This window comes from Amblyomma maculatum, chromosome 3 (genome assembly GCF_055883805.1).
Source record: "Amblyomma maculatum isolate TAMU_Amacu chromosome 3, ASM5588380v1, whole genome shotgun sequence".
Lineage (NCBI taxonomy): Eukaryota > Metazoa > Arthropoda > Arachnida > Ixodida > Ixodidae > Amblyomma > Amblyomma maculatum.
The window spans coordinates 20437846-20509934 of NC_139346.1; the positions used below are offsets into that span (position 1 = coordinate 20437846).

The window sequence follows — 72089 nt, forward strand, 5'->3', positions numbered from 1 at the left end:
ATCCACGAACGATAGTCCGACGGACGTCCGCTGTACGTATATCGAACATAACCGGACTTCCGTCGGATGTCCGAAGGTCCGAAACCGGACGTCCGTCGGACGTCTATGGCCGTCTGGGAACTGGAAAGACCATAGCACGATTTATACGGATCTTGGTTGGCAGACTAATGTCTCTGCTCTTTACTAGGCGGCCAAGGCTAACCATGGCTCTCTTTTCCAGAAGCAGGCGTCTCCTAATTTCATGGCTTCAATCTCCTTCCGGGGTAATCTTGGAGCCCAAGAAGAGAAAATCTGTCACAGCTTCCACTTCTTGTCCCTTGATGCTCCAGGACTTGATAGGGCAAGACGCCATGATCTTTGTCTTTTTAATGTTCAGTTTAAACCCAAACTTCTCACTCTCTTCTTGTACGCGCATCAGATATCTCTTGAGTTCCACTTCACTTTCTGCCGCTAAAGTGGTATAATCCGCATATCTAAGGTTGTTGATACGTTTTCCAGCAATCTTCACTCCAGCTGAAGACTCGTCCAGACCGGCCTTCTTCATGATGCACTCTGCATATAGGTTAAATAGGCAGGGCGACAGTATGGAGCCTTGTCCCACTCTTTTCTCAATCGGAAACCAATCAGTAAGACAATGCCCAGTTCTGACTGTGGCCTCTAGCCCTTCACACAGGTTCCTGAGGAGACAGATGAGGTGAATTGGAACTCCCATCTCTTGGAGAGTTTGCAACAATCTGCTGTGATCTACGCAGTCACACGCTTTCGCATAATCAATAAAGCAGAAGTAGATGGGTTTCTGGAACTCTTGCTTTTTCCATGATCCAGCGAAGGCTGGCAATCTGGTCTCTAGTTCCTCTGCCCTTGCGAAACCCACCTTGCACGTCCGGAAGCTCCCGATCCACATACTGCTGCAGCCTACCTTGGAAGATTTTCAACATCACCTTGCTAGCATGCGAAATAAGCGCGATCGTGCGGTAGTTGGAACAGTCTTTGGCACTGCCTTTTTTTGGAATGGGGATGTAAACTGACCTCCTCCAATCCTGTGGCCACTGCAGGGTTGTCCAAATCTTCTGGCATAATGTATGCAGAATGTTAACAGCGTCATGGTTGAGGTTTTGAAGCAACTCAGCTGGAATGCCATCAATTCCGCTAGCTTTGTACTTAGCAAGGCTGGCTAAGACCCATTCCACTTCACTCTTCAGGATGCCCGGCTCGAGATCAATAATCATAACCGTCTTATGTTGGGTTTGCACATCCGGGTCCTTGTACAGTTCTTCTGTGTATTCCTGCCATCTCTTCTTTATCTCTGAGGCTTCAGGGAGGTCCTTGCCTCGTTTGTCCTTTATCACGCCCAGCTTAGCACAGAAGCTTCCTTTGATATTTTTGATTGCCTTATACAGAGCTATTGTGTTCCTTAATTTGCTGTCGTCCTCAACTGCTTGGCACTGTATGTTCAGGAAGGCATTCTTATCTCTCCTTGCTGTTTTCTGAAAATCTGCATTGAGAACCTTGTATCTTTCTCTTTCCTCAGCTATTTGCAAAGCTTCTTCAGATAACCAGTTTGCTTTCTTGCATTTCTTTTGCTTTGGAACTACCTTAGTAGCAACTTGTATTATATCACGAACATCAGTCCACATCTCTTCAGTCTCTCTGTCTTCTAGATCTAATTCTTGAAATCGATTCCTCACTTCCACAGCATATTCTGATGGAATTTGATCCTGATCATACCTGAAAGGCCTTCTAGTTTTCTGCGTTTTCCTCAATCGAAGCTTAAATTTGGCAACAAGAAGCTGATGATCGGTGCCACAATCGGCCCCAGGCCTTGTTTTTACTGCTTGTATAGTATTTAAATACCTAAAGGTATTTATATACCTATAACTAAAAAGCGTTGACTGATAATGGAGGAGAAGAACTGGGAAACTAACCAGTAAATATGCTGTTCACAAGGACGAAGAAGTAAAGAGCGTTAAGCAATAGGTGAAAAACACAGAAGGTAAAAATTAGATAAATTCTATGTAAAAGAAAGAGTGGAGCTATACCGAAAGTGGAAAAGGCAGATCAGGAAGGAAGCTTTAATAACTCAAGAGGCAGTGCCCTACTTTTCGAAGTTAGATCAGGGTGCCTTAGAACAACGCAGCTACAAAAAGAAATTTAACAATGAAGATAACACAATGTGGTAAATCCACAAGAACAATTAACCATCTTATACTCGAATATGATGGTATCCATACGGAGGTCGATGAGTCACTCTTCCTGAAGCTCTAGGGTTTAGGTACCAGTTGCCGGGTGAATGAACCTGCTGTGGAAGCTAGCAAAAGACGATTTGAAGATTGGTGGCTTAAAAGCAGAAATGTGACGTAAAATGCAATAAATAGAATGATGGTATAGCTAACCAATCTTAAAACAATAATTAAGATATAGGGGGAAAGATGAGCATGATACCACCCCGTTTCAAAAGGGACGCTCCTATATTCCATCCATCCATCCGAAACGAATTATAGAACGTCGGTGAACATTAGACGCGCTCGACATGGAAGCCAAGGAGAGTTTAGCCACGCACCGGGTCGTGAAACGCTCTTCATATTTCCGCTTGTCTACCGTGAGGATGATAGCGGGATTCCGCGAGTGACAGATACTACGATTGGCGCGCAATTTGAAAGTACCAGACTAAAATGTTGCCACTAAATTAGGGTCACGTCAAGGATGTGACGTCGCCCCTCTGCCGTCAGCTATGAGGACCAAGCGGGAAAGATTGCGCTCCAACGCTGCCGGGCGGCGCTTCATGCCTTCCTACATGCCTTCCATAAAATCCTACAGGCCGATTACCATAACATCTGTTATGTACAGGTTGGCCATGCGGGCGGTGAAATTAAAGGTGCAATCATGGGTAGAAAGTAACAAGATACTCGGATAACTTCAGAACGGCTTTAGGAATGGTAGGCGCTTAGATGATGGCCTGTTCGTGCTTACCCAATGCATCGAAATATCTAGAGTGGAAAATAGACCTTTGTATTTGGCCTTCCTGGACATAAACGGGGCGTACGACAACGTAAACAGCGAACTCCTGTGGAACATATTAAAAGAAGAAGGTATAGGTTATGAGTTAATAGAGTTCCTACAGGAAATATACCGGGATAACACAGTAGAAATTACATGGGAAGGGATAAGAAGTACGGAAGATGTCAAAATATACAAAGGATTAAGACAAGGCTGTCCTCTATCACCGCTGCTGTTCATGCTTTATATGATAAATCTGGAACGGAGGATACAAGACAGTAACCTAGGTTTTAACCTGTCATATAGATTAGGTGGAAAGGCGGTAGAGCAGCGCCTCTCCGGTTTGATGTATGCAGACGAAATTGTGCTGCTAGCTGAGATTCTGGAAGAATTGCAAACTCTAGTTAAGTATTGCGGAGACGAAGGGGACGCTCTAGGCTTCATTTTTAGGGCAGTTAAGTCGGGTCTGATGATTTTAAACGGCTCAACTGTTCAGGGTCTTAAAATACAAGGCCATGAAATACCCAGAGTAGCAGAGTACAAATATCTGGGGGTATGGGTAAACGAAGGATTGGTATACATTGGAAAGCATGAGCAATCACTTAAAGCGACAGAACACTGGAATTTAGGTCTCGATTTGTTTTCGCCGCAGTGGAAAGATGGATGTCTAAAATTTTCGATTTCATAACGGTTTTATTAGAAATACTGTAGAAAATGTTTACCGGGAATTTTCTACAGCGTTTCTAATAAAACCGTTATGGGAATTTTTCGATCAATGTGTGCACCCGTTTTTATGTAGTCCGATGCTGGAAACCATGTGCGATGATGACTGGTGGTCGAAAAAAAAAGACGTATCGAAAACAAATATAACTTTCACTCGCCAGACAGTAATCACATTTTTTTTGCGTAGAGTAACGTCCTGTTCAGTTTCACACTCAGTGCTGTTACGGCACAATAACGCACGCCCTCGTCGACGAAAGTTTTAGTGGGCACTGTCATTGCTTCATTCACGAAATTGCAAAAACTGTGGCGCCATCTATGGCAAAACCTGAAAGCATACCTCTTGCGGTGCGAAAGCAGGGGTGGATTTTATTTAAGGACGCACTAGACAGAGCGCAAAGTATAATAAATTACGGCAAGCACTCCTAGAAGAAAAGAGAACAATGTGCAGTTACAAAAATCAGCTATATTTTGCTGACATGCAGTCACGTGGGCGGCTACACTGTAAGTACTAGCGTTTCTCCGCTAGATAGCGCCTCGGTTGTTTTTATGCAATTTTCAATGGCAAATTAAAATTGTAAAGCCTCATTTCTTTGGTATTGTAGTGCTCGATCTGTACTATATGAGGCAAGGTCTTTTCATCTCCATCATAATCTCATGACATATTTTGGCCAGTGTTCTGTCCCTTTAAGGCCAAAGGACGAAGGAATGCCGGGATAATGATGCATAGGGCATTGTGGGGATACAACAGGTATGAGGTTTTGAGGGGTATTTGGAAAGGAATTATGGTGCCCGGACTTACTTTCGGAAATGCGGTTTTGTGCCTAAAATCAGAGGTACAGTCGGCATTATAAATAAATCAGAGAGCCGTTGGACGATTAGCACTAGGTGCCCACGGCACAACCACAAATGAGGCGGTACAGGGAGATATGGTCTGGGCGTCACAAGGACGGAGAAATAAAGAGCATTAAGCAACAGGTGAAAAACACAAAAGGTAAAAATTGGATAAATTCGATGAAGAAGAAACAGAGTGTGGAATTATACCGAAAGTGGAAAATGCAGATCAGGAAGGAAGCTTTCTTTGATAACTCAAGAGGCAGCTGCCCTACTTTTTGGAGCTAGATCACGGTGCCTAATTAGAACACGCAGCTACAAAAAGAAATTTAACAATGAAGATGACGCATGTGCTGTATGTGGTAACTCCAGTGAAACAATTGACCATATTATACTCGAATGTAATGGTATCCACCCAGAAGTTTATTCAGGCGCAGTAACTGTTCCTGAAGCTCTGGGGTTTAGAGATACCAGTGGCCGGGTGTATAAATCGGCGGTGGAAACTAGCAAAAAACGACTGGAAGATTGGTGGCTTTAAAGCAGAGAAGTGGCATAATATGTTAGTAATGTAGAAATAAAAAAATTAAGAAATAGAATGATGGTTTAGTTAACCAATCTAAATCAATAATCAAGATGTAGGGAGAAAAATGAGCATGATAGCTACTGCTACCACCCCGTTTCAAAGGGAACGCTCCTATATTCCATCCACCCATCCATCGTGACAGATGTTGCGCCTTTCCTGTAAATCAATTCAGGTGAACATTAGATGGGCTTGACATAGAAGCCAAAGAGAGTTTAGCTATGCCCAGGGTCGTGAAACGCTCTTCGTAATTTCCCTTGTCTACCGTGAAGATGATAGCGGGATTCTGCGAGTGACAAATACTGCGCCTTTCCTTTAATGTAAACGAATTATAAAAGGACGGTGAACTTTGATGCGTTCAATCAAATGCTGGTTGTACTCCACAAGGGGCGCGCCTTGTACCGTCACGACAGGGCATGACGTCACCAGGCGTTTCACACAAGGTCAATGTACAACTGGTCGCGCAACTTGGAAGAGAACGCGTGCAGCTGCCTACTGCCAGCGGCATCAACTCGATGATGAGGGCTCGTGCGAACTGTGAGGCAAATTACTAGCGCACAGAAAATAAGATCTGCCAGAACTCCAAAGAACTAGAAAGTAAGCATAATATTCGCGCTCAGGAATGAATGCAGTTTTTGTTTCTTGCGTAAAAAAAACATATCACATTTTTAATAATTTTTTAACTTGTTTCTAACGGCCTCTCTCGGCCATTTATTATCCGCTGCGTAGTTGCCCAAAGCTCAGAGGCTCAGATATGGCTCAGACCAAAGCTTTTTCATCCGCGGATTGGGTGCGTCATCGGCCCCGGTTCAACGTTCATCGTTGCGTGCTGCGTACAGAGTGGGTTATCTGTAACAAACAGTCAGTATTTCATTCTGCTGGTTGTGGTAGAGCTTTACAGCAGGGCGAAGACTGTGTGTGCTCGATGAGAAACTGATTGCCGCTGCATGTGCGCATTTCCGGACGATGGGACAATGCTGCGTCACAGCTCGGCGGTTCGGCTCGGCCTCCCAGGCATGTCGCAAAAGTGGTGGCTTAATTGTTTTACGGATACACGTCTGCATGAGCGGCGTATCGCTGCATGTTTTAATTGAACGGTGAAGGTGAGATTTTATTGCCCCCAAGATGCGTGTCGCATTGCTCAAAGCCTTCCGTTCCGCTCCCTTTGCTGCGTGTTTTGCTTACTGCGTCGTATTACCGCACCAACGTTCGCTGAACGTGCTTTAGCTGTTATTACAGTGATGTTCCTATTGTCAATGGGATCTTTCTCATGAACATGTTAAATGCTTAAGTTGTAAATTTGTAACCTCACATTGACTCCTCTCAGTGGCAAATGAAGCGCGAGTAAAATAATGGAATCATGAACAGGGCGAGATTTATTGGAGAAAAGCTATATCGTAGATATTTTGACTTCTCGTAATTCCAATTTGAATTGCTTACCTAAGCTCTTACAGGTTGGCGTTCTAGCGCTAGCGTTAGTTATTCCGTTCGTTTTTGTTGTTCTTTGACACTGATATGTACTTTGTTAGCAAGATTTTTTACCCTTTTATAATCTCACCGCGTCTCGTTAGGAGACCTACGCTGAGGTCATTTTGTTATCACGAGGATTTCATGAAGACCGTGACGAATGAGCGGTGGTCGCTTTCATACACTAAAGATTTCATTGTCGTGAATCGTCCATGGAAGTAATCGTGGATTAATAAAGCCTGGCTTTCTATGCAGCACAGCTTCACTCATTTATGCCCTTAGTGAAATGCCACAAGCCATGTGATTCTATCCATGTGCTTGCCGAAGCCCCAGAATGCGTTTACATGACGCGCGACGAAAGACTAGGCTAACGACGACGGAGGCAGAACGATGCTATGATAAGGTGGTTAAAGATGCCGTAACATTTCAGTTAACGTAAAACTTGACTGTAGAAATCCATGTCAAGTCAAGTTGGCTGAACAGTTACGGTGTTCATTTTTCTGCCTTATCCGAGCATCGTTCTGCCTCCGTCGTTGTTGGCCTTGTTTTCGTTCATAAGTAAAAAGACGATCAAATTCCCCGCCAAAAGTACGTCCCTGTGACGTCACAAGCAACGTCACGTGTTTGTTGTGCCTCACAGTTCACAGGGGGCGCTGGGAAACTAAAGCCTCGCTCAGAGTCGACACGCAGGCTTCTATGGGAGTTACGCTACCATTTGTTCTTCTACCATGTTTCACATCTGAAGTGGCAAAATTCGGAGCAAAATTTTGGCAGCGACCATTTCATTCTGGCCTCGATCCTTAAAAAAAAGGAGTAAAGATGCGCCGTGTGTGTCAACCGACGGTTATGCAATGGGAACTATTTAGGGAAAAGCGAGAGAAGGCTACCGCACGAAAGATTACAAACATAGAAAAATTGATGGAGGCCCTCATGCGTCACGTTGGAGAAGCAACAAAGACTCTTGAAGGGGACGATGCCCGGAGATAGCTGGTAGCAAACTGCTTCACATGTGGGAGGCAAAACATGGTATGGAGCGAAGACTAAAGAAAATAAAGAGGAGCCTTAATCTTAGAAGGAAGATAGCAGCGGTGGCGTAGCGGCAGAACATCCGCCTCGCATGCAAGAGGACCGGGACTCAAATCCCGGTGCCGCGCAATTCTCCGCCGGATAAAAAAAAAAAAAAAAACCCGCGTGTCGATGAAATTGCATAAACAGGTTTGGGGTGCGACCTGATGCCGGTGAACACTTCCGGCAACGCACTCCCTCACCAGAACATGAGTTGGCCACCCTGGTGAAGTAATTGCATGATTAGTTCCATTACAGTGCCATATTCTAGGCACTATAGTTCCATAAAACCCCGGCCTTCAGTCACCAGCGGATGCGGAACAACTGACCACGGCGGCGGTCAGACCTGTGACGCAACAGGGGGCGCTAAGAATTCCTTTCTCCTTTACTTTCTCCCTCCTCGATTCTCCTCGCGCGGCGGCGGCGAGCGCTGCGCACGACACGCTTTTTCCCCCTGACGCCCGCCGGCCGGCCGCAGCAGTGAGTGAAGCGCGAGCTTTTGGGCCAGGTCTGCGCTCCAGGAGTGCACAAAATTTTTGAAAAATTGCGAAAAAAGCATTGAGAATGCCGATAATAAAGTTCATGAATTGATTGGTTTCTTCTTAGAACTGTTTGAATGGGGAATACTGATAAACAAAGCTTTCAGGCGAGTTCTGTGCTACAGACACTTTTTAAGTCTCATGATAAGGTTTTACTTTGTGCACTTAATCTAGTACTGCCTCTGACTTTGTTTTTTTTTTTTTTAGAGCGTGAAATCTGTCACCGCGGTAAAACTTCAGGAAACGATCCAGGCTGGTGCTTTGAACTTCAAGATTAGAGAAGGTTAAAGCAGGACTTAGTCTATTTCGCTACTGTCAAGCTATCTCTCTAAGCATAGTATATGTCACGTGATCAACCATGAGATTGGATTATTGGTTAATTGTACATGTATTTCAATCAATTACTGGGCCAAATTAATATTGCAATTAAAATCTAAATTTTAGCTGCAACACCGAACCGTATACTGTTGGAAAGCTTAGGCCAAGCGTAATGGCACTGTGCTAGTTAGCGATCCGCGATAATCTGCGTTCATTAGTTAATTTTGTATAAAATCAAATTTTGAGCTGTTCCTTGCTGCTTCGAGGCAAGGAACAGGTTTGCCACGGCAGGCTTGATATGATGCTGATGGAGGAATTAAATAATTTTATGAGTACGTGGCCCCTCACTGACTTCGCGTGTGGTTAAAAGACAGCAGGGTACACTGGGAGAAGTGGTGGGCCCTATTGCCGATACACTGAAGTTCTGGGGCAAGCATGCTGTGGTATCATGCGCTGTGTAAAAGAGCTTGATTTCATTGAACGCAACAATCAAATAAAAAAATTACAAGATGCACATAGGTCTTCAACGTGCGGAAATGAGAAAGCATATAACTGCCAATTCATTAACTATCGCTATCCTATCTATCGCTATATCTACTAATGCCAGAGACCTATCGTAACTGTCACTATCCGCAACGAACACTATCACCTCACTATCCGGGCCTATTACTATAATTTACTAGTATTATCCGTAACAGTCACCATCATTACTTATCACTATTCATAACCATCACTATTTAATCTGATGCCGTCCCATGACCCATTGATATACTTCAATTTTCATTGACTTACGTTGTCAGTCATATCTCTATTATCTCATAATATCTGACGAGACAACTATACATTGACTTTTAATTCTTATACTTTCTTGTTTTCTTATAAATGGAGGTGGGAAAAGAGCAAGGCACAGAAATAACTGACTAATATCAGCGCGAGGTTCATGTCTCTGTCGAGGAGGCTTCCTTTACTTCAGGACAGGTCGGTGAGAGAAAATTGATGGAACTTCGTTTGGTCTGTTCTTTTCTTCGAGTTCGTGTAATATTGGCGGCTCAAACTGGTCTTCAGTGAAATGTAGCTAGAACATAGAGCGATGAGATAATTACTCAGGCTAGGTGAAAAAAAAATCTTGCATACAATTGAAATGAGTAATATGTTAGTGTTAAGAATTGTTGCTCGCAAAATGTTCCCCTATTTTTACATAATAACTATAATCATTATTGATTGTTTAAGTTTCGTAAATACAGAAAATTGATGCAATGATTCCGGCTGATTTGACATCGATAAATGAATACGCGGAATCGCGCTTTTAGAGCTCCAGCTTTCAAAGCGAAGGTAACCTACCAACGCCTAGTAGTCATGGTCAAAGTGAAGCGTGTGTGATCATATGAACACCTCCTGCACATTGGCCGTATCCCTGATAAAACGAACGCATATTTTTTAACCCACGCGTGCGTCGAAGCATGGCAAGACACATTCAAGAATTGAAAAAAAAAATGCCATACGACCTAACTAGTGCAGATTACCCGCAATACCTCGGGTTTACTTGCCAAAGAGTTTTTCAGGGCCAGCATTCATTGCTCCCGAGTAACCGACGCACACTACAAGTAAAAGCTGGAAAGGCTAGCTCCTCTACAAGCCCGAATTTTGATTTTTAGTGAAGGAGGCCAGGGATCCTAGCATAATCGCGACAAATGCAATCGAGAGACTGTAATTTTCCAGTTATTTCTGACAGCAAAAAGCAGATTATAGCGCCCTGTTTCTGACTGTACAGAAGTCGAAGCGTGTTAAATGATGGAGCCTTGGAGCCTCGCAGAATATTCAGCATGCTGCAGAGGACAACCTTATTTTTATACAATGAACATGCTGCCGCCGCAAAAATATTGAGCAGCAAGCAGGAATAAAAAACGCAGCGTCAGGTGACGCGTTATTACGGGGAGTGAGAAAGGCACTCGACGTCGCAAACAACTCTGTTGTTTCTACGAATAAACGTCTTTCGACTAATCTTGTGAATCCATTGACTCGTGCGCAAGCCGTCACGCTTGCCTTGAGATATCATGAATACCGCATAACCATCTTCAGGCCGCTTGCTGCAGTTGTACGCGCAACAGTACGGCATAGAGCTTGCACGCTGCAATAAAAGCACAGCGCGCAATATTCGCTCGCCGAGACTAGGGGAAAAATGGCGCGAAGGAAAAAGAAAACACAAGGAAAACGCCGGACGCGCGTCGGTTTCCAAGGGCAACGGCAGGGAGACCAATCGTCGCTCAGGAAATCGGGCGGAGAGCCGGCCTTCAGCGAAGGGGCGCGCAAGGGGCGAGGAGGAGGCGAGGAGGTAGCGCGGCGGCGGCAAAGTTCAATCGTTGGCGTAACTTTCAAAGTATCAAGGGGCTTTACTTTCTCCGCTGGACAGGCCGCCATTGGAAACTGACCCTTGCAACGTTCAAATGCTAGTAAAGCTAGTTTAGCAGTGCTGTTAGAGGAACTAGAGGGTATCAAATGGGACGTCATAGGACTTAGGTGCCGAATGAGGCATATACTGTACTGAAGGAGAGACATGTACTGCGTTATCAAAGTTTACCGAAGAGGCGAGAACTAGGAGTAGGTTTCCTTGTCAATAAGTATATAGCGGGTAATATAGATGAATTCTATAGTATTAATGAGAGGGTGGCGGGCATCGTAATTAAGCTCAATAAGCGGTATAAACTGAAGATTGTACAGGCCTATGCACCCAGATGGAGTTATGATGACCAGGCAGTTGAAAGCTTCTACGAAGATGTAGAATCGGCAATGCGAAAAGTAAATACGCAGTATGCTGTTCTAATGGGCGGCTCCAATGCCAACGTAGGAAAAACGCAGGCAGGAGACCAGGCAGAAGGTGATTATGGCATTGGTTCTAGGAATAGCAGGGGGGAGTTACAAGTTGAGTTTCAAGAGCGTAATAAGTTAAGAATCATGAATACATTCTTCAACAAACGGAAGAACCGTAAATGGATATGGAAAAATCCTAACGGGGAGACTAAAAATGAAATTGACTTCATACTGTGTTCAACCCCCGCCATTATGCAAGATGTAGAACTAATCGGGAAAGTGCGATGCAGTGACCACAGTATCGTGAGGTCCCGAATTAGCCTAAATCTGAATAAGGAACGCAACAGATTAGTAAGAAAGAAACCCATCAACGAATTAGCGGTGAGGGGGAGGGCAGAGGAGTTCAAGATCTCACTACAGAATAGATATTCAGCTCTAACCGAGGATGGCGACATTCAGTTCAGTTCAGTCGTGTCCGACTCTTCGTGACCCTTATGACCATATCACGCCACGCTTTCCGGTCTCTCACTATCATCACATAACTTCATCTGCAGCGCCTCGAGGATGCCATCTAACCATCGCGTAGGCGGCATTACCCTAGAAGCAATGAACCGTAATTTCAGATATATCATTGCTGAGTGCACTGTAGAAGTAGGCGGTAGGATAGTTAGAGAGGATACCGGTAAGCTGTCTAAGGAGACGAAATATTGGATTAAGAAACGCCAGAGTATGAAAGCTTCCAATCAAACAGACCAGATAGAATTGACCGAGATATCAAAACTAATCAATAAGCGCAAGGTGGCCGATATAAGGAAGTATAACATGGAAAAAATTGAGCATGCTGTAAAGAACGGGCGAAGCCTTAAAGCGATTAAGAAGAAATTGGGCATAGCCAAAAACCAGATGTATGCGCTAAGGGACAAGGCAACGTCATCACGAATATGGACAAGATAGTCAAAGTAGCCGAGGAGTCCTATACAGATCTCCACAGCACCCAAAGTGGTCAGGACCGTAACGAGATTGGCGGTAGGGAAAAACAGTCAGACGTTCCACCAGTGACGAAGGACAAGGTCAAGAAAGCATTAGAAACTATGAAAAGGAGGATGATCACCTGGAGAGGATCAGATAACAACAGACTTATTTGTTAAAGAACGGGGGGGATATTGTGCTAGAAAAACTGGCCACCCTGTATACGCAGTGCCTGGTGTCATCAACGGCACCGGAACCATGGAAGAATGCAAACATTATCCTCATTCATGAGAAAGGGGAGTCTAAGGACCTTAAAAATTACAGACCAATCAGCTTACTGTCTGTTACGTATAAGGTATTTACTAAGGTAATCGCTAATAGAATCAGGACAACCTTAGACTGCAATCAAGCAAAGGATCAAGCAGGTTTTCGGAAACGGTACTCTACTGTCGATCATATCCATACCATCAACCAGGTGATAGAAAAATTCTCGAAATATAGCCAGCCCTTATACATAGCATTCATTGATTACGAAAAAGCATTTGACTCCGTTGAAACTTTGGCGGTGATGCAGGCATTGCGAAATCAGTGGGTAGACGAGCCGTACGTGAAAGTGCTGGAATATATATATAGTGGCTGCAGAGCAACCATAGTTCTGCATAAAGTAACAAAATTCCCATAAAGAAAGGTGTTAGGCAAGAGACACGATCTCCCCAGTACTATTGACATCTTGCTTAGAAGAAGTATTCAGAGACTTGGAATGGGAGCAGTTAGGGATAAGGGTAGTTGGAGAATACCTCAGTAATCTGCGATTTGCTGATGACATTGCCTTGCAAAACAACTCGGGGGATGAACAGCAAATAATGATTGATGACCTAGACAGGAAAAGTAGAAAGGTAGGCTTGAAAACCAATATGCAGAAGACTAAGGTAATGTTCAACAGCCTCGGGAAGGAACAGCAGTTTGCGTTAGGTAGCGAAGCACTGGAAGTAGTAGGCGAATATGTATACTTAGGACAGGCAGTAACCACAGATCCGGACCATGAAAAGGAAATAAGAAGAAGAATAAGATTGAGATGGAGCGCATTTGGCAAGCACTCGAAGATTATGGCTAGCAGCTTACCGGTATCGCTCAAGAGGAAAGTATACAAAAACAAGAGTTGCACCTTACCTGTACTCACCTATGGAGCTGAAAAGTGGAGGCTAACTAAGAGGGTTCCACTTAAGTTGAGGACAACTCAGAGGGCTATGGAACGAAAAATGGTAGGGGTAAGGTTAAGAGATACGAAGCGTGCAGAGTGGGTCGGAGAAATAACTCAAGTTACTGACATTCTAGTCGAAATCAAGAAGAAATGGGTATGGGCAGGACATGTAGTGCGAAGAGGGGATAACCGATGATCGCTTAGGGCAACAAACTGGATTCCAAGGGAAGGAAAGCGTAGCAGAGGGTGGCAGAAAGTTAGGTGGGCGGATGAGGTTTAAGAAGTCCGCAGGAGTCAAGTGGATGCAGCTAGCACAGAACCGGGTTAATTGGAGAAATATGGGAGAGGCCTTCACCCTGCAGTGGGTATAGTCAGGCTGATGATGATTTGTTTTGAACGAAGCTTGAACAGCTCACTCCACTTAGACAACTGCAATTTTAACTATATGGGTAAATTATGTTCCTTTATTACTCTGATTCTGAGATGCACCTTGAATTTTCGCCGGTGCCTCCTTTGCTCTAAACGAAAACAGAAGCGGTTGACGGAATCTCTAGCCACGGCCGGTCTCGAGGGAGAGAGCGGTTCTTAAGAGCGCGCGCTCTCCCTCGAGACCGGCCGTGTTCTAGCCAACAGTTTGCCATGCACTCACGTCAAGTCGCGCTGCACCTGCTTACAGCTTTCGATGGAACACTGCATGGCCTGATAAATTTATTTTTGTACAAAACTTAGGGGCAAAAAACGTTGAAGTGTACCGGCTTCATTCGACCGTGTACGGCCGCACTGACGAAGGAGCGCGCGCGTGAGCGGTGTTGACTATATTTTATTCCTCCTACACGATAAATCTTAGACGCTGATTACGGCGTCTTTGTATAAACCATAAGGAGTGAAATGTCAGGACCTGCTTGTTGCAACTGAGGCGGGCGGCGCGAAGAGCGAGCGCGCATTTCCCTTGCGCGTGAACGGCGGTAGCAGAGGTATAGTGCTCTAGAATATCTATAGCAGAGGCACAGCAGTGGGGCGGTGGCGACCCCTCCGAGGCGCGGCGGGCAGTGGAAACAGACCCCGATGGTGAGGCCGTAAGAGAAGAGAAGCGCGCTCTCCCTCAAGACCAGCCGTGCATGGAGGAAGGAAACATGGCTTCTATGTGAACCATGTGAAGCTACCATGTGAACAGTCTGCGCGCGGGAGCTGAAGTGCGATGCGCGTCTCGTATCGTCGTGCTGAACGTGCGTAAGGGCTGCGGACGCTAAACGGCAGTTCTTAGTTTTTTTTTTCTTATTATTATTTTTTTTTTGGTGGGAGTCGTCCATTCTTACATCTATGAATCAACTAAAGCACGCGGTCAGCTGCGATCATGACACCGACTTTTAGCATTGCTCGCTTCAAACGGCATTTGCAGCTATCACGCTTTCCAATGATTTTGTGGCTGTGGACTACGCCCGCCCCAAGCGCGGCGTGATAAATCGAACCAGGCTTGTACAATCAAGCCTTCATTAACACTTCTTTTTGGGCGAGTTGGTTCATTTTTGGAAAACTTTGAAAGAGCGCAAACACACACGACCACTAAGGACAAGAGACGAGACACAAGCGCTTGTGTCTCGTCTCTTGTCCTTAGTGGTCGTGTGTGTTTGCGCTCTTTCAAAGTTTTCCTACAATCAAGCCATCACGGGCACTCTGCCAAGTTCGTTCCCTGCCACCGCACGCAGGATTTATCACAATTATAGTCAAAATACGTGGCGTGTAAGCCGCATGGTCGATGAGCTTATTCAAGAAGACAGAGGAAATTATTACGTGCCCTCACTGTACGACTCTAACGCGCGGCGGAATATCTCTACTCTGGGATTGCCCTGCTTTTTCTGCTGGACGCTCAGAGATCGAACCCTACCATCGAACCCTACCGCCTGAACTACCGTTCCCTTCTAGAAACTGATGCTAATACACAGATGATATTTGCCAAGTATGGCTCCCTTAGTGGCCTGATCAATGATTTGAGTGCCGATCTGGGCAATTATAATGAAGATTCTGCCTACCCCCATCCATGGCCATGAGCCTCCTATTGAATAAAGGACGTTCAATCAATCAATATAGTCAAAAGATAAACACGCTATGACGTTATCGCTGTGGAGCATCTTAGCGCGCTGCCAATAAATTAGCTGTGGATGCGACGGTCGAAACGGAGGGCCGCGCCACCTAACGCTTTTTTTTTCTCTTCAAATGCTCGGGGGCAAAAAGAGGGGGGTGGGTTCATTATGCGAGTGGGTTGATTACGCGACAAATACTGTATCATTTTTCACGATCGCAAGTGGCGTCTCAAGCCGATTTGTGTAAATTGAATTATCGATATATCGAACTATTTCGCGATCCCCTTCGAGTTCGATATATCCGGGTTCGACTTCATGTAATTGCTGTATGCCAGCTTAAAATGAAAATGCACTGCAGAATATATCGTGTCATTTTCCCCGACTTGGCGAAATTTTTTATCATTTCCCTGACAATTCTCGGTTGCTGACAGCCTGCACATGATAACAGAGGTGAAGGCAATGTTAAAACGGGCAGCGCATGCTTTGATGCAGGCTGTCTGAAACAAGGCATTTACAGTAGGCATTGCCCATGCAGTGACAAGCATGCCTTTCGAGCGCTCTAGAGAAGTGTGCCAATGACTATACAAGCTGCTGTATACCACGTTATGGTATCCAGGAGCACCTGATACGATTCCTAGCATGTGGATATGAGGCCATGGAATCAATTTATCGCTAGAATGGTCCTGTACCAACAACGCTTCCATGGTGAAATTTCAGGGAATGATGGCAGACACCAGCTCAGTATCTTCCACTAGTGTACTAAACCTCCAGTAGAGTAGCACTGCCTCGTGGTGATGAAACTAGTTCATATGAGATTTCCCGGCTGTGGAGGTGCCATTAATATGCCTGAAATATTCTTACACTGTGGCTGGGAGAGCAGTCAAGCACTCAAGTGCTCAAGAAATTACTCCAAGGGACCATCAGTTCATCACCTGGGCTTTGAGAAACAACAATGGGTTGAGGGAATTTTGAAACAGCCTGGCAGTGAAGAGAAGTAGCTGGCAAGAATACATGCAATATATGCGTCCTGCTGGTTCTTGCTTTGGAACCAGCACTCTGAGGTGAATAAAAAAAGCTTTAAATTGCCCCAACACTTGCAACACGGCACAAAGAGAAAAAATACAGGGGCAGAATGGCCAGTGTTAATTAGAAGAAAAGCCTATTTAATATCTTAACTGCAATAAAGGAATGAAGAAAGTAACATATATGAGGTGGAAAACAAAGCACAACAATGCAGGCACCAAGAAAAGACGAACAAGGCAAGGTTAAACTTTGCTGGGGCAGGATGAAAGGCTAATGAGTGAAATATTCACAAGTGACCAATGAAAAAGCACAGAAAGGCCTGGTGGTAAGGTGACTTGCTACTCTGGAGTGAAAAATGGGGAGAGTGAATGGAGGGCGAGGATGTACAATGAATTTGTAGGTTAAGCACACAGAAGAAAACTAGACAAGCATTGTAAGGTTTAGAGCTATTTCTACTTCACCTGTACAGGCACTGGTGGTCAATTATTGCCAGTTCTTTCAAAAATGACTTGCGAACACTGGAAAGTGCACAGGCCTACTGTTACACGTGTGTCTGATCACCAGTGTCACCTGCACATCATGTACCCTAACTCAGACTCTCGATCAGCCTGTGTGTTAAAATGCGGCAACGGCATCAACAACATGCGCACATGCACCCAGCTTAAATAACATTCACTTTTATAATCCCACGACAAGAATTTGCCCGCTTTGGTACCCCAGAGGAAATAATCTGTGACAATGGGCCACAATTCAACTCTGAAACACTTTCTCAGGAGCTGGGACATTTCCTTCTACCCAAGCTCTCCATATTATCCACAGTCCAATGGTCTCGCAGAACGGCCAGTGCAAACAGTGAAACACAGTCTAACCAAAGTACTGAAAGATAGCAATGTCTCTTGTTCTCATGGAACTGAGGGTTAATGTCTCCAGCAGAACTTCTAATGGGCTGCAAGATTAGAATGCCAATGGTAACTAAAACCACATTATGACTGCATTGCAGCCCAAACATGGCTTCAAACTCTAAAGACAGCATCATGGAGACTAGCCACTGTCTTCCCTGACTCAAGGTCAACGAGTCTATTTTTGTCGTAGCAACAAATGGAAGCCTGGCACTGAGGTCCAAGTTGGCCCACAACCACGATCATATGTGATCAAGTCCAGGGATGGAGGGCGTTTCAGAAAAAACTGGTTCCATATTAGGCCAGCCTTTTGGCAGTCAAGTTGCACACCTGAGGACTACTACTAGGTTGCCTCCAGTAATCAGCATCACTAGCAGTGCCATACCAACGTGTCCTGTCAAGTTGTCACAACATGCTCGGAAAGACAAATCGTTCCTCCAGCAAGCTAAGTGCTTATGAGAGAACTGTACTAAAGAAACCTAACAAAAAAAAAACAAAGGGCATGTTACATATGTCTGATGTAACCTAACTCAGACTCTCGGCCAACCCGTGTGTGTGTTAGAACGTGGCAACGGCGTCAACAATGTGCGCACATGCTCCCAGCTTAATAAAGTTCATTTTTATAATCCCAGGACATAACATCTACAAACCCCCTGTCTGCTAGATTGCAGAGGTGCCGTTATCGACAATTACAAAACTCAACATGCATGCAACTATTCCAGGAAAATCCAAGAAGTCTCAGTGGGAAGCAGACTTGTAATCACAGAGCTGTGCTTCTCAGTCTGATCTCAAGCCAACAGAATTGGCCTTTGCTTTGCCTTGTAATGCAACACACAAGAGCAAATCATTCTACTAGGCAATTTTAATGCAAATATCGGCAATCCCCACAACTTTTGCACTGACATTTCATGACACGTGCAACTTGTTATGAAAACCAATGATTGCATTTCAACCATCTCAAACTGAGAACAAGTGCTCAGATTACATCTCTACTAAGCCATGCAATATGCAGGACATTTGACATTACAGTGAGTGATACGAAAGCAATAAGGACTCTGTCTCTACACATGACATCGCGATTCCCAGCCAGATGAGGTATGCCACGACGTGACCTTTGCATTCTCATCAGCGGCACTTGCTCTCAAAATCAGTCTGAACCTTCAGCACCTTCGCAGCCCATAACATTTGCTCATCCGTATTGCCTTCTATATCGCAGCTGCCTTTAGAGAGCAGGATGTGCACACATGGATCTTATGTGATCAGTTAGCCATGCCAGACATCCCATCCTCTGCGTGGAACAAGCAGAAACAAACCTTACGAGGTGAACGCGCTGCAAAGAATGCGAAGCTAGAACTAGACCCACAAGACGACAGAAAAGTTAGACAAAGCAACAGAAAATCGTGGTTGTCAGTGGCAACATGGGTGTGTGCAAGTAGATTGCTCACAAGTGGTTAAGGCAAGCTCAACTCTTGAGCACGAGGAAGCGGCCCGATCATGGTTGCATATAGATTGATGCAAAATGCGAAAGGTTCTTGTGCAATGTACGATGTAAATGTACCTTAAAGAACCTCGAGTGGCCGAAATTAGTCCAGAGTGCTCTACAACGATGCCTCTTTGTGCTAAGTTCCCTCCCTTCCGTTATGTTGCAGCCACTGGGACTGACACTCGCCTTTTCCTAAATTTGTCGGGTAATTAAAGTGCACCTTTTTCTCTTAAAAAAAAAAAAAAAATCTGTTTTTTGATGTATTCACGTGTCATCTTCACATATTCTTCCGCTTGCTGCTGTCCTGTCCAAAGCACCTAGCCAAGCTTTGCTACACACCAACACTCGGATTCACTGCGGCGGCTGATGGGCGCAACAGCACCTACAGAGTCGAGAGAGAGGGAAAGAGTGGCACAATATGGAGACATGCAACACCTCTTGCTACTCCCGAGTGCATGAGGGCCACATCGTGCATGTACCTTGTCCAACTGGGAGTCACAACATTGTGTGTAGAGACACAGCATAACACTTACAGTGCCATTCTTGAAATAACTCCCAATGCCTCACATGCCCTGCCACTCTCAAGTATACTCTTGTAAACAAATAAATTTGTTGGATAAACTTCAAACAACAAATAGAGCAGATGTTTCTAGATTTGCATCATCCTTATATTTATCACCGCATTTATTTCATTCTCTTCTTAGCACTGCTGCCATGGTCTAGAGCACTGTAGCCATAGTAAGTGTGCAAGGGGCGTCTGCACCTTGACAGATGAATATGAATTCTGACTCACATCCGACTACGATAAGGCAGCTCAGCTAAATGACTAGTCGAGTGAAGACAGTGACGAAAAGCCCCTGCCACCAAAGAATGCAAAGATGAAACCTGACAAGTGGAATTAAAGGATTTTTATATGTCCTGGAGAGGATAGTAGTGTGTTACTAATAAAACTGGCATGGAACTAAAATGCAAAAACAAACCTGGACCGCATGCAAAACAAAAAAACTGGAAAGAGTGAGGAGGAGGCAGAACAAACTCGGCAGTGAAAAAGTTAATAAATGTATGACATATCTGCAGTCCTTGCTGAACACTGGTCTCAATGCTAAGGTAGCACACACTAAAAACACTTCCACACAGTCGCCCCACATACACTGTGGATTTCAGCTGGCTGCGTTGGTACAATGATGTGGTTGTGCTGGTGACCTATTTTAAGCAGGCAGACACAGATCCCCATCACCTCATGTCGGGGCCTGGTTTTTAACTTATGCCCCTTGAGAAGAAACAAACATTACATAGGGGCAGCCAACAAATAGCATGGGGCACACTCTGCTGTGGAGCCACATTACCTACCCTCTGAACATTTCATCCCGCTGCTCACGAGTCTCGGTGGCTGCGCTTCAATACATGAAAAACCTAACCGCTCTAATGCCACCATTGCTGTACTGCACGAATAAATTCCATCAGCTCTGCTTGGGCTTCTTGCGCTCCTGGCGGCACTCGCGTTGCAAGTTGTTGAGGTCGAAGGCGGCCGCCATGTTGTCCTCGCTGAAGACGAACGGCACCAAGCGACCTCCCTGGGCGTCAGGGCGGCGCACCGTAACGCGCCCTCCGCGGAACAGCAGCACAGTGGGCAGCTGCCGGCTCAGAGCCGTCGTGCTCACGTGGAGCTCGTGCGCCAGCTCGGGGAACCGAGTCACGTCGAGCTTTGCGAAACGCAGGTTGTCGAGTGCGTAGCGCGCCGCCAGCTGGGCGAAGGCCGGTGCCATCTGTACGCAGGTGGGGCTCCAGAGGGCGTACAGCGCTACCACCCAAGTGACGCGCCGGTCCCCGTGCTGCACCAATTCGCGAAAGCTGTCGGCGTCCAGGTAGAGCACAGGGTCGGGCCCGCCGTACGCCGGCGGCTCCGGCAGCACCAGCATCTGGAGCAGGCACAGGGCGCCGAAAAGGAGGCCCAGCCGCGGGTCCCAGTAGGCGAACAGCAGCAGGCCGGCCACCTTGGCGTACATGCAGGCTGTGGCCAGGTACGGCAGCAGGCGCACCACGCCCGTTTTGCGCGTTCGGAACAGCACTACGACCGCCACGAAGGTCAGGATCTCGGTCTCGCGGAAGTCCAGCTGACAGTCGCCGCCAGGAAAAAGCACGTCGCAGAATGGCCGCACCAGCCGCAGTACGGGAAAGCATGCTGCCAGCAGCAGGTTGACCATGTAGTGCGGGTGCAGCAGGCGCCGCAGCTCAGCGCCCGTCACTAACGCCATGGTCGCGTACTACTTTGTTCGACTGTAGTGCCCACGACCTACTGTATGGTGGCGAGTGCCTTACCGACCAAGGTATATTGACCGACGACCATACGACGACCGCAAAACGTTCCTGCTGCAGGATTGGATTGGCCTGCCCCTGGATTGATGCAATAAGTAGGGCGCCGTCTGCTGCGACCCGGTTGCAGCAGCGAAATGCTTGCTGCAACCCATGACGTCTTATCCGGTTTAAGAAATAACGTCACGTTCGGCGGGCGAGACTAAAACCCGCCATGAATAGGGACACCTCGTGAATAGCGCGAAATAGAAGTGTGCTTTCGCTAAGGCAGTTTTGTGAAAACTGCTCGCAGCTTCGAAAAGACTCGTTTTAGGCATTGCAAAAGAAGGAGCACATAAACACCCTTCCAGAATCAGCCAAGCGATCACATACGGTGATTACATAAACACCGCAACCTTCAAAACGAAAGCCAAGACCACCTACACGTTGAGAATATTCTTCCATGGCAGCACAAACCAAATCACGATCCCCATACACAGGCTTTTTACATACGCTTTTGGTACTTTTGGTTTCTAGTATGCCACACTGTGCACCATTCATGCTTCAAAAATAAATCCAAGACGCCCTGTTCGTGAAGCAACACGCAAATAAGATTTGTTGCAGAATGAACGGAGAGACCGACGGGGTCCGCAGGTAGGAGCACTCTTTCAACTTCCGTGGATGCACGAAGCCTCTACTGCGTCTATCGCCTCTGTCGTTACTAACGTAATCCATGAAGAAACTGCAAGATGAGCACTGAGGCACGAAATGTGCACGGCGCAAAAATCGCGATTCACACGACCACACATTCCAAACGTCGTTTACAAACACACGACACGTGATCTGCCTTTGGCTTTCCTGCAAAAACACCAATCCGAAAATAATAAACAAAGCCAAGCCAATCCATGGGTTGCAATAACGATTGTCTTTGTCTTTCTGATTGTCTTTCTGATATTGTCTTTCTGATTGGATCAGAAAAGAGTCACGTGCTTCAAACTTGTGGCGCGAAACCATCAGTTGAGGCAAGCACTTTTAGCGGTTACGTCAAAATGACGTAGCCGTGAAAATTGATTTCAACCGGAGCTATCCTTGTTGCCTGGATGACAAATACGAATGATTTTGGAGTGGAAGCAAAGTTACTGATGGTGGTTTGGAGAAAACTTACGCTCGATTAACCAATGTGATGAAAATAATGGCATACTGGGAAGGAGCGGATGCTCAAATTTGATTGGCTGGAGCTATGTCACGTGAAACACGTGATACGCAAGCATATTTAGATTACGTCAAATTGACGCGTCATGACGTAACTGACGTGCCGCCATTACCGAAAATGCTGACGTTTGGCCGCCATAATTTCGCCGAGTGGCTAGGTGCCCGAATTATGCTAATGAGGCTATGGCGACAGGCAAGCTGATTTATGCAGCCGTTAGCCTACCGTGGTTTCTTAGCTTGTTATTAAAAGTAAAAGGATAACTTTATATACACCTTGTATGGCTTTTTAAACGGAATAGGAAGGCAAATTATGAGCGCGTATGAAATAAAGGACGTTTAAGACAATCTCTAATGGGGGCAGAAGCGTGCGGCCGTGTGACGGCGCTAACTGCTTTCTTATTTCAAACCCTTTCTTCCCATGGTAAGAAATTATTGGTCTGCGCGGTTATAATAACCCAGCAATGGCGGCGGCCATGGAGGGAGGTACGCTTACGAGTGGTCTTTGTGCCGTTCGTCGTGTGCAAGTAGTGATCGAGGATTTGCTGCAGCACAGCAATGCTGTCAAATTGTCTTGAAAGATAGCTCGTCAGTACAGTCAGATCTGAGGAGTGTAGTGTGGCGGCTTTGCAAGCTCCGAGGCGAGAATTGCCCTGCGCTCGGAGTGTTGAACTGTTGAGCTACTGGTGTTTCGGGTGGAATCGGCAGTGGTGAACGCCTCTGATGTAGGATGGCACGAAATGTATTCGTTCGGCCGAGCAACGAGCTCCTGGAATGTGTCGGGCTTCTCGATGGGTGTCGACCAGCAAGGCAACGCAGTCAATCTGCTGGAAATGCTGCAGCACGTCGAGCATCACAGAGGTAAGCGCAATAGGAAAACCTGCAAAGGTGACTGTTCATACAGCGTCATTCGCATTCAAGTTGTACACAGGCGGGAAATGACTGAAGATTAAAGGAATACTTACAGGACGCATGCGGCGAATCCGATATTTTTAATCAGCACTTTGCGTTGCTTTTAGCTGCCTATTTCTACGACGCATTATAATTTTCTTCAACTTCTCTACACTGCACGAACTAAAAAAAAAAAAAACAAAAAAAAAACCTGAGTGTGCTCGTAGTTGTCAAGATTTCTTGGCTAATGGTTTCGACGACCGAGAAAGGAAAGACATGTGAAATCGCCTGATATAAGTCGTTCCTTTAGTTGCAAAATAGAAAAAGTTAGCCTTCGCACTAAGTGAACGGAAATGGTTCACTCAGGTATTGCACTGACCATTTCTTGCATTCATAGATTACACTTTACCGCAGCTTAGCTTGCAGCATTGATGATTTTGAATGTTCCTGTGCCATGCGTGTTTGATATTTTATTTGCATATAATTTAGGCACTAAACATTTGCAGGTGATCGTGTGGACCTTGTGCAGCCGTTGCAGCACTTCCGATCCGAGTCATCATGTGGGCGAGAAGTCCTGGGGCCATATTCAACATCGTTAACCTCTTTGCTAGGCTTGTATAATCTGGGAGGCCACGCCTTGTCCCTGGACGGCCACATCAGATGTGAAGTGCTATGCAGATGGACAGCTCTTTTTGAAGATCGTTACAGCTTGTAGGGTGTGCAGATCACATGACATTGACGCCACCTGCAAATGGTAATCGCAGCAGGAACATCAACAAGTACAAAGAAGAGGACATGCAACATTTATATTAACTCGGACAGGAACAACTTGATCACCTGCATTTGAGATTTTCACTCGCTGTCATGATTTTGACATATGCCACAAGTGATCAATGTGCACATTCTTACTGCTTCATGTTCGATAGCATACAACTGAAAAGCCGTCCAAGTCTTAATTTTTGCTGTGGTTTTGGGAGATAACCATCTCTTTGGTGTACATTTTGTTGATAGGATGTGCAAGAACCAAGTTCAGCTTTGGGTTGGCGCAGTGGTTACCGCCTCGACTACTGTTCCCAAAAACGCGGGATCGAATCCCGGCCTCGGCGGCTGCTTTTTGATGGAGGCGAGAAGCAAAGCGCCCGTGTGCTGTGCGATGTTAATGCACGTTAAAGAACCCCAGGTGGTCGAAATTTCCGGAGCCCTCCACTACGGCGTCTCTCATAGCCTGAGTCGCTTTGGGACGTTAAACCCCACAAACCAAACCAAACCTTTCTTTGGTGCTATAATTTTTTGTCTACCATCTGTAGACATACTGAGTGTATTCTACAAGTGCTGTGGCCCTCGCTGAGAGCTGTCATTCTTTGTTGTATACTTTGCTTTTTTTGTGTTCTGCTTAAACTCAGTGTGCATTTTATTAAGTGCTTCATGTCAATGAAACGCAGGAAGGTACAAAAACGTTCTCCTTCTACCTCCAGAAGTGCCATTCTGAGTAGGACGTGCGTGCACATATAGTTCACAATTCACTTTGGTGTTTGTGGCAAGCAAGCAGTCTGCGACATACTACTTCAGTGAGAATATTTGACATACGTGTACCCTGGTGGATGTGTCTGCAGTCGTTTTCCATAGCAGAGTCCATTTCGTTACACCTATCTTGTGTGCTACTAGGGTGAAACGTGAGGTGCCCACTGTGTTTTTCCACAAACTGCAGAGTGAAGCGAGCTGTGCTTCTTTGTATTTGGTTGCCTTTATGCTTGTTTTCTATTGCTTCCTTCATATGCTGAATGTAGATGAACAGCAATCAACTAGTTTTCCCAAGGATAATTTGTGCATCTATTTGGTGGTCATTGTCTTTCATTGTTGTATGCACGAAAAATGAGGGCCCCGCCAACTTGTCAACCCATTTTGGCAATTTTAGATTCCACTTTTGCAAAATTTGCCATTTTCACTTTGCACTGCAATTACAGATGCTTTTTAGTCATGTTAATCAAGATCCCAGATAACCTGTTTAACCTCTGCATCATTTGTGTGGCTCGGCTATCAATGAACATTTTTGTATTCATTTTTTTTACAAAGGCAACTATTGACATCTCTGTTGTGTAACTAGGTGATATTGATGTGCATGTGCACCCACTGGCAAAAGTTCTTGAAGGTGGCTTCGCAGGGGAAAGAATGCATTCATTTGTGTACGAGATAAATTGCTTGACATTTCATGTTACACTATATAACCCATGGTCACAATAATGATGCACAAGCGCAGGAATGAAATAAAAACTTTTTGATAAGATTGTCCTTCATAAATTTTTTACTGCAGCTCTACAAAATGCTTTGCTCCTTTTGTACATTGCTACATATCTTGTTCCATAAAATATCTCCCTCCATGATAGCGTTGTGTGTAGACCTTCCATACCCCTATTATGAGGCTGCTATCTGGGCCAGTTGCTTCTTGACACATTCTTGCTGCTGCCACATGCCCTCCGGCACTCACATATGTTAAAAGAGGGTTGGTAAAGCTCACATATTCATGCTCTAAGCCACTGGAGCATGGCTTCATCACTCGAGATGTTTATCGAATGATTGCAGCTGTGTATAACTGCTTCATTATTTTTTTTCTGTTAGTTGCTTTTGTAGCCTTATCTTCATTGTTCTTTGTGAGCTTTAAATTGAGAATTTTAAGGAAGGGGCATACATTTTATGCCAATCACTTTCATCTCATTTGTGTGGAAGCACTTTCAAGGACACTTTTGTTTCATCATCACTTTTCAACATTTTGTACCATTGTGCTAGTACTGAGTTGTATAACTTTTTGCTCTCATAAGTGACAGCTGCACTAGTTTCACTTACACCTATCCTATTGTCACATTTGTTTTCTGCGTTATCTAGTATCCCTATGCTTTCCTATTATATCAGCTTCAGCAATCCTCTCTGCATTTAACCCTCAGAATGGTTTCCATATTTTGCACGTCTGCTATGTGTACAGCCTAAATTGAACACCACAATATATTCTTAAGATTGCATTCAAAAGATAACTTCCTGAAGGTACAATCCTATTGAACACAGTAGACGTCATACTATCCATAAGTGAGCCATTCTTTTTCATGATGTATTGAAGAATTTGTGAACAAAGCGATTTCATTTTATCTTGACCACATTCGTCTGTTGTTTCTGTGGTACAGCCTCTGCCACAGCTTCATCTATAACTTGGCTGTTGGCACCGTGGTCAAATGTCTTGCGAGCCAGCAGAGCCTAATGTAGCGTAGATGTTCAGCTATTGGCTTCTTGCTTTTTTTTTTGATGCAGCAACGTTAAAGCCTCTTTTCTGCACAAAATGTGACTTGTGAGGGGAAAATCTTGGGCACATTTCAGACAGGTGACATGGCCGAGTACTCAATGTGATGTCTCTGGCTTCACCTTTGAGATGAATGTGTGAGGTGATAAACCTTGCAGGATCTTTGGGTAATAAGACAGGCAACCCTTAGGCCATGGAAACGCATCCGTACAGCTTGGTTACAGTGGGCTTTATAGGTATCTAGACAAGTGGTCTTCCACATAATTGGATAACTTACAGGTATACGCTACTGATATGTATCATAGAATAAATACTAGGTGTTAGCAGTAGCAAAGTCGATTCACACGAATGAGAGTCTGCAGACAGGAGCCATAAAAGCAGTTGTGTCATAGCGGTAAATGCCGGGCTTGCGTGTCCCCACAATTGTTTTTAGAGCATGAAGTTTTCAAGTGCTGTGCTGGTTTGCCTGATAGCCGTCACATTGAGTGACTTGCTGAAATAATGCTTAAGGCTTGTCTTCCTGAGACAAACATTTCTGCTTTTTGGTAGAATGCATAAAGGGAGCATTCTAGGTGTGGCAGGTATTTATGCACAGGTAAAATCATTCTTACACACACTATAACTACCTTTGCCCTGTCCATATCAGAATCAGGGAATACTTTCTCTGTCGCAGCTGCCGACTACCATTTAAATGACAAGTTCCATAATCTTTGATACTGGTAATACTGCGGAACGCATAGCATCCCTTGACTGTAGTTGCAGCCTAGTGGTTTGAGCATTTGGGGATCAATCCTCAGTGGTGTTGGGTACTCTTTGGTAATACAGTGGGCGCTTGCTTTGCTGGTGCTGGGGTTATCTTGGGCCAAACACTTGGAGAATGGGTTTTTGACCCTATCTTGTGTTCCCTTGCTTTGTATAACTAATTTCTCTTCTTTGGTCTCCAAGGTCGTGCCACCTTTCAGATATGGCGATGAGCTGTACAAGTACAATATTGTAATTACTTGAATGTGTGACAGCCTTTCATTTTTTAGGCTGTGTATTGTAGAGTGTGGAGTGCTGTAAATAAATTTTGTATTGTTTTGTATATTGCAATTTTCAGTTTTCTTATAAGCAAGGCTTCATGTCAGGTGCATGTAAAAAAAATGCCAAAAAGTACCGAAAGCAAATGATACACCAATTGTTAGTCAACGACGAGCTGTTTAAAGCTACAGGGAATGTGTTGCGTGAGTAGCAGGTCTCTTAAAGTGTGCATGTTTTGCCAAAATAAAGGACAGAAGCTATACTGCAACCTGTTGGAAAAACCATGCATACAAGACACATTAGCTGCAAATCATACGCTCATTTAAACAAGCCATCACGTTTAATTTTCCAATGATATGCAATGAGAATATCGAAAAAGTAAATTCCATGCTTTATTCCCATATTTATGCCCGTATTCAGGTGAGGTTCATTTGAGCATGTTTTTGAGTCAGAGTGTAGAGAGTGGATGTTAGACAGTTGCACGTTGGACATTATGCATTGCTGGAAGAGCACACGGTGGATGGCAAAGCCAATACAAATAATACAGTATTATCTCCTGGCATTAATGACCCTTTGCCAAAAAATCCAGAACACCACCCGATTGCATTGCTGTCTCTCCTAAAAATAATGTACTGCAGGCCACATCAGCCTTGCAATTCATGCCCCTTTTTGTCTAATATTGTCCCTGTGCATACTTCTGTTTTCCTTTTTTGTTGCTGTTACTTTTTACTTACGGTGTCCTTAAAGTCACGCTTGTTTTCCCCTTTGGCTCCCTTGCTTCACTCAGAGACAGGTCGGGCTTTGTGTAGCATGTGTATTGGTTAATGTGTGCATGAATGCTACATTCAATGACAATTGCTTCAAGAAAATGGTTTCCATACTGCATCTAGCTCATTGTAATTAGGCATCATATATATCATATTCACTCTTCATGTCTGTTCCTTCACTTCCTGAGCGTCAAATAGTATATGTGAAGGCATTTCTCTAGCCGACCTCATTACCCTTCTCTCCTCTGAGGAATCTTTGCTGCACTGAAAGAAAGTGCCGGATGATATTGGAAGTGCAAAACTGGTTAACAGTAGCAAAGGAACTAGGCTGTACCTGACAAATTTTGTTTCTCTTGTGACATTGTGGTGTGATGTGCACCTGCATCAGACGAGCAGTGTTGCTACTTTTTATAAAATGTTTTTATGCAACATGCTCAGAAACCAAGCAGAATAATACCGACAGTTTTTTTTTTTTTTTTTTTTTAATTTTAACGAGGTAAATACATCTGCCACAACACAGTGACACTCTGAAATGTGCATACAGCGTGCTATGTCTAATTCAGGGCACATTAAATGCCATTAGCGTTAAAGCTAACCTGCTGCTGCCAGTGGGCATCTGGATACACTTTTTATTGCATTTTAATTGCTGCCAGAAAATCTTATCTGCTTATTTTTGCGGCTGCGTGAAAACGTCCCCACCGCGATGGCTCAGTAATGATTATAGACGCTCGGCTCTCTGACCCTCAATATGTGCGGAGCCCAGCTACGATGATCGCATTTCGATGGAATTAACACGCTAAAGGTGGTCCGATGTCAGCGCATGCTAAGATCGCCAGATATATGGCCTAATCGAGCTGTCCACTATGCGTGTTTTCACTACGCCGCTCCACCGGGCCGATATCCGCACGCTACGCCACAGAAGCCGACACGTATACCCGGCCGTAGCAGACTTGCTAACATCATGGAAACGGTTGGCTGCCGCAGGCAGTTTCCAACGGCAGTGATACCCTGAGAAGGCCAGCGTTGTTGTCGGACAGGTGTGTCTCTTCTCTAGTGGCAACTGCAGCCCGAAAATCTGTTGGGCGCTTCCAATTCTCAGTAGATCGCGAACAAATTCTTTAATCCTGATACTCGCCGATTTCTCTGCGCGACTAAGTCCATAAATGAAACTTACGCACAGCTAACCACATGCACTACGCATCTCAAGTAAGGCATCGCTCACACTTGACGACCGGCTGTTTGTGGGGTTTGCGTCGAGTACCGCCGTTCGCTCAGCCTAGCTGCTGCTGGACGTCCGACAGCGTGTGTACTATGATTCACTGCGGTCGCAACGACCGTAACTAAGAGTACAGTACAGCCGCAATGTATACGTAAGTATCTCACTATCTCCTCAGCCTTACCCTGCAGCGTAAACACGGTTCGCACCGACCCTTCAGCTTCTCGGCATCGCAGCGTTGGCATTTTTGTAATCGGCGCCAAGTAGCAGACGACGGCGTTAATTTTTTGTAACTTTTTTCCCGGTTTTCTAAATTTCGTCATCAATTTCTGTGTACACGCGTTTTAGCACCGCCCCAATTTTCACGTCACGGGTACGTCACAACATGGCCGAAAAGGCGAATGTCGAGGATCGGGCCCCCGGTTGCACCAACCTGAACTTGCAGAGAGCCGGCTCCGTGAACTGCGCATGCGCGCCCAGGACCAAAGTGGAAAGGAGGATATGTTGTTCTTCTGGACGGATGTGACGTCAAATAGCTTTTAGTGCTTGTTTTTTTCTAGAAGTAAGCCTCAAACCCAGATGCTCACTGAGCCGCTCAAAGTATGGCCCAAACAAGGAACGCTGGCGCGCTTTTCAGACAACGAGCATTTGCGCTTTGCGAGCCCTAGGCACCCTAGGTTGTCTTTCATGCGTCGGTCTGCTGCAGTTTGCGGGCCATCATCCCGGTAGATGCAAACTCGGTGAAATGCGGATTCAGTTCGTGGATTATAGCCTTAAATTCAGGGGCGCAGCCCTCGGTGCAGTCCTACTGACTGCGGTGAGTCGTACATACATGCCCGCGAACTCTAAGTAAAGCATTTGTAGTCTTTCTGCCATCGCCTTCCTTGCAGCTTCTTTAACGAGTTTTTGCACGGCAGCGCAAGCATGCGTTATCCTCAATTATTGACGTGGCGTAATCGCGCTATCGCGCGACAGTCTCCGGGCGAAGGCGTGAGGAGACGACGAGACTGCTTAATGGCGTCCACGATCTCGTTTCATTGCGCTTGGAACAACTTCCATTCCTGCTGCTGTGCACCGATCGGTCGCCGGTTGCTGTTGTCTTCCGGATGCACTGGAGTATTGGGACATATGAGGCGACTAAAAGATAACGCAAAACTATTTCTGAGTTCGCTTATATTTGTTTGGGCAGTATAAGACATTTTTGCGTGCGCCAGCGTGAACGCGCTGGTTTATAATCGGGGTTTTATTGCCTTCCTCGCAGCTTCAACCGATGGAGCGGCTCGGCCCATAGAAAATGTCGGGCTTCTTTCGGAAAACTGTTGGAAGGTAAGTGGCACTCATCTGTACAGACCATACGTGGTAGTGCTGCAATACACGAGTAATATCTGCGGACTGCTAAAAGGGGGGTTGCTGGCCAGCTGAGAGAGTTTAAACGTAAGTAGGCCCTGTGCGGACTGAGCCTCGAAGTGCAACAAGCCTACTGCACAGCATGAAATGGCTACAAAAGTATGGTTATATACATGACCGAATTCATGTGCTTATTTGCTCAGACCTTTCACTGTCAAGTACTCACTTATTTCGGTGTATACAGCAATGATGGTGACTTCATTACTCCTCAACCAGCATAAGTTCATGCCTGTGACAATATCTGTCCTTTTACTGCCGAAATAACTGCATTGGTGGAACTCACTGAGCTTGTTTATATAGATTTAACACTTTGGATGCATGTTGCTACTGCAGAGTTCCCTAATATATATCATCATCATCATCATCAGCCTGATTATACCCACTGCAGGGCGAAGGCCTCTCCCATATCTCTCCACTTAACCCGGTTCTGTGCTAGCTGCATCCACTTGACCCCTGCGAACTTCTTAATCTCATCCGCCCACCTAACTTTCTGCCGCCCCCTGCTACGCTTTCCTTCCCTTGGAATCCAGTTTGTTACCCTCAGCGACCATCGGTTATCCTCTCTTCGCACTACATGTCCTGCCCATGTCCATTTCTTCTTCTTAATTTCCACTAGAATGTCGTTAACTTGAGTTATTTCTCTGACCCACTCTGCACGCTTTCTATCTCTTAATGTTACCCCTACCATTTTTCGTTCCATAGCCCTCTGGGTTGTCCTCAACTTAAGTAGAACTCTCTTGGTTAGCCTCCACGTTTCAGCCCCATAGGTGAGTGCTGTTACGACCAAGCATCCGCAATTGCGCGCTCTATTGTTCGCCTGTGGGCATGGATAAGTTTTGTGAATATGTGGTGATGGTCCAATGGCTCTAAGTGAGCCTGTTTCCAGGAATCCTGTTTTGTAAGCATGTTTTGCTTTGTGGACAACCTGCAAATGCCAAATTGACCCTGTCAAGAGAAGGTCTGGAAAAACACAAAGAAACGTTCCCCTGCGGGAAATAGCAGGAAGTGCTTTCTTTCTTTTGTTCACCCTTCCAGTCGAGAAGTGCTATCCTCCAGTGATGAATGCCTCCTATCCAAAGGAGACAACAGAGTGACATGTCCGCTGACGTGCAGGACAAGAAAGGAGCATGACTCATACGGCCATTAAGTGATTTCCCGGGAATGCAGGAAAGATTTGCAATTGTCGAAAAGGGACCATGTTGGGAGCCCTATGCGGCGCCACGTGCACTCGGGTTTCTGAGAAGTAAAACCCCTTGTCAGAACCAGCCTGTGGTTTCTTTGCTGAAGAATAGAAATGTACCTCCTCTCCTCGCCGTTCCCAAGCTTTTCCCGCCAACAAGTGATCACGCCCAACGAATGAATGCCGGACCAGTCAGTGCTTCAGACCATCAGTGCAGTGATGTGTTCGATTGGATGCCGATACCTGAGGGGCGTGCCCTGGATTTGGTTGGTCAGCATCTTCAGAGAGGGGCTGGACATAGGGGGTTTTTAAGGACGCTGCAGAGCACGAAATGTCGCTCTGGGCCCTGGGTAAACGGCTCATCCAGCCGCTTCTCGCTATGAACTCTTAACGCTTGCCATTTTGCTGATGTACCCTTCTTCTTCATGTAAATATTCTTGTAAATACGTTTTCTCAAAGTGCCAGTAAACCTGCTTGTACATATTTTACCAACTTCGAAGATTCAGTCCTTCTTCAACCCGGAGTCTCTGCACGCTACCAAGTGAAGGCCGGGTCGCCATAGCCCCAGCGTCACGACAACTGGTGATCAGCGGTAGGATCTGAATCTACAAGCCCCAACACTGGTGACCAGCGTTGGGATCTGAATCTACAAGACACAACATCTGATGACTGGAGGTGGGATCTGGATCTACAAGCTACAACATCTGGTGATTCGAGGTGGATCAGGATCTACAAGCCACAACATCTGGTGATCGGAGGTGGCATCTCAAGCAACAAGCAGGAGCAACAATCGGCCAACAAGAGAGCAGCTCGGAACATCGATCGCATGTGTGGGTGAGTGCTTGGCTTTTCTTCTGATGTGGACCAGGTTCTAGAACAGGGTTAGATTTTAGAACTGGTAAAAAGTGTTGAAACGCCTTTAGGTTTGGTAGTTTGCACTGTTGTTTTGGAAGTAGCCGACACTCGGAGCGATCATGGACCTACAAAAGCTGCAGAAACCGGACCTGTTGCTATTGTGTGAGGAATTGGGAATTGATACAAGTGGTTTGGCACGAAAACCCTTGATTATAAAGGCAATCACTGATCTGGGAACCGATGATGAGGAGCTCAGTGAAGCATGGAACCTCATCGGGCAAAAAAAGGAACAGCTCAGACAGCAGAAAGAGCGGGAAAAAGAGGAAAGGGAGCGCGAACGTCAGAGGGAAAAAGAGGAAAGGGAGCGTGAACTTGAGAGGGAAAAAGAGGAAAGGGAGCATGAACGTGAGAAGCTTGAAAGAGAAGCAAAAAAGCTGGACCAAGAAATTGAGCTCCGGAAATTAGAACTAGAGTTGAGCAAGAGGTCGGGCGATTGTCCCCAGCTAGCGGTACCTCGTCTCAACAAGGAGGCAGATTTCAAGATGTCAAAGTACATGCAGCCATATGTGATATCAGGGGATATCGGTCTGTATCTGGCTAACTTTGAGCGAACCTGCGAAAAACTGTCCTTCCAGCGAGACACTTGGTCTCAGAGATTATTGACGGTTCTGCCCTGCGAGGCAGCGGAGGTTGTCGCGCGGCTAAGCAAGGAGGACGCGGACAACTACGAGAAGGTCAAAGCTTGCCTTCTGAGAAAGTATAGGCTTAGCGCCGAGGCGTTCAGACAACGTTTTCGGAACGCTACTAAGTCCAGGGACGAGAGTTACCCTGAATTCCTGTACAATTTAAGAGTAAATTTGGGCGAGTGGCTAAAGAGCACAGATTCCTACAGTGATAGGGACGCTGTAGTCGAGCGAATTCTTTTGGAGCAGTTTTATAACTGCCTCCCAGAAAAAGAAAGAAATTGGTTACAGGACCGAGGCGAAATTAAGTCGGCAACTGAAGCTGCCGAACTCATTGAGGAGTACGCTTCGCGCCGACAATTCAGCAACCCAGCAGTGGATAGGCCCCGCAATCCCAAGTTCAGTGTAAATAACCGTCAGAAAAGGCACTTTGCTAGATTTGCAAACGAAGAAAGGAAGGCTTCTTCAGGCAAACGCCCTAGAAAGGACAGCAGTGAGAAAAGTGGGGAAGTGACCAACGCGCAGAACACAAGGAATAAGCTTGAGGCTAGGAAGCCGCTCACATGCTTTAGGTGTAATGAGCAGGGTCACATTGCCGTCAACTGCCGGAAAGAAAAGATTGCTTTCTCGTATGTCAGGGACTGCGATGAAAATATGCAGCTTTTGGAACCCTACCTGCATGACCTAGTAGTCAACGGGAAGCCTTGCAAGGTACTGCGCGATTCGGCCGCAACGATGGATATTGTCCATCCGGCGTATGTGTCGCCTTCCGACTATACAGGACAGTGTGCATGGATCCGACAGGTAGTTGAGGAACAGAGTGTGTGCTTGCCGATCGCGAACGTGGTCATCGAGGGCCCTTTCGGCGAATTAATAACCGAGGCTGCCGTTTCAGGAAAGCTTCCTAAAAGCTATCCGTATTTGTTTTCCAACAAATCGGACATGCTACTGCGAAAGAGGGGCATCCTTTTCGGAGACAGAGTTGTGCAAGCCTTAACACGTTCAAAGGCGCGAAAACTAGCTACACTGCTCATTCCAGAAGAATCCACAGCGGAGGAAACGGCAGTTAAAACAGTGGTAGATGCGGAAGATAGCAGGTCAGAAAACTTTGAGAGCGAGGCATCTCAGATAAGTCAACTAGAAAGTGAGCTTGATAAGACACGGAATGAGGACGTTCTAGAGATTAACCTCTTGCCGCCGGTGTCTAGTAATCTCACGAGACTTCTAAGTGGAACCCGAGAGGACTTAGCTATGGAGCAAGCCAATGATCCCAAGAATAAGCCCGAAGTACAGTGGGAAGGACCTGCTAAAGTCGTTGCAGAGCTTTCTGACACTAACTACGCAGTGAAAATCCCCGATAGGCGTAAAGAAGTGCGCATTTATCATTGCAATCTTATGAAGCCTTATGTGCAGAGGGAAGCCGTGGTAAATCTAACGTTAAACCTTCCCGAGGAGATGGGGGACAACTTGATTTGCCTCAGCGGAAAGGGAAGCAACGCTCAGGAGCTTCTCAAAAAGACGGAGCAGAGAGGAGAACTAAAGAAATCCCAGCTGTCCGATCTGGGCGAAATAATAACAGAGTTTGAGGCCTGCTTCGTGGACAGGCCAGGCAGAACTGATTTGACTGAGCACGATATTGAGCTGACTTCAGACGTGCCAGTGCGATCAAGGTGCTACCGATTTTCTCCAAGGCAAAGAGAAATTCTGGATAGGGAAGTAACTCGCATGCTGGAATTAGGAGTAATAAAACCCTCGGAAAGCGATTATGCTTCGCCTATGATCTTAGTAGAAGCTCCAGGTAAAGACCCTAGGCCTGTGGTAGACTACCGAAAGCTAAATTCTCTCACCAGGGATCAAGTGTATCCTATTCCGAATATTGAGGAGAGAGTAGAACAGGTCAGTAGAGCGGCATATGTGACTACGCTGGACCTTACTCGAGGATACTGGCAAGTACCGCTCACTGAACGCGCCAGCAGATACGCGGCTTTCGTCACTCCGACGGGCAGCTACCAGCCAACAATGATGAGTTTCGGGCTCAAAAATGCTCCATTTTGTTTTTCCCGACTCATGGATAGGGTTTTAAAGGGGTGTGAAACATTCGCGGTGCCTTATTTAGACGACATTGCGGTTTTTTCCGACTCATGGGCGGACCATATGGTACATCTAAGAGCTGTACTGAGCCTTTTGCGTCAAGCTGGACTAACCGTAAAGGCCGAGAAATGTTGCCTGGCAAGGGCGACCGTGGACTACTTGGGTCACAATGTAGGTCAAGGTTTCAGGAAACCCAGCGAGATTAAGATTTCTGCGGTAGCAGACTACCCGCGGCCGAGCACGAAGACGGAAATTCGAGCATTCCTGGGTCTGACTGGGTACTACAATCACTACATCCCTAACTATTCAGCTTTGGCTAGCCCTCTGACCGACGCTCTCCGCAAGACAGAACCGACAAATGTAGTCTGGGACGAACAAAAGGAAGCCTCCTTCGTAAACCTGAAGGCTGTGCTGATTAGCCGTCCGGTATTGCGAGCTCCAGACTATGGCCGAGAATTCACGGTCCAGTGTGATGCCAGTGATCGAGGGTTAGGTGCTGTTCTCTGCCAGAGAGATGACGACGGTAATGAGCACCCCGTGCTCTACTTGAGCAGAAAACTGAGTACTAGAGAGAGGGCTTATTGCGCGTCAGAGAAAGAATGCGCTTGCATTGTATGGGCCGTTCAAAAATTGCAGTGCTATCTTGGAGGGGCCAAATTCACCGTAGAGACGGACCATTGTCCCCTGGCTTGGCTGCAAACTGCGACATCGAAGAACAGTCGCCTTCTTAGGTGGAGCTTGATTTTACAGCAGTACAATTTTGAAATAAGATACAAAAGGGGGAAGTTAAATGGGAATGCGGACGCGCTTAGCCGCTCTTTCTAAGCGGTCCGAGATGTTCCTCACCATGTATCCAAATTGATAATCAGGTTTTTTTTTTTTTTTTTTTTTTCGTGCGCTTGTATATGTGTGGCTATGTAAAGCAGCACGTTTGGTTTTCTAGGAATACGTGGGTCCTGAACGTCTTGAGAGTGGGCTTTTCTCGAACAACAATGGCAGTTTTCTTTTAACCTGGTCTCTTCAGACGGGAGCCGAGTGCTTGCTTCGACATGTGGTTGAGTTTCAGACAGCTCGAGCAATTTGGCCTACAACAATCAAGACAACGCGACAAGCAACAGCGAGCTTCAAGCGTTCACGTGCAGGCCATTAAGTCGTCTCTTCATGCAGCAGCTGGGACTGCTGCCCTCCGAGACTCTTCTGGCGGGGGAGGAGGCTGTTACGACCAAGCATCCGCAATTGCGCGCTCTATTGTTCGCCTGTGGGCATGGATAAGTTTTGTGAATATGTGGTGATGGTCCAATGGCTCTAAGTGAGCCTGTTTCCAGGAATCCTGTTTTGTAAGCATGTTTTGCTTTGTGGACAACCTGCAAATGCCAAATTGACCCTGTCAAGAGAAGGTCTGGAAAAACACAAAGAAACGTTCCCCTGCGGGAAATAGCAGGAAGTGCTTTCTTTCTTTTGTTCACCCTTCCAGTCGAGAAGTGCTATCCTCCAGTGATGAATGCCTCCTATCCAAAGGAGACGACAGAGTGACATGTCCGCTGACGTGCAGGACAAGAAAGGAGCATGACTCATACGGCCATTAAGTGATTTCCCGGGAATGCAGGAAAGATTTGCAATTGTCGAAAAGGGACCATGTTGGGAGCCCTATGCGGCGCCACGTGCACTCGGGTTTCTGAGAAGTAAAACCCCTTGTCAGAACCAGCCTGTGGTTTCTTTGCTGAAGAATAGAAATGTACCTCCTCTCCTCGCCGTTCCCAAGCTTTTCCCGCCAACAAGTGATCACGCCCAACGAATGAATGCCGGACCAGTCAGTGCTTCAGACCATCAGTGCAGTGATGTGTTCGATTGGATGCCGATACCTGAGGGGCGTGCCCTGGATTTGGTTGGTCAGCATCTTCAGAGAGGGGCTGGACATAGGGGGTTTTTAAGGACGCTGCAGAGCACGAAATGTCGCTCTAGGCCCTGGGTAAACGGCTCATCCAGCCGCTTCTCGCTATGAACTCTTAACGCTTGCCATTTTGCTGATGTACCCTTCTTCTTCATGTAAATATTCTTGTAAATACGTTTTCTCAAAGTGCCAGTAAACCTGCTTGTACATATTTTACCAACTTCGAAGATTCAGTCCTTCTTCAACCCGGAGTCTCTGCACGCTACCAAGTGAAGGCCGGGTCGCCATAGCCCCAGCGTCACGACAGTGCAGGCAAGATGCAACTGTTGTATACTTTCCTCTTGAGCGATACCGGTAAGCTGCTAGTCATAATCTGCGAGTGCGTGCCAAATGCGCTCCATCCCAATCTTATTCTTCTTGTTATTTCCTTTTCATGGTCCGGATCTGCGGTTACTACCTGTCCTAAGTAGATATATTCGCCTACTACTTCCAGTATTTCGCTACCTAATGTAAACTCCTGTTCCTTCCCGAGGCTGTTGAACATTACCTTAGTCTTTTGCATATTGATTTTCAAGCCTACCTTTCTACTTTTCCTGTCTAGGTCATCAATCATTATTTGCAGTTCATCTCCCGAGTTGCTTAGCAAGGCAATGTCATCAGCAAATCGCAGATTACTGAGGTATTCTCCATCTAGCCTTATCCCTAACTGCTCCCATTCCAAGTCTCTGAATACTTCCTCTAAACAAGCTGTGAATAGTACTGGGGAGATTGTGTCTCCTTGCCTAACACCTTTCTTTATGGGAATTTTGTTACTTCCTTTATGCAGAACTATGGTTGCTGTGCAGCCACTATATATATCTTCCAGCACTTTCACGTATGGCTCGTCTACCCCCTGATTTCGCATGCGTGCTAATATATATATATATATCTTTTGCCTGCTCCAACATAAATAGTTGGCAGTGCTTGGCTTCAAGCTGCTGCCAAGGCCATTGACAGCTTATTTGAAAAGAGAGCAATAATTAATCTGAGCTGGCATGTTTTGTGGGAGAATGAGGCACCATTGCGAGTACCTCGTAATCCTGTCAAAGAGCTTGGCAGTTGCTGCTATAAGCACTCTCCATTGCAGTTCCATGCAAGCCGCAGCATATTCCACACTTTCTGCACAAGTGATTTAACTTAGTCTCTTTGTTGCTATTTCAGTGCTTTGTAAGTGTGCTAAATATTTGTATTTGTGCTAGCATTGACAGCCAGTCTCGTTGCTACCTTTTTCCTTCTGCAGCAGGCACTCTCACTTGTTTTACTCGAACCAAATTCTATTGTGAGTGAGTTTGCTGAATTTATGCAAACTAAATGTAATTGCAGTATTACTCTCATTTATTTACATCTGCAGAGGCAACGAATTCTTGGTGGCGACGAACGAGTTCCCTCCGCCAGTTCGATTACACCGCCACCTCAGTTGTGCAGTGAGCTGCGACTGGTGTGACCAAATGGATACTCTCACTGCTTCCACAGGTTTAGAGCGTGCTCCCAGTTAAGTTTAAAACACCTTGCTTGCAATGTATTTAATCTTGTTGTGTAATATTGTCACCGTTGCTGATATGCTATTATTTGAAAATCATTCTGGGTGGTTTGGAACACATGATTTGCAAGGGGGGGAGGTGGGAAGCACAAATGTGTGACTGCAATTTTTTGCCAGTCTAGCTTCTAGCCTTGCGAATTAAAGTAACAGATTAATACCTGAACAGGCCTGAAATTTATTGGAGAGTTAGTCATATAGAAGAAAACTTGATCCGGTGTGGAGGTAACACAGCTGTGGTTCTCCGAGAAAATGTTATCCGTGTGTGATGGTGTCTAAAACATGGCATTGTCTTGGGTAACTTGGCATGGAATCGGCCACTTCTTGTACTCTCTTGACAGCATCTATTGTACTATGTGCTAGGTGATATGCCTTCAGGGATAAGAGTAGATGGAGAATACCTCAGTAATCTGCAATTTGCTGATGACATTGCCCTGAAGCAGTCAGGATGACGGGCAGTAATGTGAGCAGTTTGTACGTCATGCTGGTCATGGAGGAAGTAAAAAAGCCTTAGAAGCAATGTAAAGGGTTCCGGAAATCGGCTGGTATGGATCATCATCATCAGCCTGATTATACCCACTGCAGGGCAAAGGCCTCTCCCATACTTCTCCACTTAACCCGGTTCTGTGCTAGCTGCATCCACTTGACCCCTGCGAACTTCTTAATCTCATCCGCCCACCTAACTTTCTGCCGCCCCCTGCTACGCTTTCCTTCCCATGCATAGGCAACTGCAGATCTTTGAAGAGTGGTAGGGAGATTGTGCTAGAAAAACTGCTTGCTTTGTGTGTGTAGTGCCTCATGACCTCAAGCGTATAAAAATCTTGGAAGGATCCTAACAGTACCATAATCTATAAGAAAGGGGCTGTCAAGCACTTGCAAACTTAAACTGATCGGGTTACTGTCCATTGCCTACAAGATAATAGAATTGGGAAAATCTTGGACTTTCTATCAGCTGAAAGAGCAGCTGGCTTTCGTAAGGGCTGCCATGTTTTTTAATGTGTCTGCCCTGCCGCTGTTGTGTGCTGGATTGTAGCCTACATCCACATCGGATAGGAGGCTGTGCAAACAAACTGCTCTTTACAGAAGGGACATAATTTGAACTGCCCATATCATACAATGCAGCAGCAGTAGTGAAAAGTGCTCCACAAGGAGTGACTTATTGTAGAATGGTTGCTTTATTGCGGTAGCGTAAAAGGCGTCACCCTTGAGAAAAATCACAACCATGCCTTTGGCAGGTGACATGGCCATGCACTGATTGGTTGTCTGGTTCTGCGATGTCATGAGGCCACATGATATGGCCGAACTGGCTGGAGCTCATATTGTGGAAAAGCGCAAAAGAGACTAAGAATCGAGAAAAGAGAGGACGACGCTATCTGGAGCTGCTAACTCAGGCAGCTCCTTTGAGGCGAGAGGGTGAGGTGGAATAGAACCCTCCGAGACCCTTGGATCCAGTATCAGACGTGCTACTCCACATTCATACAGCTTGGTTAAAACAGAGCTTTATACCCATGTTGGGTGGTCTTAGGCACAATGTGGTAGATTATGGTTGTATGCTGACGATTATGTGTGAGATAATACCGGCACAAATTAAGGGATTAGGGCTTATACCTTTCAGGACCGCTTTAAGCCAATCGTTCATATATGAATGATGGTTCTCACACACTGGCAGACGTAAATTTTCGTGTTTGGAACATGTAGCCCCATTTAGGCAGATAGTATGACAAAAGTAATTATAGTAACTAGTTCACAGGGATGGAAAGGCACAGAATCTGTCACTTGTTTCTGTGGGCACCTGAACTGTGTCGTAAGAGAAGGGAGGAGGGAGTCAAAGTGGAAAGACAGAAATGGGTGCTGTAGTGGAGGTCTGTGGAGTAATTTTGACCACTTAGGGATCTTTAACGCGCGCTGACATCACATAGCACACGGGTGCCACTTCGTTTGCATCGAAAGCAGCCGCCAGCGGTCGGGTTCGGACATGGGTACTCCGGCACAGTAATCTAGCATCTTAACCACTGCACTACCGCAGTGGGGCTATTGTGACAACCATAGTTTCGTTTGTGTGCGGCTTGTTTATTTTTTTATTTTATTTTTTGTTCTTTCTGGCACAGTGTGACATTTAAAAAATTATTCGAAATAAAGAGGTCTTTGGCGCCATTCACACGATTCTGCTGATTCTACTATAGTTTTCTTTTTATGAGAGCAGTAGCGAAGTCTCTTGAAGACAATTTTACTAGCTCTCACTTCAGCTCAGATGATGAATCAGTCAAATGCCAGCCTCGAACTTCAGCTAGTGGCCAAGAAAAGCTTAGTTTCAATCTCTGATCACTCTTGGTCAGTTACACGTGCTCATTTTGTGTTCCCACTGTTCTGTTTCCATTCGCTGGGTTTCAGCAGCAATGAAAGCTTGGTACTACTTGATATGGCTTCTCCAGAACTTCAGGTGTGGAACTTCTTCAAGCAAATCGAGTGGAGTTTGAACACCGAGCTCCTATTGCAGATTTTCAAATTTGATGGCAAACTCTCCCACCTTGTGGAAAACATATCACCAAATAATCCAGTCATAAATCCTGAAAGGTTTGGAAATGCCAATGCTATAAACTGTAAAATGAGTAGAGGAAGGCCGAGCTTAAAAATGGGTGTTTTCAGCAACTTAGCTATATTTCTGAGAGAACAGCACACCTTCAAAATGAACTTCAGAACGTAAATTATTACTTCCTTGGCAGTTGGGCTTCGCTGCATTTTGTAGTGCGATGTGGAGAATAGGTACATGAGACTCTCAACAACTGCTGCAGGAAATCAAGAATGACCACTGCTTCCGAACAGCACTACGAAAAAAAGAAATCTGCCCATAGGTGCACCATATCTTTACTAGTAATAAAAGAGGCAGTGTAGCATATTTTAGTATTCTGAATTATTTTTCTTGCTGGCTTATTTTGATATTCATGCCCCCTTTTCTTTCACTTTTTGGATTTTTTCTGCAAATTTTGGAGAAAAAGGTTTTTATGTTATGTATAAAGCCAAAACAAAAACATGGGCATTTATTTAATTGAGGATCAAAATACCTGCATTTTAGTATTATCTAATAGCAAGATTGTGTAAATATTTTATTTAATAAACAAATTACATGGTGCTGAAGGAGTTGAGGCAAAAAAAAAAAAGACTTCTTCATTTTCAAGCTGTAGTTTAAGAAATGAGCATTTTTCTGCCTTTTGTATATCCTCAAGATTTTATTACAATTTCTTTTTATATTCATGTTTGACAATACTTTGTGAATATTTTACCCAGTGCTGAGAATTTATCTTATGTATTATGCTTATATTCACAATATTCACGTGTTTAGAGGGCATTTAAATAGCTGTATTTTAATTGGCTCATGTGCGTCATGTACAGAAGGTGTGATCAGAAATTGTCATCGAAAAACGTCCTTCATACTGGAACTTGCGTGTGAAGAGCTCTGGCAGGTGCGTGCTCTGTTGCCGCGTTGCAGAGAGGAGGAAAGGAGGCATCCTGGCTGTGCAAACCGCCGCGGAGAGGTGACAAAGAGGCTAATGGCAGCCCCATGCATACTCGGGCCACTTATGCGCTTATACACAGGACCTCGGAGGATGGGCGTGTGGTATTCGATCTGTCATTTGACGTGTGTAACTAGAAGGCTGCATTCCCTGCACCGTACCTATTAGTCACATATTCTAATTCTGGTGCCGGGTTGTGTTCGCCTTAGCGATCTTAGAGCTCTTAAGCACTTCCTACATTCTTTTTTTTTTTCTTTTTTTTTGTAGGTTGCAGCAAAGTTCTTTAAACACTTCATTTATAAAATAGCAAGGTGCATGTATGCGGTCAAGGATCCACAAGGGAAGCTGCAGACGGGAGCTGTTGACGCTACCATGCTATACTCTTAAAGACAGATCTCAAGTGTCTCCTAAATTTTTATAAAAAAACGAACATCCGCACAGTGTTTGCTGGAGATGCTTACAACCCTGCTGTCCTGTCCGAAGACAGGGGTACATGCATTACTGCCCGCCATATGCAAGGCCAGCCACAATTAAACATTCGTTACCAGAGTAACATGATTGCCTGGCTTTTTTGTGTGTTCACTTCCTTAGCATACTGTAGCATAGTCATAGTAGTGTGCACCTTTCCAATAAGTGGTCACGGGGTGTCACCATATTACCTGCTGGACTGCTTTGTGCATTTGGTGCTAGCACAGTGGAAGCAGAGCCGGTTTGCAGCAGTCCAGAGAGGAGGAGCGAACAATATGGTGGCACCGAGTAACACTTATTGGAAAGGTGTATATAGACTGCTTGTTCCTGCAAGATGCGAGTTAAACCGCTCTCATACGAACAGTTGCGATCCTCATTGAACTGGATCTACATTCAACTCATTGTAGATTGAGGTTGTCACACGGCAACTGTCAAGTGCAGTTGAGCTCGAGCCTGCTTGACTCAAGGTTGCTTCCTCAATCGCTCTCGATATTTCAAGCACACTCAAAAGCGGTTATTGACACCCTCGTCATCAATGAGCTCTAAAACTTGAAAACGAATAAATGCAATAGAACTGCACATAATAACACATAAATGTATTAAAAGGCATGATAGAACATTCGTAGAACGGCTAATTTTATAATATTGACACCGTAGTCTACTGCCAGTGGAAGCTAAGGTGGCGTTCTCTTCGACTGCGTCAGTGTGGAAACTGTGGAGCGGAAGAGAAACTGCACTGTAGCACTTGACCGCTGGGAAGATAGGTTAGATGACCTGAGGCGCCCAAAGCGGAATGCTGCTGTGTACACTGAAATCGTGCAATCATTACCCCAATCTTAAATTTCCTTTTGAGACTCATTGCGACTGACAGCAGACGACGGACCACGTAGGAAATTTCTCAATGCTGGCTGAAAATGCCCGTGTAGCACCGGATGCTTCAATCCTTCTTGAAAGCCTGAATGCAGATTGAGTTCAATGAGGATCGGAAGTGTTTGTGTGACAGAGGAATTAGTGTAGTGCAGCAAAAGCTTCGTGTTAGCTGGTGTGCACAAGTTGGGTGGCCGAGCTGTGTTAAATGGTTTTACAATGCATATTTAGAAAACAAAACAGGGCACCCCGAACGGTTTATTCAACTTCTCAGATTATTTGGCATTACACACATTGTCTTGAAAGTAGTCCACAATATGGCCAGCACAACTTATGTCCTTGCTTATTTCAGATTGTTCATTTAAGAGAGCTAACATATTCAAGGGCTACTGACCAGGCTGACATTTTAACCAAGCCCGATAAGGCGTTGGACATGGTCTCTGCGAAATACTGCAGCGATGCACACACTGGAAAGCAACAAAATGCAAACCAAAACTCTCATGGTCCTTTTAAAACAGCCAAACCTCCTCATCCTTTGCGCTGGCCATCAAACTTTGTCGATGAGGTACCAACAGATACTGCATCCATTGGTTTCTCTCTGACTGATGGGCGAGGGGTGTCACTTGGTCTGCTGATGTCACGCACTTTTTTGTCTTGCATTTCGTTTTCACTCATGCATACACTCACACAAGAAAGAATGCTTTTAGTTTCTTGCCCTTGTCTATGCATGCTTCAGCGTGTTCTGTGCACTGTGCTATTCATACACCAACGGCTGGACTCAAGTGGCAGCGGCGCGCACTTTCATACAGCCTGCGCATTCGCTGCAGATATAATGGCAGCTCTTCTAGGCAAGCAGTGCTCTCTTCCCCATGAAGTTAGTGCAGGATTTACCCAACCCTGGCCACTCGCTTCTGTGGCGGCGCCCGGTGTGCACCTGCGTTCGCGCCTTCAAGCGTTCAAGTGTTCAGTTTACGGAGTGAGCGAAATACTTAGAGAAATTATGTAGTCTCAGTTTTGTGTGCGCAAAAGCGGTGCAGTGTAGGCTCAGGCAACAGTATTATTTAGCACATTTTGATCGTAGTAATACTTACTTTGTCTTATTTCTTACAGTGCGCAACATGTGCTAATTACCATCTGAATACAACAGTGATTTGGGTTATCAGTCTGCAGTAAGGCAAGTAGCAGCATACTATTGTAAGGTCAGTCCCATTATGCTGCACGAAAGCTGATTTTTTTCTTCCTGCTGTAACTTTGTTTCCTTCATGATATGAGGGGAACTGTCAAAAATGCATTGACATGGCTACAGAAGCACAGAATTTATCACATGAACATTTTTGGCCTCTCTGGCCTGTTCTGCCAGGCCTGTTAAAATTAGTGGCCGAGCAAGGAGGAGTACCTGTTTTGCCTACATGCATTGTTTCAAATGATATGCCAGTGTGTCGGCATCTTTTCGCTTTTGGGCACATTTCTGTCTGCTTCTGCACATGTACCAAAAGTTCGGGCGCCTTCACGTGTCTGCAAGTCAGGCTGGTCGTTGACCTGTTTTAAGTTGTTAGTGCAAATTAAAAAAAAAAGGTAACCTGCTCTTATTGCACTTTTTGTGCACTTTGAACAGCGCATTCACTGTAACTGCTTTTCCTGTTCTGAGGTGTGCGCAACATCACCTCGAAATAACAGGAGACATTCATCACCATCCTCATATAAGGATAGGATAGTAGGAAAGCCTTCCGACCCTTGTCTTTGCCTGCCACCTATGTTGCTAAGCTCTGCGGCTAGTTTGTAACGAAGCTAACTTCATGACAATAGTTGAGCTTCTCGGCCGCAGTGTGCTTTTGGTATTTCCTTCGGTCCGGACCCATACGTATGCTTTCTGCCACGCATTTGAACTTTATTTCCTCTGAACGACGTGCCCACGCCTGCAAGTTTGAAAAACTTGCGGTGTTTCCTTTCATCAATTTCCGAGTGATGGAGAACTCTGTTCCAATAATTTAGCTATATTTTATGCGAGTTTTTCCCTGGTTTTGGCTCTTCGGCAAGATGCTGATACACAGCCAGAGCCTGTAAGGATGGCTCACGGCCGGCACACCTATCATCTATAACTCTCGGTACAGCGGCAAAAATCACTGCAGGTCGCTCTGAACGCTCAAGTTCATGACATCTCGTTGGCAAGAATCACAACCGGGTGAAAGTGCAGGCTTGCAGCCGCAGGCTTGGCCAGCCTCCGCTTTTTTTTTTTTTTCCAGCTTGTTTCACACCAAATGACGGCATCACTGAGTAGACGCGTCAATGCCACACAGTGCCACGATTTTGCAGCTGTAGCAGACAGGAAGCACCCTCCATGCATAGGTCGTAAAGAGCGCACCGTCGCCACTCGAATCCAGCCATGGTACACCATGCATAAACATGAATACAGAAAACACAGAACATCCATACATGCACGGGCTTGGTTTCCTAAGAAAGGCCAGACGCCCCGCACCTATGCTTCGGCCACCCATTGAGCTCAGCCTCTCCCACTCCTCCTCCTTATTGGCATTGTAGCTGGATGAGCCGAAGGTCACTGGTGGTGCTTGGGTAGCAGAAAGCAAGAAAAAAAAAAGCTGCGGCGGTAGCTTTTTGATGGAAGGCAAAAAGCAAGGCACCCGTGTTTGTGCAATGTCAGTGCACCTTAAAGAAAGAACTCCAGGTGGTCGGAATCGTTGGGGACCTTCACTATGGCATCTTTCATACCTGAGTCGTTTTTGGACGTTAAACCCCACAAACCAACCAGCAAGAAAAAAAAAATAATGCCTGTAAAAGTCGGGGCCATAATGACTGCATTTGATGCGTTCTCGTAGCTGTTTTTACCCAGCACAGGGCAAGCCAGCGTTTTCATTTTGTTGACCAAACCAACATGGCGGGCATAGTTTCTCAAAGCACTAAGAGATGGCGCTCCACATTTCGCGTATTTAGGGAGCCTACATGTACCAGCCCTACGCATATTCTCTTGTGGAGGCTAGTCAACCAGGGAGGAGGGAGAGACTCTTTGGTGATGGAAGGGAAGGAGAGAAACATACCGGTTTTGATGGTTGTAGCTCTGTTATTAACGAGTCTGCTGCAAAAGTATTTTTGGCCATCGCGCATTCTGAAGGTGCTGCCTCATAGACAGCAGGTTTGAACACATTTTCGAATCTGGGGTGGTTCATAAACAAGTTCAGTTTATGGAATCGCACTTTAAAACGAAAGGAATGATTGAAGCAGGAGAAATGATAGCACCTTAAAATAGAAACAAAAGGTGGATGGGTTTTAAGATGCTTTGCAGCTGTTTTCCACTTGCCCAAAGGCAGTGCAGAGTTTTGGCCGGTGTGCAATGAGCAGTTGGGCGCATGGTTTCGCTGATGGCATGGCAGCTGCGTACTGGTTGGTGACATTTTATACACAAGGTCTTGTAGACTTTGTGTCTAGTTGGAAAAAAAGAGGATTGTAGCAAATGAGCATTTATGCTGAAATAATTTTGTGAGTATCTTCAAAGAGCAGCCTTTTTTAAAAAAGGCTGCTTTCCATGAAAACATGGCATTAGATTTTTGCTTTTCTAGATGGGGTTTTAAATTTTGTTTTGATGGTTTCTTGCTATCTTTTGCTTGTTCTTCACGACAAATGTATTTACTTCATAGCTTGCAATAAAATGCTTCCATTGCAAATAAGCATTCCTTGTGTGTCGTGCTCTTTGGTCTCATTATTTTGAACTGTAGTAGCCATGACAATCGGAAAACATTTTGGAGAACAGCATTGCATCATGTCTACATTATATTCCTGTAGAAAAAGAGAACGGGCATTGCAGTTGATGTCGATGAGACTGAAATCGACATTTGTTTCAGCTAAACTGTTTCCTCGATTTCGAATCTGGTTTGGGCTATTGCATGTCTAAGGCCCCAGCCAAATATTGCCCACTGCCTCAATAACAGCACATGCTCAAGGACCTAAAGAAACTACAAGATGAAAGTTTATTTTTCAACCCTTTGTGATGAGAGCAACTTTACAACAGGTAGAGGTATTGACATGGCACACAGGGATCGGGAATGCCAAAACCTAATGCGGTCTATGAAAGACGGCAAGCATGGGAAAGAGCTAATTAATTTTGACTGCTTGGTGTCCTTTTTATATGCACTGACATTGTGTAGCCCACAGGTGTCATTACATCTTGCCTCTGCCAAAATGTAGCCATGTATTTAATCTTAAAACCTTAGGATTAGCAGTTGAATGCATAGCCACAAAGTCACTGCTGCACATAGGTAGGAAGGTTTCGGACGTAGGAAGGGAGTAATGTTTTTAAGCCAGGTAGTCACTCTGAATCTGAACCATGAGAAACATTTCCCCAAGAGCAAAAAGAGGTGAAAGTAAATTTGGAAGGTGCTGTACATATAATGTAATAAAAGGCAGCTTGCTATCATGTGATCATTTGAAAGGCTGAAAAGTGGATATTAAAGCATTAGTTTAAAATACCTAAGCAAAGGACAGTGCAGCAGGTTATAGAAAGTAAAATAATTTGGAAAACCTTCACAAACACAGATGTGGATTAAAGTACAGTTTCAAGGTAATCATAACAAGGAAGTAGTAATCGGCTATTATTGAAATGAGCAGGCCCTATTTGCCCTGGACAGGTGGCGTCCTTGGTCCAAAAAGGTGAGGGCATAAGCAGGTCCTCATCTGATGGTTTGTGTGGGTGGTACTTCTATGCTGCCGCAACACCATACCATATGACACAGAGTGCTGGGCATCTTGCAGCAGAGTACTGCAGTTGAGATTGCAGCACATGGTGCACATCTTTGAGTATGAAGATGCAGAAAACTGAAAAGAAGCATTAGAGTGGGACATGTAATCCAGGAAATAGGGCTTTTCAGCTAATCGATTAGGTTTCGAGGGAGTGAAACAAGCAAGGGATACCAGACACTGGGATGAAGAGATAATGTCGGCAAATGAGCCAAGGTTGGCGGCTGCAGCTAACGCTTGAAGCAGCGATGATTGCAGACCATTAATTCCCTTCAGCATACCTAATGCAGGCAGTGATGATGAATCAAAACTCTGTTGCCAATTTATGAAATAACTGTAGATATGTAACTGCACTGTGGGAAGCCACTTAGCCACTTGATTTTTCTTCCAAGTTTTTTGTTATGAATGGACAGAGTGAAAATGCGCGAAGGAAATAAATGCCAGACTAGGAATAAGTGTAGTCCTTCATTGAAAGGCTCTAGTGTCGCATTGCTGAACTGTGGTTTAAAAGTTACTTGTGGCGAGATAAATGAGTCATACAGCCTCTGGGAGGCTTGCAGAGAGAGCTGAACTGAGAAGAGAGAACTCGAGAGAACAGCAGAGACGTGCGAGCACCGTACAACCAGCCGGTTCAAATGGCGCGCCGTTGCAACGGTTGAGTGACAGCGCTGCAGGTGGCGAAAACGTCCAATACCAACAAAAATTAATTCAGTAAAAGGAAACCTTTAGATAATTAAAATTCGCACTTGTAGTTTATGGGTCACCACCTCCTTTGTTTAACTGAAACTGTATAGTTTCATTTGCAACAATTTCAGATACGATGGTGCATGCGCCATTATCATCATCATCGACCCCTCCGCTAAATTATTTGAGTTGCGGCGCGTTACATGAAACGTTTTAAAAAAATGTTTGACGCGTTATTGACTCTGGTTATTCTCCTTCCAGTGCTTTACGGAGCCTGTGTTGCGCTTTATCTATTTGTTGCTAATGCCAACGAACCATAAAATGGCTGTGTTCTGTGTTTATACAGCACAGGCGACGCACTTCGCACGGTGAGCATCACTTTGGTAAGTCGAATAGAAAGCCAGCTGATTGCTCTTTGGAAGGAAATGAGTTAACATATTGATTTGTGGAACATTAACGTACTCGAGTGCCATGTTGGTAAGCATGGTGCCTGCGCTAGAACCGCGATTCTTCCGCGAATCGCTGTGTGAAATTAGCTGGGAACGATTTGTTTCGGGACGTTTAACTGTGAACATTACAGCAAGGTTACTTTCTTGCTGCACTTGAGGTTGTCTGAGAGAAGTTCTGCTTGCCTGCGCAGAACTAAATAAAGCGCTCCGTTGAAAGTGTTTAGGCATTGTGACTACAGAGACATCGAAGGCTTACGTTTGTGTCAGAAATGCTTTGAATTAATTTTTAGTGTTATTGTGAGGCATGTAGCTTTCCCTAGCAGTCGTAAGATCATCGAGGCCAACGTCAGTTTTGCACTTGCATCGGACGCGCCTTTTCAGCACATGCTGCATGTATGCGCCTGTTATTGCTTTTATGTATGATGACTGTGGTAATAGTTTGCAGACTAGCTGAATATAGAACTGTGTTTCAAGTGTGTTGACCCCTTCTTAATAGTGTGTAATGTTGATTTACTAGAAATTAAGCTTCACTTTTTTTTGGCAAATGATAAGGGCCTGACACGCTGTCCGTCAGTCCCGAGACGAGTGGTACGCTGTACAGCAAAGTAAATGTACTGCATTACCGAACGGGGTCACGTACTCGTTAGCTATGATTTTTATTTTTATAACTGTAGTGCACAACGTAGATGTAATGTGCGATCGCTTGGTTCTTTCCTAGTGTATTCTTGTAAAACAAATAAACTGGTCAGAACAGCATAGAGATGTGGCTTTAGGGAATGCATCAAAACGCTTGCCAAATGGCTTGCCTCTGTTCTCATTCTTGCTCAGATCCAAAGGCAGTACATTTCATTTATCAACTTAATTTTTTTGTAAGTTCAGTGTTTGACTTTACAGTAGTTGTCTGCATGTTAGGTAATCTGCCCAAGTATAGATGACTTGCAGCACTGTCACGTTGTTGGTGGACCAGAGCCATGAACGAACCCTGTTTGCCTGCCTAGCCTGCTACTAGCTACCTGCCCCATGGAAAATACCTATACCTGATTTACTATCATGGAGTATGTGCGACAGCCACCTGATAGCTCGCAGCTGCAGCCATGGTTTTATGTTCTACACCTGTGCACTGCAGTGTAACGCTCTATCACGCATTTTAAAAAGGACAGTATTTAATGGCTACATTTTCATCTACAATAATCTGTCACCGTTCCATCCACCAAGGCTGCACAACATTCATAGGTGCCCTAGTAAGGCTCAGAGGAGTTTTGAAAATTCTTGTGCAGTATTGTTGAATTATTACTTACAAAATATTGTCCAGTGAACCAGTTTTAACTGTGAATGTATTTATTTTTTCTAAATTACTACCCACGCAATGTTGTTATTACGGCATTGTGAATGCACAAGATTGTTAGTCTGCTAGAGTTTCCAGTTTGTACAACCCATAGCCATTTAAACAAGAATTGCAATGGTGGCGCTGAATGGCAGCACTTATCTGCGAGATGGCTGATGCATTGTGAGGGCACCAGACATTCCCCTCATCATCTGCGGCGACTGTCATCGATACTACGAAATCACAGTGGTTGCCAGTGTTCAGGTGCGAACTGCTCGGGGTCGCAGTCGTCAACAATTTCAAGCCACTACAAAAAGTGTTAATTGCATTGATTCATCTTTGCATGACAGCCGATGTAACCAGCATGAACTATGTCTTACTACAGGTACCATATGCTGTTACTTGCTGTACTGTACGACAGCACAGAGCACATGTGTGATTAGTGGGGTAAATAAAATAAATAAATACTGTCTCCACTGGGAATCGAACCTTCATCCCTTGTATTCCTCACATGCTGTACTTTGTTTATGGCAATAGAACATGAGTCAGCACAGATGCATTCTTGCAGTGGAATTATCTAGGCATAGCACTGCTAATTTTTGTTCTAATGTGGCACCTTTTATGGAGTTCACCGATGTTTTATTTTTTGCATCGTTCATATAATAAACACATAAAAACCCTGCAGCACTATGAAAATTTGCCCGTAGCATTCAACTCGTGCTACAGTATGTGCAGTAAAGCTACCTTTGTTTTTGTGTGCAAAATGAAATTTTTTACGAAAGATTTACATTTTGCATGTTGATTTGATCAGAATATATTGGTTTTGAACAAGATTGGAAGAGGCTTTTCAATACCCGAGCTGTTTCATGTGCATGGTTGTTAACTACCATGCTGAACTTTGTAGTCAAGTACAATATGTGCATAGTGCCTATATGCATACAATATATGCATAGAGGCAGGTAGAGTGATTGTTTAGGTGTACTGTAATTATCAGGCTGTGCTAGTATCGTTACAACTATGATATAAAAATTCGCATCAGGTTTGTAGAACTTGTATTGTGAACAGTGGTTATATGGCATCTGTGTATTTTATTTTAGCATAGCAGTGATATTGGTGCAAGTTCTGTCAAGTTTTGTTTTGTTTTGATTTTAACTTTGCTTATTGCCACTTGTGGACAGCCTTATCACACAGCGCTATTCAGGTTCTACTAGTGTCGAAGATCATTGATTTCACTTTTTTAATAGACACTGAGGGTTCACTGGCACATACGCTATCAAATTTTTTTGTTTCAACTGCTTCAATTGTTTTCCTTCCCAGTGGTGTTGTACATTTTCACAAAAATTTGCTTTCAAAGTGAAGTTGTCGACTTTCTTCCAAGTTGTGTGATATGCTGTGAAAAATGGCATGCGTGTCATGAAACTTGTTCCAGATTTTTTTGATCGCATTCTGCATGTACGAGTTTTTTCAACCTTCTATGAATGCTTTGTCTCAAAAATATTAAGTATTCAGGCTAACGTAGGATTAGGTTGCATTCTGGGTTCTGTTGTGCCGGGTAGCAGCTCAGCAGTAAGATTCTTTTACTGGACTTGCCTGAGAGTACGAGTTGTGTGAAGCCTGCACACAGGCCCATATCATGCCATTTGACGCAATTTTTACGCTTGACCGCCATCAGTTCAGAAAAGGACTGTATTGGGCTACTACGACAAACATTACCTCAGCTTGTCTTAGGCGGAAAAAAAAAAGTTTGTGCCATGGTCGCCATCTTGCATGTTCTCATACACTTAAATTTCAAATTTGTAAAATTTGCTGTTCTCATCGTAGTTGTTCCAACAATATCCCAAGTTTTCCAGAAGTAAAGGAACCCAAGAAAATTGTTTTGGAGATTAGAGAATATAAGCCATGCCAGAATAAAATTCTTAAATTTAGAAAATTTGCTTTTTGCAGCATTTACAGCTGTAAAATACAGAGTAAGGTGGTTCTAGTAAACGTATGACCTGTATTAAGAAAAAAGTACCACTCCGTGGCATTTATTTTGGGAAGTTAAATCACAGCACTCAGTTCCTTGCTCGCATACAGCCGCCCAAATCTTCAACTAGACTGCTCAACGGCCACTTTCAACAGTGATGCTGTTTAAGCTGGAGGTTGTTTCATCTATTGTGCGCAGCTTAATGTGTTCGCAGTAATGTCACTATGACCGGATGTGACATCATCATGACGTCACATCCAGTCATGTCTAATAACCAGAACTGAGGTCACCACATGACATCATGTCCGGTCATGACCGATGACTTCACCGTGCGATTCACGCATATATGAAGCTAACCTTGCCAGGCATCCAGTCTCCCCAGTACTATTCACAGCTTGCTTAGAGGAAGTATTCAGAGACTTGGAATGGGAGCAGTGAGGGATAAGGGTAGATGGAGAATACCTCAGTAATCTGCGATTTGCTGATGACATTGCCTTGCTAAGCAACTCGGGGGATGAACTGCAAATAATGATTGATGACCTAGACAGGAAAAGTAGAAAGGTAGGCTTGAAAATCAATATGCAGAAGACTAAGGTAATGTTCAACAGCCTCGGGAAGGAACAGCAGTTTACATTAGGTAGCGAAATACTGGAAGTAGTAGGCGAATATGTCTACTTAGGACAGGTAGTAACCGCAGATCCGGACTATGAAAAGGAAATAACAAGAAGAATAAGATTGGGATGGAGCGCATTTGGCAAGCACTCGCAGATTATGACTAGCAGCGTACCGGTATCGCTCAAGAGGAAAGTATACTACAGTTGCATCTTACCATTACTCGCCTATGGGGCTGAAACGTGGAGGCTAACCAAGAGAGTTCTACTTAAGTTGAGGACAACCCAGAGAGCTATGGAACGAAAAATGGTAGAAGTAACATTAAGAGACAGGAAGCGTGCACAGTGGGTCAGAGAAATAACTCAAGTTACCGACATTCTAGTGGAAATTAAGAAGAAGAAATGGACATGGGCCGGACATGTAGTGCGAAGAGAGGATAACCAATGGTCACTGAGGGTAACAAACTGGATTCCAAGGGAAGGAAAGCGTAGCAGGGGGCGGCAGAAAGTTAGATGGGCGGATTAAGAAGTTCGCAGGGGTGAAGCGGATGCAACCAGCACAGAACCGGGTTAAGTGGAGAAATATGGGAGAGGCCTTCGCCCTGCAATGGGTATAGTCAGGCTGATGATGATGAATCCCACAGACTTTCGGTAGAAGCAATGTTAGGTAACCCAAGGGCCGCCTTATACGCCAGCCTAATCATAGCGTCCACCTTGTTTTCCTCCGTCACGTCCATATTCATACAAGGCGTCGCATAGACTGTTCTACTGATCACGAATGCCTGTACCAAATGACTTGACTCCTTTTCCTGCAATCCTCTCTTTAGATTGGAGGTTCTTTCAGTGAGCCTCATGGCAGCGTTTACCGTATTCTTTAGCTTTCCTAAGGCCTCGTTATTTTTCCTGTTAGTCTGCAAATACATGTCCTGTTGTAGCGTATCCTCCTCCTCCAATTGTCTGTCTCTACCCCTGGTGACACAGAGTAACATCGCACCAAGTGGTGACACACAAGCGATCTGTATCTGAAGAATGGTGGCACCTTAGATAGAGAAATGTTCGTGTCAGGCCGCACAACAAAAAACACTGAAATTGTGTGATTCAGCAACTTCAGCTACAGATTTTTTTTTATCGCACTAGCAGCAAAGAAGCCAGAAGAGTCTGTCAGAAGAAGCTCCGATTTCAGCTTTTAGCGATTCAGGTACTACAACCACCTGTAATGCCAACTAGTGGCCAAAGGTGCACATAGTTTCCGTACCCACTTGCTTTTGAGTATGTACACATGATCGCTGCATGTTCTCAGTTTTATCTCTGTTTAGGAGGGTTTCCACAATCGTTAGCAGCGATCTGCTGACACTGGCACACAAGCGTGTAGTTTTCACGTAGATAGGAACCTAGTGTATACTTGAGTGAAGGCTCTCCAGCTTATGACACAAACTATTTGTAAAAATAAAAATAAATATGATTGTGCAGGGATTTTGGGGAAACCAACAGGTTGCTTGTTTTGACGGATGTTTGGAAGAAATGACTAAGTGAAATGCTTAAGTTCATAGGCCTCTTGTTTGTCCAACACGGGCATTGTGAAACTTCACTGGCTGAAGCTGCACTGGAATGAGCACATCTACAGTGGTTTGCCTCCACCAGGAACAATGCTGTGAATCTGCTTCATAGCAGTGCTGGTGCTTCTCAAAGTGGCAGTCCTGTACAATGTAGACCAGCTGCCACAAGTAATGCACCGGTACATCAATCAAGTGCGAAGCCCTCACAGCCACATTAGGCAGTATTTGCATGTAGCTTCCCGAGAAGAGTTCAATAAACAGATATTTAACCTTCGTGGCACACCAGCTCAAATTTTGTCACCCTCTGCAAAATGTGCCAACCATAAACCACAAAACGTTGACAAATGCACGAAATGAGTTGTGCTATGAGCAAAAGAAGACCGGGCTTAAAAATAATGTTTCTAGCAATTTGGCAAAGTTACGAGAATGGCAAGCCTTCACAATGAACCACGTAACACATTGGTTCCTGGTATTTGGCTTCACTACATTTTATTGGTGTAGTCGGGAGAATAGGAATTTCCAACTCGCAACAACCACCCCATCTTGATACATCAAGGCAACTGCTGCAGACATACAACAGATCCGAAGGCATGTCGCCTAGCACACATTACAATAGATGCTGTCAAGAGAGTGCAAGAAGTGGCCGATTCCATGCCAAGTTACTTAAGACAATGCCATGTTTCGGACACCATCACATACAGTGAACTTTTGCTCAGATAAACACAGCTGTGTTACCCCCGCAAGGGTCAAGTGTTGTTGTATATGACAAACTCTTTAATCCATGCCAGGCCTGTTCACATATCAATCTGTTGCTTTAATTCTAAAGGCTGAAAACTAGAGAGGCAAAAAATTGCAGTCACACATTTGTGCTTCTCCACCTCCCGCCACTGCAAATCATGCGTCCAAAATCACTCTGAATGCTTTCCAAATAATAACATATCAGCAAATGCAAGGGTGACAATATTCCACAACAAGATTAAATACATTGCAAGCAAGATATTTTAAACTTAACTAGGAGCACGCTCTAAACCAGTAGGAGTGAGAGTGTCCATTTGGTCACACCAGTTACAGCTCACTGCACTACCGAGGTAGCGGCGGAATCCAACTGGTGGAGGAAACTCGTACGTCGGCCCCGAGTATTCCTTGCCTCTGTAAATGTAAATAAATGAGAGTAATACAGCAATTACATTTAGTTTGCATAAATTCAGCAAACTCACTCACAGTAGAATTTGATTTGAGTAAAGCAAGTGAGAGTGCCTGCCGCAGAAGGAAAAAGGCAATAACGAGACTGGCAGTCAATGCTAGCACAAATACAAATATTTAGCACACTTGCAAAACACTGAAATAGCAAACAAAGAGACTAAGTTAAATCACGTGTGCAGTAAGTGCGGAATATGCTGCGGCTTGCATGGAATTGTAATCAAGAGTGCTTATAGCAGCAACTGCCAAGCTCTTTGACAGGATTACGAGGTACAGTCTTTGTCAAAAGTGTAGAGCCCAGGGGGTCTGCTTCTGGGCCAGTTCCTGCGGCTTGTAATGAATTTCCGGTATTCCAACTTTGTTGATGGCAAGAAGATTTTTTGTCCTGCCCCCTTCAGTGGCCTCAACTAATTCTACATCAGTGCCACTATTCGGCTCAGAAGCGGACCCCCCGGGCTCTACACTTTTGACAAAGGCTGTACATGCAACGGTGCCTCACTCTCCTCAACAAAACGTACCACCTCAGGTTAATTATTGCTTTGTTTTCAAATAAGTTGTCAATGGCCTTGACAGCAGCTTGAAGCCAAGCACTGCCCACTATTTATGGAGGCATTGTTTCTGCTATCATTCCCAGTTTTCTCAAAGTGATGACGCTGTTGGAGCAAGCAAAAGATATATATTAGGGAACTCTGCGGTATCGACATGCATCTGAAGTGTTAAATCTATATAAATAAGCTCAGCGAGTTCTACCAATGCAGTTATTTTCGTAGTAAAAGGGCAGATACTCTCATGGGCAAGAACCTATGATAGCCGAAAAGTCACCCTCATTGCTGCATGCACCGATGTGAGTACTCGACAGTGGAACGTGTGAGCATACAAGCACAATAAATTCGTGCGGGTATACGCCCGTATCTTGTAGCAATTTTATGCTGAGCAGTAGGCTCGTTTCACTCCGGGGCTCATTTCGCACTGGGCCAGTTTACATTTATACTATCTCTCAGCTAGCCAGCAACTCCCCTTCTTTAGCACTTCGTCGACACTGTAAAGAAGCTGACCTCTTGCACTGCAGCACCACGTATGGGCCGCATAGATAAATACCTTACGACAGTTTTTTGACACAAGCACGACCGTTTCTATGGGCCCAGCCACTCTATCTGCTGAAGCTGCGAGGAAGGCAATAAAACCTCCTGATCATAAACCAGCGCGTTCACGCTGGCGCACCACACCAAAATGCCTGCTACTGCCCAAACAAACTAGACCACAAACGAAGAATTTCAAAAAAAAAAAAAAAAGCAAATTACAAACTTTCGTGAATCTCGACTCACGAATAGTTTCACATCATCTGTAAGTCGCCGCGTACGTCCCAATACCCCAGTGCACCCCGAAGACAACAGCAACCGGCGAACGATCGGTGCACAGCAGCAGGTATGCAACGGTTGTTTCAAGCGCGAAGAAACGGGATCGACGCATTTATGCAGTCTCCACATGCCTTCGCCCGGAGACTGTCGCGTGATTACGCCGCGTCAGTAATTGTGACTACCGCATAGCTGCACTGCCGTGTAAAAACTCGTTAAAAAAACTGCAAGACTGTAGCAGAACGCCGACAAATGCTTTACCTAGAGCTCGCGGGCATGTACGAAACACCATCATTCGCGTACGACTCACCGTAGTCGGAGGCTGCAGACAGGCCAGCGACAGGACCGAAGGCTACGCTGTTGAATTTAGGGCAACAATCCACAAACTGAATCAGATTTTCACCGAATTTGCATCTATCGGGATGATGCGCCGTAAACTACAACAAGCCGATGCATGAAAAGCGACCTAGGGCTCGCAAGGCGCGAGCACCCGTTGCCCGAAAAGCGCGCCAGCTTTTGCTCGGGTGCTGTGGCTCGAAACGGGGTAATTGGCATCTGGGTTTGAGGCTTATTTCCAGAAAAAAGCAAATACTAAAAGTTGTTTGACGTCACATCCGTCGAGAAAATCAACGCATCCTCCTTTCCACTTTGTTTCTGGGCGCGCATGCGCAGTTCACGGAGCCGGCTCTCTGCAAGTTCAGGTGTTGCACCAAGCTTCTACCCATGGAGGAAGGAAAGCTTAGGAGAGGCCCTGACGTCATTTTTCTGAAGCCGGCGCGGCCGCGCCGCGACTGGACTCTGCAACGTCTCTCCTCCTCCTTTGCCCTTTCTCCGCGACGCTCACGTACCTAGGGCCCTTAGCAACGCTGTTGCTAGTAGCCCGAGTTTTCATAGCAACGCGTCGCCGTTGCTAATGACCCGACTTGGCTAACCCTAAATTTTGACGTCACTTCCGCCACACTTTCTCCAATGCATTGGGAATGGCAAGGGCCTCTCCTAAGTTGTTTCCTTCCTCCATGGATGTAAGTAAATTTCCTTCTGTCCTGCACATTCTTCTGAAAAGGTAGAAGTCTACCTTATTCCAACCGGGTCGCAGCAACGACGGCCGTTTTTTCGACTAAAATTTTGTCCCTCGATTTCCCCAAACGCATTGAACGCCAGGTTTTTACAAAGTACCTAAATGTTGACTATTATGTGCCTAGTTGAGTCTGAATTTGTCCCCAGATTCGTGGCGGGCTGGCGGACTTTTCTTCTTTTTTTCGGCCGTCGTCGGCGCATTCGGGCAGTGTTTGTAAAGTCTCTCAGTTTATTGGCGTGGTTTTGCTGCAGCGGAGGTAGTGCAACGCACCCTTAACATTAAACCATTCAACTGCAAAAGTTGGACGTTCGATTCATGGGTACCGAGCAAATTTGCGATGTCTGCGTCAACGATCTGACATCGGCCGTCGCTTCTCACGTAAGCCATTGTCATTGCTGTTGTTTTTTGACATAGTGCGCTGAGTGCAGCGGTTGGTGGGTGTCGTGTCCATTTTTGTCCGCGAAATCAATGCGAGAGGTGTCATTCAGCAGTGAATTAAACTAAACAGCAACCTAGTACTTAATTGTTTTTGAGCTTGCAGATATGACAGATCGAAATTAGCGTGCAATTTGTCAATTACTTATATCTCTGTGGCATGGGTGCCACCTTCTAGCTTTGGAAAGCAATCTGGAGACGGTGCGAAACTCGTGTGTTTTATCAGAACATGTATCGATATATAAGCAGTATAGCAAAAATGACTTTGGAAGGAATGAAATTCTTTCCAACAAAGCTTTGCGCAAATACATTTTATTTTTCTATCAGGAGCTTGCGACAATGCTACACGACAACGTAGGCACTATACTGTGTCAGCTTGCTGCTTATCTGATTCTAATTTAAGATGATTAGCATTAGCAGCATTTGTTGTTTTAGTGGTTATTTTATTACATATACAAAAGGAAAGAAAAGATGTTTTCCAGCCCCGGTATCTGATATCTGAAGCACCTGAACAGGGGCGGTGGAAGGGATAGCGAGGAAGGGGTAGAGGAAATCAAAGAGGTGAACGATAGGGAGAAAGGACAGGGTAGGTAAAAATAAAAAATATGTATATACACTATGACACAATACTATACAGTAGTTCGCTTGAGGCCCTGAGTAACGAATGCAGCGAGCTGCCAAAATGCGGCCAGGAAGGTAGCTTGCTTAACTTCCTTCAGGTCACTTGCAGCTGCCTTGTTACTGTATACGTGTTAGTAGACTATAAACTTGGGCTAATATCTCATATGCAATGCTGCTTGGTAGAGCACTCTCTTCATTTCAGTGTTTACATGTGTCTATGCCATTTTTTGTTTTTACTGTCAGCAGTCTTGGAGACGCAGCCGCTCGTTTATTCTGGACAACTTTTGCATCCTTGGCTCCCTACATGTACAGTACATGTAGCAAGGTATATATATGTGCGTTATATTCAGTATTTTCATTTTATTTTTCAGTGCATGAGTATTGTTTCTGCCATGGATAGCAATTTGTTAAGTGACTGAAAAACATTTATAGCAACAATTAAAACATATGAGTGTCAATCTGTGAGGCCACATTGTTGCCATTGTCGTTGGTATTGTCTGGACATGCCACACCCTATACCCAATGAATTACCTGCATAGTCATTCCACCAAACTGAAATTGAATCTGGGTTGCAATACACACTTATACGCTATAATACCCCAGCGCTCAACCCAACACTACGTCTCGTAACTGCCACACTTGTTGGCTGCTTACTGCACCGAGCTACTCCAGCACTTACTGTTAGCACTACACACCTATATATTTTTTTTATTTATTTATTTATTTATTTCAAATACCCTAAGGGCCTTTGCGGGCATTACATAGGGAGGGGGATTCATCAAATAAACGCAAATAGCTTACAATACAAGCAAAGAAAAGCTGTAAGCAGAAATAGGTGCACAAAAAACCATGAACAATTTATGCAGTGACATCTAGATGCTAGAATCTAAGAAAGAAGACATAGAATGGGAGCAGTTAGGGATAAGAGTAGATGGAGAATACCTCAGTAATCTGCGATTTGCTGATGACATTGTCTTGCTAAGTAACTCAGGGGATGATTTGCAAAGAATGATGACCTAGACAGGAAAAGTAAAAGAGTAGGCTTGAAAATCAATATGCACAAGACTAAGGTAATGTTTAATAGCCTAGGGAAGGAAAAACAGTTCACGTTAGGTAGCGAAGCACTGAAGTAGTAGGCGAATATATCTATTTAGGACAGGTAGTAACAGCAGATCCGGACCATGAAAGGGAAATAACAAGGAGAATAAGACAGGGATGGAGCACATTTGGCAAGTACTCCCAGGTTATGGCTAGCAGTTTATCGGTATCGCTCAAGAGGACAGCATACAACAGTTGCATCTTACCTGTACTTACCTATGGGACTGAAACGTGGAAGCTAACAAAGAGGGTTCTACTAAAGTTGAGGACAACGCAGAGGGCTATGGAAAGAAAAATGGTAGGGGTAATGTTAAGAGATAGGAAGCGTGCAGAGTGGGTCAGAGAAATAACTCGTCACTGACATTCTAATGGAAATCAAGAAGAAGAAATGGGCATGGGTAGGACATGTAGCGCGAGGAAAGGATAAGTGATGGTCGCTTTGGGCAACAAACTGGATTCCAAGCGGAGGAAAGCGTAGCAGGGGGCGGACGAGATTGCAGGGGTCAAGTGGATGCAGCTCGCACAGGACCGCGTTAATTGGAGGAATATGGGAGAGGCCTTCGCCCTGCAGTGGGTATAGTCAGGCTGAGGATGATGATGATGATGATCTAGATGCTTAAATTAGCATTACCTCATGGTATAGACATCCGCTCACTTGTCCTTGTTGTCATCCGTGGCTTGGGCTTGCAACCTCCGACTGCTTGCTCCTCCACACCCTCGTAGGATAGTCGTGCATGGCGTGTGAGTGCCGTAGATATGAACCAGTATCCTTCAATGCTCTAACCTCACCCAGTATTATTGAGCACTAGAATGGCTTCAGCATTTTGCGCTGCCCTAGCTTAAGCATCTGTTGCGAAATTAAATATTAGCAGCCACATTCTCCTGATGTTATTCTTGCTTTAAATGGACATCAGTATACAGAACAACAGAATGATGATGGGAAATCGTATTTCCGCAGATACAACACGAATGGAGTTTTAGGCCTCAGGAAAGCTTTAGATAAATATTTAACTTGATCTCAAACAGTTCAGGCCTGCCATAGTCAAGCCCCCACTTCGCTAAAAAAAGAAAAGCAAACAAACAGCAACTGCACGCTAAAATGCATATGGATACATTGACGTCATTTGAGAGGCTACACATTTCACATTCATGCGACGCAATCATGCGAAGCCACTGTCACTTCCTTGATACCGTCCAGACCTGTACCTGCTCATTGTGCCTTACGTTCCCTATTCCTGTGAACTGTTTCAAAGCTTTCTCCTTGTCAGCGGCTTGTGTCACCTTCTTCCCACGCTTACAGCCACTTTTGCCCTTGCATGCAACATGCTTGATTCCATGACCTTGAAAAGGCTATAACAAGTTCCTGCATGCACATGGAAGCAAATTTGTAAATATGTTGTAAGGCACAATGCTTTGGTGTTATACTGCTACACTTGTCTGTTTATTTGTTTATCTGTTATGTCTGGGCAAGTTCTGGTATGTCTTTTTTATTTTTTATTTTTTTTTTCTTTTTTGTCCTACTGTTATATGTGCTTGGTTTTTCCATAACCACTTCTCTTGATGTCATACGACTCGAGATGCTTGGGGCATTAAACCCCATAAACCAGTTACCAACCAACCGTTCCTTGGCACTAGCCTGATTTCTTTTATTCCACAGTTTTTCAGTGGCAAGAAAGCATGCTGTCATCAGTCTCTCCTTCCTCCATCCTTTTGATCGCTATGTGGTTATTTCTTTCCCTGTATCATATAAGGGGGACACTCTCCTATGTATAGATAAATCAGCAACCGTGCGGTACCCACTTATTGCAACATTCTTAACAAAACATATTCACTGCAGCTTAAATGTGGTGCTGTCATTATATCATAAGCAGAACAGGCCTCTCGGCACCCCTGCTCCTGACCTGAAGCTCCGGATTCTACACGGCCTACCCCGACGTGAAGCAACTTTGCTGTGCTGCCTGTGGGTTGGTGTAGCGTTCACAAATTCTCATTCGTTTGTGATAGGTATGGCTAATAGCCCTGCATGTGCAACCTGTGGGTCTGACGAGACTATAGGCCACATTCTTTGCGAGTGGACCACATACAATGTCTCTGCCCTGCACTAGAGTGTCTATATGGACACCCTCTGACAGAAATCAAGATTACATGCCATTGGCTGCGGCGATTATATGCCAAGATTATATGCCATTGGCTGCGGTGAAGACCTCCCAGGCACTGCTCTGCTTCATGAAAACCACGGGCCTGATCGGTAGACTGTGATTTTGCTGCGATGCGACGTGATATGGCTGTGATGTGACAGTACTGACTTCATATTTCTGTAACTTTCTTTTACCCATCACTTTTATATCCACTTACCCCCTTCCCCCAGTGCAGAGTAGCAAACCGGTTTCTTCTTCGGTTAACCTCCCTGCCTTTCCTCCTCTTCCAACACCCCTGCCTATAGTTACACTCAGGTACACTCAGAACTTGCCTGTGCAATGAACCTAAACCTGAAGTTGCAAACCAAGATGAGGTGAAAAGCAACATAAAGTACTGCAGTTCATGGTCAAGACTTTTATAGAGACTCCAATTATAGTTTGATTCAACGGCAAGTATCCGAAGGCTGTTTGCTATGCAGCACGCACGGTGTGGATGTTCTTGATTGCATACAGCTTCCAAATTTATTAAACTGTCACCACATAGAAACGAAAGAATGCGTCATTCCAAGCATTTAGTCGAGTATCGAGCACACTGTGATACGTTCTCCTTCTTTCCCCTGGCGGTCCGCGAATGGAATGATTTAGCCGATGAAGTGGTTAATTGCTCATCACTAGATGGGTTCAGTTCACGGCTGGCAATTGTTCCTTGAGTACCCTATATATGTGTAGCCTGACCTCTATACAAATATAGTGAAACATGTGTCTTCAGTGTGATTATATTGTATCATATCCTTCTTTTCCATTTCTTGTTCCACACTGCCATATAGAATTATATAAAAATTAGACAAGTGTGGATTGTCAGTATTCCTGTCATTTGCTGTTTCTATATTATGCCCCAAACCTGCAACAGCCTCCAAAAGGAGGCTAGCAGTATGTATGAAATAAAATAAACCAGTTTAGAAAGCTTGTGCCTTACCTTGCTTTTTGGACGGAACACAAGTTCTCGGGCCATACAGGATCTGCAACTGCTATGGAGGGTCGCACGGACAAGCTAGGCGCTGCGCGATCAGTTCATGTTTCATTGTCAGTATATTTTATGTATATACTAAGGGATACCCTTTTTTTTTCTCACTGTGGCCAAGGCCAGACAGGAAGGGAAAGAGGACAGCCATGGTCCTCTTGCCTCGTGGCTTGCCCTGTGGAAGGCGAGGGGACGGGTGAAAGGGATAAATTGAAGAGAAAGTGTAAGGTCACTAGGGGTGAGTTGGCTCCTTTTCCAAGGCTAGGGAACAGCAGCCTATCTTACCTTTTCTGCCTAGCCTTGGCCACACTGCCATAAGTTGTCTCTGAGTGTAATTGAAGTCGAAAAGGACTATAAGTGGGATTTGTTTTTATGCTATGTATGGCGTAAATTTTTTTTCGTAGACAAATTGAATCTCCCTTTCATGCCTGGCGTCTGCCTATAAACTCGTCGATTTGCGCCTAATTTAAGCGAAAAACGCCACCCTTCTGCCCAAATTAAATTTTCAAAATTCGCGGTCATTATCATCATTATCGTTTTTGCAGCGTCTCGCGCCATCTGTTGTGTATGTACACAAAAAAAAAAAAGAAAAAAAAACATTCAAGATGGTTGCCTCCATGTTTTGCGCTGAGACGCAGAAGTGACCGTCTTTTTTGAAGATTTCTTGTCCTGAATGTTTACCCATAACAAAGTTTCACGGTCCTCGCTAATAAATAACACGTCCCGCATCCAAGGTGCTGCTTTTTCTTGCAGGTAAGGACATAAGACGTCAAAGGGCCGCCGCACGTCCTCGCGACGGCGCGATTGTTATGTTGCGTTTTGTTGCGCCGGTTGTTTGTGCTTTATGAAAATTATATCTTTGTGCTTAGGTTCAGAAGTGTGCACCTAAGTGCCAAGGAATGGGTGACGCCGGGATTAAGGAGGTTGAATCAGGACAAAAAATGTATTCTGAGCTTACCGCTGTTTTTGCCCGAATTCCGTCGCTTTTAATATACTTTATTAACCTTTTTTCTTCGCCCAGCACATTGATGAGCACGGCGGCTACGTAGGTTGGTTGGTTGGTTGGTTGGTTCATAGGAAGGGAAAGGCGCAGTATCTGTCACACTTGCTCTGTGGACACCTGAACTGCGCCGTAAGGGAAGGGATGAAGGTGGGAGTGAAAGTGGATAGAGAGAAAGGGAGGCCGTAGTGGAGGGCTACGGAGTAATTTCGACCACCTGGGGATCTTTAACGTGCGCTGACATCGCACAGCACACGGACGCCACTTCGTTTCGCCTCCATGGAAACGCAGCCGCCGAGGCCATCGCACGGTATTTGAGGGAACTGCTCTTGATGGCATAGAATGCCACCACGGTAGGGAAGATTTCTCCTTTGGCTACTACTCTTGTCTTCACCCCTCGCTTTGTTGATAACATTCGAAACGGCACCGCATTTTCATTTACCTTATGGAATGAAAAACGCAAGCGGTTTAACTACTACCGAGGCACTTTTTTTGTGCGGCTTCCGAGTGTTCTTTGCTAGAAGCTCTCCAGCACCGATGCTTGCTGCTTGTGCTAATGGAACGGTAGAAGTAGTGTGGCGTTCACGGTTTACATTGCTTGAAAGCAGTTTTATCTAGTGAACACTTCGCAGACTTGCAGCTTGTGTCAGCAATACGGCTATTTAATGCAGCAAAATAGAGAAATATTAATGCCTTTGTCATGAGGCGAGCCCAAGCTTTTAAGAATGGAATTATCTAGTGGTTGCATAGCGTTTGACCCAACAGTCAGGCAGATGACTCCACAGGCTGAGAATATTTAGTCAGCCATTTCCTTTCCTGTCCTGTGTACGTACCCTCTCACTATTTTGTAATGTTGATAATTTCCTACACCTAGAATAAAGCAGCTTGTGCTTTGCCCTGTGAACCATTTAACATTTCCTAATCTAGACTTGCTCAGCACGTGTGCCAATGCTTTTTTGTGGATAGTGCACCAATCAAGCCAGTAGAAGACTTTACTGCCAAATAGTGTCATAAGCTTGAGCTTATTGAAGGCACTGTGCAGCTGAAAAAAGCCATTTAGCAATCGCCATTCCTTGCAACTTTCAGGCTCCAGGGTGTTTCCGAAATGCAAATTTATTGAAGAACCCTGGCTAGTTTTGTTCAAGCTTGGTTGGGGGGCTAGAGTGCATCATTTTAAATGATGCACGTTAGCCAGCTGGCAAACTTGCACTGCAATAATTTGCACAATGCTAACGAATTAGGAACAGCCCAACAGCTTGAGTAAGCTTGAAGCATGCAATAAAAATGGATTCTTCACAGTTAAGCAAGGTGCGAAACTTTTGATTATCTGTTTTCAGATGGGCATCTTATGCACAACAGCTGTGCAGGAAACATGGATTTCATGTTTGGCAAAAGGAATTTTGGCTTTGTACACATCTTTGAATGAAGCTGAGCATTGGGGTTTTCAAAATGCATCATTTCATTTTTTGCATGTGCAGCTTTGTGGCCAAGCTTAACCTTAGCTTTGGAAACAGGTGCCAGCTTTGTCACTGCAGCCTCCTTGCACACAGCGCAGGTTGTGCACAAATGTTGCTTGTTTGCAAGGCAAAATCTTGTAGAAAATGTTTCTGCACCTGAACTTAAGCCTACAGGTACACCAGCTGGGAAAACTTTCCATGCCGTGGATCTGTTTTCAGCCATGTTCACTTGTACCCTGCTGCGGTGGCTCAGTGATAAGAGAGCTTGATTGCTGATCCCAAAGATACAGGTTTACTCTCAGCTGCGATGGCAGCTGATGGAGGCGAAATGCAAGGCGGCTTTGTACTTTGCGATGTCAGTGCACATAAAAGCCCCAGGTGGTCAGAATTTTCTGGAGCTGTCCACTACAGCATCCCTCATAGCCAATAGACATTAAACCCCATAAACCAAACAGAACACTTGTCAACTGTAAACTTCCATGAGGAGAAAACAATCTATGCAGCTCAAAAGCAGGCCCTGTGGCTGCAGACAGTTCACCAAAATGTACATGCGAAATTAATTGCAAAATAAAGTACAATCCCTTTGTGCACGTTACACAAGGCATTGCAATCCAAGGCAAGCACAGATGGTGGAGGTAGGTGCTGCGTATGCCTAGTTATCAAAAGGCAGTATTTCTGTGCATATCGGCAAAGTATATGGGGTTTTATTTCCAGGCTGTAGGAGGGCCACAATTTTAGCCTCTTGGGAACCTTTATTGTGCACTTCTAATACTGCTGCATATCATACGGGCATTTTCGCATATTGCCTCTATTGAAGCAGCATCACTTTTATATGTAAAAGTGAATATTCTAGTGTCTCATTGCAGGTCTGCAATAATCATTGTAAAAATGTTGAGAATCTTTCAGATGACTGTGTACAAACTTGACTAACTACACATAACTTTCCGCATCCACAAAACCATATGCTGGCTTAGTCCTTTATCTCAGAGCTTCATTTGTCATTGGCAATTGTGGCAGTATTGCCAGTGACAAGTGGCACTTGTCCAACCTGCTCTTACATTGCTTGCACTGCCAGTGAAAAAGGAATAGATTTGGTAAATACATTGATTGCATTTTCAACTCTACAGAGCCATTGTTATCCATGGAAAAAAAAGGCGCATTTCAGTCTTTAGCACACATTTTTGGCATGACAAAGGTCATTTTATGATAGTGCCACACACAAAGAGTGCCGGTGGCGGTGATGCCTCAACAAAAAAGAGCTCTTTCGTAAAGAGTTCAGGCAGCAGCTTCGCTGACAATCTAGTATTTGCACCTGACAGTTACTCTGACCCCGTTTGCGATGTGCATAAAGTGGTAAAAGAAGAAAAAAAAAAAAGAAAAGATGGCGAAGTGACAGCATGCTTTACTAATGAAGGAAACTTTTTAGAATTAGAATGGTATGAAAAACATTACAACTAAACCTGGCGATGTTAGTATGTTTTTCGGGAGTTAATTTGGTGGTTACAGGGTTAACGTGCAGCTAACTTCATATGATTAGCATCAATTAAATGCTGTGTATCTCGGGGACCATCATTAACAATGTCATTAAACATACAAAATACGTAGGCACCTTTTATTCAGATAGCATTTGTATACAAAATCAAAAGCACCATGGCAATGTCAGAAGCAGCTCAGGCATATAAGCACAGCCTATTTTGAACATGATGTGGAACAGGTTCCTTAGCCCTCATATTTTTCAAAGTCTGCTAACAAACAGATGTGCATTTGCAAAACCCTGCATGGTATGCAGATGAGCCATTCCTGCCACTAACAAAATGAGCCACTTCACAGATTTCCATATGGTCCTTCCAGGCTTTGAACTCTGCAAAAAGAAAGATTTTCCAAGTTGTCAAAAGTGAGTCTCAAAAAAAGACAGCAAGAAACAGAACTCTTGTAGACTGGAAAATACAAAATACAAAAAAAAAAAAATACAGGTATTGCCAACACCAGCGGATTGCACAAGTAAACTGCGCATGTTGACATCAATTTTTGGAAGCAGATTTCAGAGGCTAGGCTACATTGCCATGCAGTCAGCCATAACTACTGCTGGATGAATGTCAACATATCCAAAATGAGCTAGATAACTTCTTATCAAGTGGTCCTTTGTGTGCCTTCATAGAGGCTCTGACAGGGCTCAAACATGGCAAATAGACTTGTCCTCCGCACTCATTGGTTCTTTACGATGCCTGTCACTGGAAAGGCCTAAAGCTTTTCCTATTGGTTCATTGACTTGAACGAGAACATCTTTGGTGTAACTCCGCCTGGTTGGGTACTTGAAACAAAAGTTTAAGAAACACCATCACCAACCAAATTTTTTATTAGAACCCGACGTTTCAGGTCCAACTCAGTCCCTTCCTCAGGGGCGACTAAAGTTCGAGGCCCGCAGTAGCAGGCACACGTAGCGATGTCCAATTGTGTAGCAGAGCCTGGGTAGCGTCCCCGGATTCTTGTTCACTGCTGCAGCTGTCAGCCGGATGAACCGAAAAAAGACGTGACGTCTTTTGAAAGGATTGGTCTCCACATCAAGTATGTTCACCTCGTCAAAGGCGATTTTGTGGTCGGCGCATTCGCAGTGCTCGGCGAGGGGGGTTGCTTTTCGAGTTCAATTGCCGGGCGTCGTTTTTGTGCTGCAATATGCGCCGACAGAGATTTTTAGTTTCGCCGATATACGAGGCAGAGCACGAGATTTTATAAGTAACGCCTGGTTATTTTTCTCTGGGAATATGGTCTTTTGGTTGCGGCAGAAAACGGCAGACTGTTGAGGTAGGTTTGTGCGACACACAGACGTGTGTGCGCAGGATGCGTGCAAACGCCTCACTGGTGCCCGCCACATATGGGAGCACAATGCGAGGGCGCTTCGTCGTTTGCGTGCTGACCGACCCTCTTGTCCTGCTAGCTCGACGGCGGGAAGCACATTGGAATAAAGGCGCGTGTATAGCCATTCTTCTTCAGATCGGCTATGCATAGGCCGCTGCCTACTACTGCAGGCCGCAAACTTTAGTCGCCCCTGAGGAAGGGACCGAGTTGGTCGCGAAACGCTGGGTTTTAATAAATAATGTGGTTGGTGATAGTGTTTCTTAAACTAGTGGTTCATCACACCGATTAACAAGCTAATGGCAGAAGGAGCACAGGTAACTTCTTCAAGAGCCTACATATGCTCTTTGCAACCATGTGTTCTTATTCCATCATTTACTATCAGCCAAAAAGAACTCAGTACTCTGACAGCATTATCTGCACACTGGATTCACTTTCAGAGTTTATTTCGTTGCAGCAAGGTGCCAATCACGACAAAGGCACTGGTCATCGAACAACAGAATGCCCAGTGCTGAGTTTAAAGGCAACAAGGAAACAGAGGTAAACCTGCCAAGTACAATGATCAAGAACAATGTAGAAGCAGTGTTGTGTTGTGGCAATTATTCGAGGTAAATCTCTGTGCATCATCATTGTACAACAAAAAAGAGTAAAAGCTGCGTCCAGGTGGCATAAAGCATGAAAAAAAAAAAAACAACAAAGCTTTGCGGTATGACTTCCCCCTCAAAGAAGCATCGGCCCAATGCTCTACATTGAATAGAAAGGTAGGCAAAAATAAACATCAAGCAAAATATAAGCACAGTGCCCATCAGTTATAATAGGGCTTTAGGCAAACAACATAAAATTTCTGGACATGTATCACCCCTGGGGTCCTGTCAGCAGCATCTGGGGACAATTCCATAGCCCATTTCATCTAGATGAGTGAACTTGATTTGCGGAAACAGCAGCGTAAAATTTATGGTTTTCATTAAATCCACGATGGTGATTCAGCATCCAAACCTAGAGTCGGTCTGCTGGCTTGTAATTTTCATTGTCATTGTAGGTTACGTTAGGCATTGGTGCCTTGCTGGCTTTTTATGCGCAGCTGGGCGAGTCGTCGGGCTGCTTCTGCACGCTGAAGGTAGGCAGTGACACTGAGGCTGTCCTTTTCCGTTACATGTGGCATCAGCATGACATTGAGCGCTGTATTAAGGCAAAAGCCTTTAAAGGGAAACTGCACCGGTTGTAGATTTTGATGAGTTTCAAGGAATCAAATGATTACAGGTTCCAGGTTAAGCATGCAAGATATCTTCGCGCTAGCATTTCAAAACAATGGCGCAAATAGCAATTTAAACCGCTTCAGCTATCAAGCTTCTCCTCACCACACAGCGACGCGTGGGGTGCACATGATGACATCATTGACGGCACCGGTATGTTTCCCGCATAGAATGGCTTGGTTGGAAGAAGTAAAAACAAGGCTACCAAAATTGAAGGCCCAGAAACATTGTTTGATGGCATTAAAAAAGGCACCGCACGATGTGGGCGAAGGTAACGAAAAGAAAAAATATTACCGTCCGTGATATCATCAAGCTTCTACGCAGTCCTTCAGTGCTGTGAGGAGAAGCTCGAATTGTAATCGTTGATTACTTCATCAGTTTTAAAGATAGCACACAAACACTTTGCAAGCATTACCGACAGCTTATGGAGAGTCAAATTCTCAGAATTCTCAAAAAGTGATGCAGCTGCGCTTTAATGGCTCATACTGTCTGCGTTCGTTCGGTCACAGTATAGCTTTCAATCAAATGACATCACCTGAAACCGAAACTAATGTCATCGGAAGGATAAAAATCCTGCATCCACCGGGAATCGAACCTGCATCCCTCGCATCGCCAGCCTAAGCTTTAACCAACTGCGCCACGCCTGGGATCGTGAACTGCACATAAATCTTGTCTACAGTGATTTGGTTTGGTTTGCGGGGTTTAACATCCCAAACAGACTCGGGCTATGATAGGTGCCGTAGTGGAGGACTCCGGAAATTTCGACCACCGGGGGTCTTTAACGTGCACTGACATCGCATAGAACACAGGCGCCTTGCTTTCGTCTCCATCGAAAAGCGGCCGCCGAAGCCCGGTTACGATCCCGCATTCTTGGGAACAGTAGTCGAGCGCCGTAACCACTGCGCCACCCCAGCGGGCCCTTGTCTATCGTGAGGATGAGTTAAAACACATCATAATTCTCCTTGTCTGCATGATGCTGATGCGGCCACTCCCCTTTGTAGTGAGGGATCACAGAGTTCTTCATTAGGCCAATAAATAAAGGAGTAGAG

At 44.9% G+C, this 72089-nt stretch overlaps 1 protein-coding gene and 3 long non-coding RNA genes across 4 annotated transcripts in view; 1 reads left to right on the plus strand and 3 right to left on the minus strand.

The window, feature by feature from the left end:
* Positions 1-18345: 18345 nt before the first annotated feature.
* LOC146194315 (thioredoxin-related transmembrane protein 2 homolog) lies at positions 18346-22129 on the minus strand. Its single transcript, XM_084597347.1, has one exon. The coding sequence runs from the start codon at positions 21237-21239 to the stop codon at positions 20445-20447; it is 795 nt and encodes a 264-aa protein (XP_084453473.1). The 5' UTR covers positions 21240-22129; the 3' UTR covers positions 18346-20444.
* Positions 22130-30233: 8104 nt separating this feature from the next.
* On the plus strand, positions 30234-39945 carry LOC146194316 (uncharacterized). Its single transcript, XR_014705866.1, has 3 exons — positions 30234-30482; positions 30927-30991; positions 39163-39945. It is a non-coding gene; the product is annotated as an uncharacterized LOC146194316 (long non-coding RNA).
* A 16050-nt stretch (positions 39946-55995) lies between these two features.
* Positions 55996-58784, minus strand: LOC146194317 (uncharacterized). Its single transcript, XR_014705867.1, has 2 exons — positions 58397-58784; positions 55996-56680 (listed from the first exon to the last, which is right to left on the minus strand). It is a non-coding gene; the product is annotated as an uncharacterized LOC146194317 (long non-coding RNA).
* Positions 58785-68538: 9754 nt separating this feature from the next.
* Positions 68539-72089, minus strand: part of LOC146194318 (uncharacterized) — an 18811-nt gene continuing 15260 nt past the window's right edge. Inside the window, exon 3 of the long non-coding RNA XR_014705868.1 lies at positions 68539-68795. This is a non-coding gene — a long non-coding RNA (uncharacterized LOC146194318). The remainder of the gene's footprint in view (positions 68796-72089) is intronic.

Coding starts and splice junctions, on each gene's coding strand:
- LOC146194315 (XM_084597347.1), bottom strand. CDS start 21,239: ATGGCGTTAGTGACGGGCGCTGAGCTGCGGCGCCTGCTGCACCCGCAC.